This window comes from Oncorhynchus nerka, linkage group LG2 (genome assembly GCF_034236695.1).
Source record: "Oncorhynchus nerka isolate Pitt River linkage group LG2, Oner_Uvic_2.0, whole genome shotgun sequence".
Taxonomy (NCBI): Eukaryota; Metazoa; Chordata; class Actinopteri; order Salmoniformes; family Salmonidae; genus Oncorhynchus; species Oncorhynchus nerka.
This window is the reverse complement of record NC_088397.1, coordinates 17,223,540-17,295,628: the sequence shown is the minus strand read 5'-3', so window position 1 is coordinate 17,295,628 and position 72,089 is coordinate 17,223,540. Positions and strand designations below refer to the sequence as shown.

The window sequence follows — 72,089 nt, the reverse complement described above, 5'->3', positions numbered from 1 at the left end:
CAGTGTCTAGATGGAATTTGTATTTGTGGTCCTGGTGACTGGACCTTTTTTGGAACACCATTATTTTGGTCTTACTGAGATTTACTGTCAGGGCCCAGGTCTGACAGAATCTGTGCATAAGATCTAGGTGCTGCTGTAGGCCCTCCTTGGTTGGTGACAGAAGCACCAGATCATCAGCAAACAGCAGACATTTGACTTCGGATTCTAGCAGGGGGAGGCCGGGTGCTGCAGACTTTTCTAGTGCCCGCGCCAATTCGTTGATATATATGTTGAAGAGGGTGGGGCTTTCGCTGCATCCCTGTCTAACCCCACGACCCTGTGTGAAGAAATGTGTGTGTTTTTTGCCAATTTTAACCACACACTTGTTGTTTGTGTACATGGATTTTATAATGTCGTATGTTTACCCCCAACACCACTTTCCATCAGTTTGTATAGCTGACCCTCATGCCAGATTGAGTCGAAGGCTTTTTTGAAATCAACAAAGCATGAGAAGACTTTGCCTTTGTTTTGGTTTGTTTGGTTGTCAATTAGGGTGTGCAGGGTGAATACATGGTCTGTTGTACATTGTTTTCATTGAGGAAATGTACGAGTCTGCTGTTAATAATAATGCAGAGGATTTTCCCAAGGTTACTGTTGACACATATTCCACGGTAGTTATTGGGGTCAAATTTGTCTCCACTTTTGTGGATTGGGGTGATCAGTCCTTGGTTCCAAATATTGGGGAAGATGCCAGAGCTAAGTATGATGTTAAAGAGTTTTAGTATAGCCAATTGGAATTTGTTGTCTGTATATTTGATCATTTCATTGAGGATACCATCAACACCACAGGCCTTTTTGGGTTGGAGGGTTTTTATTTTGTCCTGTAACTATTTCAATATAATTGGAGAATCCAGTGGGTTCTGGTAGTCTTTAATAGTTGATTCTAAGATCTGTATTTGATCATGTATATGTTTTTGCTCTTTATTCTTTGGTATAGAGCCAAAAAGATTGGAGAAGTGGTTTACCCATACACCTCCATTTTGGATAAATAATTATTTGTGTTGTTGTTTGTTTAGTGTTTTCCAATTTTCCCAGAAGTGGTTAGAGTCTATGGATTCTTCAATTGCATTGAGCTGATTTCTGACATGCTGTTCCTTCTTTTTCCGTAGTGTATTTCTGTATTGTTTTAGTGATTCACCATAGTGAAGGCGTAGACTCAGGTTTTCCGGGTCTCTATGTTTTTGGTTGGACAGGTTTCTCAATTTCTTTCTTAGATTTTTGCATTCTTCATTTAAACCATTTGTCATTATTGTTAATTTTCTTCAGTTTTCTATTTGAGATTTTTACATTTGATAGGGAAGCTGAGAGGTCAAATATACTGTTAAGATTTTCTACTGCCAAGTTTACACCTTCACTATTACAGTGGAACGTTTTACCCAGGAAATTGTCTAAAAGGGATTGAATTTGTTGTTGCCTAATTGTTTTTTGGTAGGTTTCCAAACTGCATTCCTTCCATCTATAGCATTTCTTAATGTTACTCAGTTCCTTTGGCTTTGATGCCTCATGATTGAGTATTGCTCTGTTTAAGTAGACCGTGATTTTGCTGTGGTCTGATAGGGGTGTCAGTGGGCTGACTGTGAACGCTCTGAGAGACTCTGGGTTGAGGTCAGTGATAAAGTAGTCTACAGTACTACTGCCAAGAGATGAGCTATAGGTGTACCTACCATAGGAGTCCCCTCGAAGCCTACCGTTGACTATGTACATACCCAGCGTGCGACAGAGCTGCAGGAGTTGTGACCCGTTTTTGTTGGTTATGTTGTCATAGTTGTGCCTAGGGGGGCATATGTGGGAGGGAATGCTGTCACCTCCAGGCAGGTGTTTGTCCCCCTGTGTGCTGAGGGTGTCAGGTTCTTGTCCGGTTCTGGCATTTAGGTCGCCACAGACTAGTACATGTCCCTGGGCCTGGAAATGATTGATTTCCCCCTCCAGGATGGAGAAGTGGGAATTCTAGTGGGGGGATATAGGTAGCACACAGGAGGACATTTTTCTCTGTTAGGATAATTTCCTTTTGAATTTCTAGCCAAATGTAGAATGTTCCTGTTTTGATTAATTTAATGGAGTGAGTTAGGTCTGCTCTATACCAAATTAGCATACCCCCTGAGTCCCTTCCCTGTTTCACACCTGGTAGTTTGGTGGATGGGACTACCAGCTCTCTGTAACCTAGAGGGCAACCAGTGGGTCCGTCTCCTCTATACCAGGTTTCTTGCAGGATGACAATGTCTGTATTACCGATTTCTTTGGTGAAGTCTGGGTTTCTGCTCTTTAGGCCAAAGGCAGATGACCTCAGGCCTTGGATATTCCAGGATGATATAGGGAAGGCTTTTTGTTCCATAGAGTGTCCAATGTTGTTGGTCGTGGTTTGGCCTCAGGCCAGTAAGTGTGAGCAGAGCCTGCTGAGCATCTGGTACATGCCATTGGCTTGGGTGAGAGTGGGGGTTGGGACTGTTTGCCCACTCACTACCTGGGCGTATGTGTGGCTTCCATGTTGAGGCCCTCTTTGCGGGGGTGGGGTGCATGGGGTGGGCAGGAGTGGCATAGGTCTGATCTGAAGGGGCCTAAATGGGGTGTGGGCATGGTTGACGTGGGGGGGTGTTGATTGGTTGGGGTGGGGGTGTGGATGTGTCTGGGTGTACTGTGGTCTGGATGTAATTCCTCTTGGCGTGGGTCCTCTATGTGTAGGTCCAGGGGGGGGTCCTGCAGATCTGGGAGGGTGTCTCGCTGGTCTGGCTGGTCTGGTCATAGAGGCTGTTCAAGTCCAGGGTGGAGTGGTAGGCCAGGAAAACATTTGGTTTTGAGGCACAGTCACGGGAAATACTTGCGTTTACCCGCTGTATTGTGGCAGGGTGGAAGTCTTTTCGTGGTAGCAGGGTGGAGATAACCACTTGTGCGTTGGGGAAAGTAGAAGAAGCCTTTTCAATCACTCCCTTCAGTGCTGTGGCCACCCTTTCCTGCTGTGCTCTCAGGTCGTTTGTGCCTGTGTGTATTATTATGTGGCTGGGTGAACCTAGTTGGTCCTCAGACAGAAGGTCGAGGGCGCGCTGGGTGTTTGGACACCAGAGTTTAGACACACTGTGTTTGGGAAAAAGTGTTTTTATATATTTTATATATTTCCCATTTGAGTCCATAAGTAGTACAATCTGTGTCTTGTGTTTGTCCTCAGTGGATGTGGGGGGGTTGTCAGAAGGGCTATCAGGGTGGCTGACAGGGGGGGTGCTCAGAGTTGGTGAGAGCCGCTGGGCTTGTGGTTCTTCATTTGTCTGTTCTGCTGTGATGTCGACTCTATGGTCAGGGTCTGGTGTGGACTGTTCTGCTGTGGTGTCGAGACTTTTGTCAGGTGGGCTGTTCTGCTGGCTTCTCTGTGGGGGTGGCCACCTCTCTAGTGGGTTGTTCTCTGTCACACGCCGTCCCCCTCAACCTCTCCTCCGTCCCCCTCACCCTCTCCTCCATCCCCCTCAACCTCTCCTCCACCAGCAGTCTGATCCTCTCTAATGCTCTGTTCTGCTCCTCTTTCTCCTGTTGTAGTTGTTTCACCACTGTCCAGAGTGCAGATATGTCTCTCTCCACCTCCAGCATTCCGGGTCTGGTTAAGGGGGTGTTGTTGTGCTGGACTGTTGTCTGGGTCTGTGCTGACTGAAGTGTAATCACCTGCTGTTCCAGCTCCACCTGCCTTACCTCCAGCTGGGTGAATTTGTCCTTCATTTCAATGAGGGAGTGGTAGTCTGTGCTGGGAGGTTGACTCTCCGCTGGGGGTTGCTCGTCTGTGGGGTTACATAATGAAGAGGTCTGGTCTGACCCACTCAGGGTGGGGGTATCTTTATCAAGGGAGAGCTTCTCCTGTTGGGCTAATTCTTTGATTAGGTGAAAGTCCAGCTGAAACTGTTTGGGGTTACCCTGTACCATTACTGTTCCGGACTTATAGATATTTATATTACCTGACTCAGAGTCCTCGTTATCAAGTATTCTGAGTTTCCACCCCTCGTTAACCCCCCCTCTCTTAACAAAGGGGTAGTGTGCTAATATAGCACTGTGCCATGCCAGGGGATGGTTTGTGTGGAAGATTCTCTCTCTCTCTCTCTCTCTCTCTCTCTCTCTCTCTCTCTGTGTCTCTCTCTCTCTGTGTCCCTCTCTCTCTGCATGTGTCTCTCTCTCGGTCGCTCTCTTATCTCCATCCACCCAGAACAGTCTGTATACCACATGGAACTACAGTCTTTACTTTGAACACTAAATGAGAAAGGGTCCTCATGCTAGTGTTTAACATTACCATTGTCAAACTAGACAGTTGTGTTTAACATTACCATTGTCAAACTAGACAGTTGTGTTTAACATTACCATTGTCAAACTAGACAGTTGTGTTTAACATTACCATTGTCAAATTAGACAGTTGTGTGTAACATTACCATTGTCAAATTAGACAGTTGTGTGTAACATGACAGTTGTCAAATTAGACAGTTGTGTGTAACATGACAGTTGTCAAATTAGACAGTTGTGTGTAACATGACCATTGTCAAATTAGACAGTTGTGTGTAACATGACAGTTGTCAAATTAGACAGTTGTGTGTAACATGACAGTTGTCAAATTAGACAGTTGTGTGTAACATGACAGTTGTCAAATTAGACAGTTGTGTGTAACATGACAGTTGTCAAATTAGACAGTTGTGTGTAACATTACCATTGTCAAATTAGACAGTTGTGTGTAACATGACAGTTGTCAAATTAGACAGTTGTGTGTAACATGACAGTTGTCAAATTAGACAGTTGTGTGTAACATGACTGTTGTCAAATTAGACAGTTGTGTGTAACATGACCGTTGTCAAATTAGACAGTTGTGTGTAACATTACCATTGTCAAATTAGACAGTTGTGTTTAACATTACCATTGTCAAATTAGACAGTTGTGTGTAACATGACAGTTGTCAAATTAGACAGTTGTGTGTAACATGACAGTTGTCAAATTAGACAGTTGTGTGTAACATGACCGTTGTCAAATTAGACAGTTGTGTTTAACATGACAGTTGTGTGTAACATGACAGTTGTCAAATTAGACAGTTGTGTTTAACATGACTGTTGTCAAATTAGACAGTTGTGTGTAACATGACAGTTGTCAAATTAGACAGTTGTGTGTAACATGACCGTTGTCAAATTAGACAGTTGTGTGTAACATGACAGTTGTCAAATTAGACAGTTGTGTGTAACATGACAGTTGTCAAATTAGACAGTTGTGTGTAACATGACAGTTGTCAAATTAGACAGTTGTGTGTAACATGACAGTTGTCAAATTAGACAGTTGTGTGTAACATTACCATTGTCAAATTAGACAGTTGTGTGTAACATGACAGTTGTCAAATTAGACAGTTGTGTGTAACATGACCATTGTCAAATTAGACAGTTGTGTGTAACATTACCATTGTCAAATTAGACAGTTGTGTGTAACATGACAGTTGTCAAATTAGACAGTTGTGTGTAAAATGACCGTTGTCAAATTAGACAGTTGTGTGTAACATGACAGTTGTCAAATTAGACAGTTGTGTGTAACATGACAGTTGTCAAATTAGACAGTTGTGTGTAACATGACAGTTGTCAAATTAGACAGTTGTGTGTAACATGACAGTTGTCAAATTAGACAGTTGTGTGTAACATGACAGTTGTCAAATTAGACAGTTGTGTTTAACATGACTGTTGTCAAATTAGACAGTTGTGTGTAACATGACCGTTGTCAAATTAGACAGTTGTGTGTAACATTACCATTGTCAAATTAGACAGTTGTGTTTAACATTACCATTGTCAAATTAGACAGTTGTGTGTAACATGACAGTTGTCAAATTAGACAGTTGTGTTTAACATGACCGTTGTCAAATTAGACAGTTGTGTGTAACATGACCGTTGTCAAATTAGACAGTTGTGTTTAACATGACAGTTGTGTGTAACATGACAGTTGTCAAATTAGACAGTTGTGTGTAACATGACCGTTGTCAAATTAGACAGTTGTGTTTAACATGACAGTTGTGTGTAACATGACAGTTGTCAAATTAGACAGTTGTGTGTAACATGACCGTTGTCAAATTAGACAGTTGTGTTTAACATGACAGTTGTGTGTAACATGACAGTTGTCAAATTAGACAGTTGTGTTTAACATGACTGTTGTCAAATTAGACAGTTGTGTGTAACATGACAGTTGTCAAATTAGACAGTTGTGTTTAACATGACAGTTGTTGTCAAAGTTGTCAAATTAGACAGTTGTGTTTAACATGACTGTTGTCAAATTAGACAGTTGTGTGTAACATGACAGTTGTCAAATTAGACAGTTGTGTGTAACATGACAGTTGTCAAATTAGACAGTTGTGTGTAACATGACAGTTGTCAAATTAGACAGTTGTGTGTAACATGACAGTTGTCAAATTAGACAGTTGTGTGTAACATTACCATTGTCAAATTAGACAGTTGTGTGTAACATGACCGTTGTCAAATTAGACAGTTGTGTGTAACATGACAGTTGTCAAATTAGACAGTTGTGTGTAACATGACCGTTGTCAAATTAGACAGTTGTGTGTAACATGACCGTTGTCAAATTAGACAGTTGTGTTTAACATGACAGTTGTGTGTAACATGACAGTTGTCAAATTAGACAGTTGTGTGTAACATGACCGTTGTCAAATTAGACAGTTGTGTTTAACATGACAGTTGTGTGTAACATGACAGTTGTCAAATTAGACAGTTGTGTGTAACATGACCGTTGTCAAATTAGACAGTTGTGTTTAACATGACAGTTGTGTGTAACATGACAGTTGTCAAATTAGACAGTTGTGTTTAACATGACTGTTGTCAAATTAGACAGTTGTGTGTAACATGACAGTTGTCAAATTAGACAGTTGTGTTTAACATGACAGTTGTGTGTAACATGACAGTTGTCAAATTAGACAGTTGTGTTTAACATGACTGTTGTCAAATTAGACAGTTGTGTGTAACATGACAGTTGTCAAATTAGACAGTTGTGTGTAACATGACAGTTGTCAAATTAGACAGTTGTGTGTAACATGACCGTTGTCAAATTAGACAGTTGTGTGTAACATGACAGTTGTCAAATTAGACAGTTGTGTGTAACATTACCATTGTCAAATTAGACAGTTGTGTGTAACATGACCGTTGTCAAATTAGACAGTTGTGTGTAACATGACCGTTGTCAAATTAGACAGTTGTGTGTAACATTACCATTGTCAAATTAGACAGTTGTGTGTAACATGACCGTTGTCAAATTAGACAGTTGTGTTTAACATGACAGTTGTCAAATTAGACAGTTGTGTGTAACATGACCGTTGTCAAATTAGACAGTTGTGTGTAACATGACCGTTGTCAAATTAGACAGTTGTGTTTAACATGACAGTTGTGTGTAACATGACAGTTGTCAAATTAGACAGTTGTGTGTAACATTACCATTGTCAAATTAGACAGTTGTGTGTAACATGACAATTGTCAAATTAGACAGTTGTGTGTAACATTACCATTGTCAAATTAGACAGTTGTGTGTAACATTACCATTGTCAAATTAGACAGTTGTGTGTAACATTACCATTGTCAAATTAGACAGTTGTGTTTAACATTACCATTGTCAAATTAGACAGTTGTGTGTAACATGACAGTTGTCAAATTAGACAGTTGTGTGTAACATTACCATTGTCAAATTAGACAGTTGTGTGTAACATTACCATTGTCAAATTAGACAGTTGTGTAACATTACCATTGTCAAATTAGACAGTTGTGTGTAACATGACAGTTGTCAAATTAGACAGTTGTGTGTAACATGACAGTTGTCAAATTAGACAGTTGTGTGTAACATTACCATTGTCAAATTAGACAGTTGTGTGTAACATGACAATTGTCAAATTAGACAGTTGTGTGTAACATGACAGTTGTCAAATTAGACAGTTGTGTGTAACATGACAGTTGTCAAATTAGACAGTTGTGTGTAACATGACAGTTGTCAAATTAGACAGTTGTGTGTAACATGACAGTTGTCAAATTAGACAGTTGTGTGTAACATTACCATTGTCAAATTAGACAGTTGTGTGTAACATGACAGTTGTCAAATTAGACAGTTGTGTGTAACATGACAGTTGTCAAATTAGACAGTTGTGTGTAACATTACCGTTGTCAAATTAGACAGTTGTGTGTAACATGACAGTTGTCAAATTAGACAGTTGTGTGTAACATGACAGTTGTCAAATTAGACAGTTGTGTTTAACATGACTGTTGTCAAATTAGACAGTTGTGTGTAACATGACCGTTGTCAAATTAGACAGTTGTGTGTAACATTACCATTGTCAAATTTCAAATTAGACAGTTGTGTGTAACATGACAGTTGTCAAATTAGACAGTTGTGTGTAACATGACAGTTGTCAAATTAGACAGTTGTGTGTAACATGACAGTTGTCAAATTAGACAGTTGTGTGTAACATGACAGTTGTCAAATTAGACAGTTGTGTGTAACATGACCATTGTCAAATTAGACAGTTGTGTGTAACATGACAGTTGTCAAATTAGACAGTTGTGTGTAACATGACAGTTGTCAAATTAGACAGTTGTGTGTAACATGACCGTTGTCAAATTAGACAGTTGTGTGTAACATGACAGTTGTCAAATTAGACAGTTGTGTGTAACATGACAGTTGTCAAATTAGACAGTTGTGTGTAACATTACCATTGTCAAATTAGACAGTTGTGTGTAACATGACAGTTGTCAAATTAGACAGTTGTGTGTAACATGACAGTTGTCAAATTAGACAGTTGTGTGTAACATGACCGTTGTCAAATTAGACAGTTGTGTGTAACATGACAGTTGTCAAATTAGACAGTTTGTAACATGACAGTTGTCAAATTAGACAGTTGTGTTTAACATGACTGTTGTCAAATTAGACAGTTGTGTGTAACATGACAGTTGTCAAATTAGACAGTTGTGTGTAACATTACCATTGTCAAATTAGACAGTTGTGTTTAACATTACCATTGTCAAATTAGACAGTTGTGTGTAACATGACAGTTGTCAAATTAGACAGTTGTGTGTAACATGACAGTTGTCAAATTAGACAGTTGTGTGTAAATGACAGTTGTCAAATTAGACAGTTGTGTGTAACATGACAGTTGTCAAATTAGACAGTTGTGTTTAACATGACTGTTGTCAAATTAGACAGTTGTGTGTAACATGACAGTTGTCAAATTAGACAGTTGTGTGTAACATGACCGTTGTCAAATTAGACAGTTAACATGACAGTTGTCAAATTAGACAGTTGTGTGTAACATGACAGTTGTCAAATTAGACAGTTGTGTGTAACATGACAGTTGTCAAATTAGACAGTTGTGTGTAACATGACAGTTGTCAAATTAGACAGTTGTGTGTAACATGACCATTGTCAAATTAGACAGTTGTGTGTAACATGACAGTTGTCAAATTAGACAGTTGTGTGTAACATGACCATTGTCAAATTAGACAGTTGTGTGTAACATTGACCGTTGTCAAATTAGACAGTTGTGTGTAACATGACAGTTGTCAAATTAGACAGTTGTGTGTAACATGACCGTTGTCAAATTAGACAGTTGTGTAACATGACAGTTGTCAAATTAGACAGTTGTGTGTAACATGACAGTTGTCAAATTAGACAGTTGTGTGTAACATGACAGTTGTCAAATTAGACAGTTGTGTGTAACATGACAGTTGTCAAATTAGACAGTTGTGTGTAACATGACAGTTGTCAAATTAGACAGTTGTCAAATTAGACAGTTGTGTGTAACATGACCGTTGTCAAATTAGACAGTTGTGTGTAACATGACAGTTGTCAAATTAGACAGTTGTGTTTAACATTACCATTGTCAAATTAGACAGTTGTGTGTAACATGACAGTTGTCAAATTAGACAGTTGTGTGTAACATGACCGTTGTCAAATTAGACAGTTGTGTTTAACATGACAGTTGTGTGTAACATGACAGTTGTCAAATTAGACAGTTGTGTGTAACATGACCGTTGTCAAATTAGACAGTTGTGTTTAACATGACAGTTGTGTGTAACATGACAGTTGTCAAATTAGACAGTTGTGTGTAACATAACCGTTGTCAAATTAGACAGTTGTGTGTAACATGACAGTTGTCAAATTAGACAGTTGTGTTTAACATGACTGTTGTCAAATTAGACAGTTGTGTGTAACATGACAGTTGTCAAATTAGACAGTTGTGTTTAACATGACAGTTGTCAAATTAGACAGTTGTGTTTAACATGACAGTTGTGTGTAACATGACAGTTGTCAAATTAGACAGTTGTGTTTAACATGACTGTTGTCAAATTAGACAGTTGTGTGTAACATGACAGTTGTCAAATTAGACAGTTGTGTGTAACATGACAGTTGTCAAATTAGACAGTTGTGTGTAACATGACCGTTGTCAAATTAGACAGTTGTGTGTAACATGACAGTTGTCAAATTAGACAGTTGTGTGTAACATTACCATTGTCAAATTAGACAGTTGTGTGTAAAACCGTTTCAAATTAGACAGTTGTGTGTAACATGACCATTGTCAAATTAGACAGTTGTGTGTAACATTACCATTGTCAAATTAGACAGTTGTGTGTAACATGACCGTTGTCAAATTAGACAGTTGTGTTTAACATGACAGTTGTCAAATTAGACAGTTGTGTGTAACATGACCATTGTCAAATTAGACAGTTGTGTGTAACATGACCGTTGTCAAATTAGACAGTTGTGTTTAACATGACAGTTGTGTGTAACATGACAGTTGTCAAATTAGACAGTTGTGTGTAACATTACCATTGTCAAATTAGACAGTTGTGTGTAACATGACAATTGTCAAATTAGACAGTTGTGTGTAACATGACATTGTCAAATTAGACAGTTGTGTGTAACATTACCATTGTCAAATTAGACAGTTGTGTGTAACAACCATTGTCAAATTAGACAGTGTTTAACATTACCATTGTCAAATTAGACAGTTGTGTGTAACATGACAGTTGTCAAATTAGACAGTTGTGTGTAACATGACCATTGTCAAATTAGACAGTTGTGTGTAACATGACCATTGTCAAATTAGACAGTTGTGTGTAACATGACAGTTGTCAAATTAGACAGTTGTGTGTAACATGACAGTTGTCAAATTAGACAGTTGTGTGTAACATGACAGTTGTCAAATTAGACAGTAACATGACCATTGTCAAATTAGACAGTTGTGTGTAACATGACAATTGTCAAATTAGACAGTTGTGTGTAACATTACCATTGTCAAATTAGACAGTTGTGTGTAACATTACCATTGTCAAATTAGACAGTTGTGTGTAACATTACCATTGTCAAATTAGACAGTTGTGTTTAACATTACCATTGTCAAATTAGACAGTTGTGTGTAACATGACAGTTGTCAAATTAGACAGTTGTGTGTAACATTACCATTGTCAAATTAGACAGTTGTGTGTAAACCATTGTCAAATTAGACAGTTGTGTGTAACATAACCGTTGTCAAATTAGACAGTTGTGTGTAACATTACCATTGTCAAATTAGACAGTTGTGTGTAACATGACAGTTGTCAAATTAGACAGTTGTGTGTAACATGACAGTTGTCAAATTAGACAGTTGTGTGTAACATGACAGTTGTCAAATTAGACAGTTGTGTGTAACATGACAGTTGTCAAATTAGACAGTTGTGTGTAACATGACAGTTGTCAAATTAGACAGTTGTGTGTAACATGACAGTTGTGACAGTTGTGTGTAACATGACAGTTGTCAAATTAGACAGTTGTGTGTAACATGACAGTTGTCAAATTAGACAGTTGTGTGTAACATGACCGTTGTCAAATTAGACAGTTGTGTGTAACATGACCAGTTGTTGTCAAATTAACAGTTGTGTTTACAGTTGTCAAATTAGACAGTTGTGTGTAACATGACAGTTGTCAAATTAGACAGTTGTGTGTAACATTACCATTGTCAAATTAGACAGTTGTGTGTAACATGACAGTTGTCAAATTAGACAGTTGTGTGTAACATTACCATTGTCAAATTAGACAGTTGTGTGTAACATGACAGTTGTCAAATTAGACAGTTGTGTTTAACATGACCATTGTCAAATTAGACAGTTGTGTGTAACATGACAGTTGTCAAATTAGACAGTTGTGTGTAACATTACCATTGTCAAATTAGACAGTTGTGTGTAACATGACCATTGTCAAATTAGACAGTTGTGTGTAACATGACAGTTGTCAAATTAGACAGTTGTGTGTAACATGACAGTTGTCAAATTAGACAGTTGTGTGTAACATTACCATTGTCAAATTAGACAGTTGTGTGTAACATGACAGTTGTCAAATTAGACAGTTGTGTGTAACATGACCATTGTCAAATTAGACAGTTGTGTGTAACATTACCATTGTCAAATTAGACAGTTGTGTGTAACATTACCATTGTCAAATTAGACAGTTGTGTTTAACATTACCATTGTCAAATTAGACAGTTGTGTGTAACATGACAATTGTCAAATTAGACAGTTGTGTGTAACATTACCATTGTCAAATTAGACAGTTGTGTGTAACATTACCATTGTCAAATTAGACAGTTGTGTGTAACATAACCGTTGTCAAATTAGACAGTTGTGTGTAACATTACCATTGTCAAATTAGACAGTTGTGTGTAACATAACGTTGTCAAATTAGACAGTTGTGTGTAACATGACAGTTGTCAAATTAGACAGTTGTGTGTAACATGACAGTTGTCAAATTAGACAGTTGTGTTAACATGACAGTTGTCAAATTAGACAGTTGTGTGTAACATGACAGTTGTCAAATTAGACAGTTGTGTGTAACATGACAGTTGTCAAATTAGACAGTTGTGTGTAACATGACAGTTGTCAAATTAGACAGTTGTGTGTAACATGACAGTTGTCAAATTAGACAGTTGTGTGTAACATGACAGTTGTCAAATTAGACAGTTGTGTGTAACATGACAGTTGTCAAATTAGACAGTTGTGTGTAACATGACAGTTGTCAAATTAGACAGTTGTGTGTAACATGACAGTTGTCAAATTAGACAGTTGTGTTTAACATTACCATTGTCAAATTAGACAGTTGTGTGTAACATGACAGTTGTCAAATTAGACAGTTGTGTGTAACATGACAGTTGTCAAATTAGACAGTTGTGTGTAACATGACAGTTGTCAAATTAGACAGTTGTGTGTAACATGACAGTTGTCAAATTAGACAGTTGTGTGTAACATGAATTGTCAAATTAGACAGTTGTTGTAACAGTTGTCAAATTAGACAGTTGTCAAATTAGACAGTTGTGTTTAACATGACAGTTGTCAAATTAGACAGTTGTGTGTAACATGACAGTTGTCAAATTAGACAGTTGTGTGTAACATGACAGTTGTCAAATTAGACAGTTGTGTGTAACATTACCATTGTCAAATTAGACAGTTGTGTTTAACATGACAGTTGTCAAATTAGACAGTTGTGTTTAACATGACAGTTGTCAAATTAGACAGTTGTGTGTAACATGACCATTGTCAAATTAGACAGTTGTGTGTAACATGACAGTTGTCAAATTAGACAGTTGTGTGTAACATAACCGTTGTCAAATTAGACAGTTGTGTGTAACATAACCGTTGTCAAATTAGACAGTTGTGTTTAACATGACAGTTGTCAAATTAGACAGTTGTGTTTAACATTACCATTGTCAAATTAGACAGTTGTGTGTAACATGACAGTTGTCAAATTAGACAGTTGTGTGTAACATGACAGTTGTCAAATTAGACAGTTGTGTGTAACATGACAGTTGTCAAATTAGACAGTTGTGTGTAACATTACCATTGTCAAATTAGACAGTTGTGTGTAACATGACAGTTGTCAAATTAGACAGTTGTGTGTAACATGACAGTTGTCAAATTAGACAGTTGTGTGTAACATGACAGTTGTCAAATTAGACAGTTGTGTGTAACATTACCATTGTCAAATTAGACAGTTGTGTGTAACATGACCGTTGTCAAACTAGACAGTTGTGTGTAACATGACCGTTGTCAAATTAGACAGTTGTGTTTAACATGACCGTTGTCAAACTAGACAGTTGTGTTTAACATGACAGTTGTCAAATTAGACAGTTGTGTGTAACATTACCATTGTCAAATTAGACAGTTGTGTGTAACATTACCATTGTCAAATTAGACAGTTGTGTTTAACATTACCATTGTCAAATTAGACAGTTGTGTGTAACATGACAGTTGTCAAATTAGACAGTTGTGTGTAACATTACCATTGTCAAATTAGACAGTTGTGTGTAACATTACCATTGTCAAATTAGACAGTTGTGTAACATTACCATTGTCAAATTAGACAGTTGTGTGTAACATGACAGTTGTCAAATTAGACAGTTGTGTGTAACATGACAGTTGTCAAATTAGACAGTTGTGTGTAACATTACCATTGTCAAATTAGACAGTTGTGTGTAACATGACAATTGTCAAATTAGACAGTTGTGTGTAACATTACCATTGTCAAATTAGACAGTTGTGTGTAACATGACAGTTGTCAAATTAGACAGTTGTGTGTAACATTACCATTGTCAAATTAGACAGTTGTGTTTAACATTACCATTGTCAAATTAGACAGTTGTGTGTAACATGACAGTTGTCAAATTAGACAGTTGTGTGTAACATTACCATTGTCAAATTAGACAGTTGTTGTAACATGTTGTCAAATTAGACAGTTGTGTTTAACATTACCATTGTCAAATTAGACAGTTGTGTGTAACATAACAGTTGTCAAATTAGACAGTTGTGTGTAACATGACCGTTGTCAAATTAGACAGTTGTGTTTAACATTACCATTGTCAAATTAGACAGTTGTGTGTAACATGACAATTGTCAAATTAGACAGTTGTGTGTAACATTACCATTGTCAAATTAGACAGTTGTGTGTAACATTACCATTGTCAAATTAGACAGTTGTGTGTAACATAACCGTTGTCAAATTAGACAGTTGTGTTTAACATTACCATTGTCAAATTAGACAGTTGTGTGTAACATAACAGTTGTCAAATTATACAGTTGTGTGTAACATAACCGTTGTCAAATTAGACAGTTGTGTGTAACATTACCATTGTCAAATTAGACATAACATAACCGTTGTCAAATTAGACAGTTGTGTGTAACATTACCATTGTCAAATTAGACAGTTGTGTGTAACATAACCGTTGTCAAATTAGACAGTTGTGTGTAACATGACAGTTGTCAAATTAGACAGTTGTGTGTAACATGACAGTTGTCAAATTAGACAGTTGTGTGTAACATGACAGTTGTCAAATTAGACAGTTGTGTGTAACATGACAGTTGTCAAATTAGACAGTTGTGTGTAACATGACAGTTGTCAAATTAGACAGTTGTGTGTAACATGACAGTTGTCAAATTAGACAGTTGTGTTTAACATGACAGTTGTCAAATTAGACAGTTGTGTGTAACATGACAGTTGTCAAATTAGACAGTTGTGTGTAACATGACAGTTGTCAAATTAGACAGTTGTGTGTAACATGACCGTTGTCAAATTAGACAGTTGTGTTTAACATTACCATTGTCAAATTAGACAGTTGTGTGTAACATGACAGTTGTCAAATTAGACAGTTGTGTGTAACATGACAGTTGTCAAATTAGACAGTTGTGTGTAACATGACAGTTGTCAAATTAGACAGTTGTGTTTAACATGACAGTTGTCAAATTAGACAGTTGTGTGTAACATGACCGTTGTCAAATTAGACAGTTGTGTGTAACATGACAGTTGTCAAATTATGACAGTTGTGTGTAACATGACAGTTGTCAAATTAGACAGTTGTGTGTAACATGACCAGTTGTCAAATTAGACAGTTGTGTGTAACATGACAATTGTCAAATTAGACAGTTGTGTGTAACAATGACAGTTGTCAAATTAGACAGTTGTGTGTAACATTACCATTGTCAAATTAGACAGTTGTGTGTAACATGACCATTGTCAAATTAGACAGTTGTGTTTAACATTACCATTGTCAAATTAGACAGTTTGTGTGTAACATGACAGTTGTCAAATTAGACAGTTGTGTGTAACATTACCATTGTCAAATTAGACAGTTGTGTGTAACATGACCATTGTCAAATTAGACAGTTGTGTGTAACATGACAGTTGTCAAATTAGACAGTTGTGTGTAACATGACAGTTGTCAAATTAGACAGTTGTGTGTAACATGACAGTTGTCAAATTAGACAGTTGTGTGTAACATTACCATTGTCAAATTAGACAGTTGTGTGTAACATGACAATTGTCAAAACAGTTGTGTGTAAGACATTGTCAAATTAGACAGTTGTGTGTAACATGACAGTTGTCAAATTAGACAGTTGTGTGTAACATTACCATTGTCAAATTAGACAGTTGTGTTTAACATTACCATTGTCAAATTAGACAGTTGTGTGTAACATGACAGTTGTCAAATTAGACAGTTGTGTGTAACATTACCATTGTCAAATTAGACAGTTGTGTGTAACATGACAGTTGTCAAATTAGACAGTTGTGTGTAACATGACAGTTGTCAAATTAGACAGTTGTGTGTAACATGACAGTTGTCAAATTAGACAGTTGTGTGTAACATGACAGTTGTCAAATTAGACAGTTGTGTGTAACATGACAGTTGTCAAATTAGACAGTTGTGTGTAACATGACCGTTGTCAAATTAGACAGTTGTGTTTAACATGACAGTTGTGTGTAACATGACAGTTGTCAAATTAGACAGTTGTGTGTAACATTACCATTGTCAAATTAGACAGTTGTGTGTAACATGACAATTGTCAAATTAGACAGTTGTGTGTAACATTACCATTGTCAAATTAGACATTGTAACATGACCATTGTCAAATTAGACAGTTGTGTGTAACATTACCATTGTCAAATTAGACAGTTGTGTGTAACATGACCATTGTCAAATTAGACAGTTGTGTTTAACATTACCATTGTCAAATTAGACAGTTGTGTGTAACATGACAGTTGTCAAATTAGACAGTTGTGTGTAACATTACCATTGTCAAATTAGACAGTTGTGTGTAACATGACCATTGTCAAATTAGACAGTTGTGTGTAACATTACCATTGTCAAATTAGACAGTTGTGTGTAACATGACAGTTGTCAAATTAGACAGTTGTGTGTAACATGACAGTTGTCAAATTAGACAGTTGTGTGTAACATGACAATTGTCAAATTAGACAGTTGTGTGTAACATGACCATTGTCAAATTAGACAGTTGTGTGTAACATTACCATTGTCAAATTAGACAGTTGTGTGTAACATTACCATTGTCAAATTAGACAGTTGTGTGTAACATTACCATTGTCAAATTAGACAGTTGTGTTTAACATTACCATTGTCAAATTAGACAGTTGTGTTTAACATTACCATTGTCAAATTAGACAGTTGTGTGTAACATGACAATTGTCAAATTAGACAGTTGTGTGTAACATTACCATTGTCAAATTAGACAGTTGTGTGTAACATAACCGTTGTCAAATTAGACAGTTGTGTGTAACATTACCATTGTCAAATTAGACAGTTGTGTGTAACATAACCGTTGTCAAATTAGACAGTTGTGTGTAACATGACAGTTGTCAAATTAGACAGTTGTGTGTAACATGACAGTTGTCAAATTAGACAGTTGTGTGTAACATGACAGTTGTCAAATTAGACAGTTGTGTGTAACATGACAGTTGTCAAATTAGACAGTTGTGTGTAACATGACAGTTGTCAAATTAGACAGTTGTGTGTAACATGACAGTTGTCAAATTAGACAGTGTGTAACATGACAGTTGTCAAATTAGACAGTGTGTAACATGACAGTTGTCAAATTAGACAGTTGTGTGTAACATGACAGTTGTCAAATTAGACAGTTGTGTGTAACATGACCGTTGTCAAATTAGACAGTTGTGTGTAACATGACAGTTGTCAAATTAGACAGTTGTGTGTAACATTACCATTGTCAAATTAGACAGTTGTGTGTAACATGACAGTTGTCAAATTAGACAGTTGTGTGTAACATGACCATTGTCAAATTAGACAGTTGTGTGTAACATTACCATTGTCAAATTAGACAGTTGTGTGTAACATTACCATTGTCAAATTAGACAGTTGTGTTTAACATTACCATTGTCAAATTAGACATGTAACATGACATTGTCAAATTAGACAGTTGTGTGTAACATGACCATTGTCAAATTAGACAGTTGTGTGTAACATGACAGTTGTCAAATTAGACAGTTGTGTAACATTACCATTGTCAAATTAGACAGTTGTGTGTAACATGACAGTTGTCAAATTAGACAGTTGTGTGTAACATGACAGTTGTCAAATTAGACAGTTGTGTGTAACATTACCATTGTCAAATTAGACAGTTGTGTGTAACATGACAATTGTCAAATTAGACAGTTGTGTGTAACATTACCATTGTCAAATTAGACAGTTGTGTGTAACATTACCATTGTCAAATTAGACAGTTGTGTGTAACATTACCATTGTCAAATTAGACAGTTGTGTTTAACATTACCATTGTCAAATTAGACAGTTGTGTGTAACATGACAATTGTCAAATTAGACAGTTGTGTGTAACATTACCATTGTCAAATTAGACAGTTGTGTGTAACATTACCATTGTCAAATTAGACAGTTGTGTGTAACATAACCGTTGTCAAATTAGACAGTTGTGTGTAACATTACCATTGTCAAATTAGACAGTTGTGTGTAACATAACCGTTGTCAAATTAGACAGTTGTGTGTAACATGACAGTTGTCAAATTAGACAGTTGTGTGTAACATGACAGTTGTCAAATTAGACAGTTGTGTGTAACATGACAGTTGTCAAATTAGACAGTTGTGTGTAACATGACAGTTGTCAAATTAGACAGTTGTGTGTAACATGACAGTTGTCAAATTAGACAGTTGTGTGTAACATGACAGTTGTCAAATTAGACAGTTGTGTGTAACAGTTGTGTGTAACTGACAGTTGTCAAATTAGACAGTTGTGTTTAACATGACAGTTGTCAAATTAGACAGTTGTGTGTAACATGACAGTTGTCAAATTAGACAGTTGTGTGTAACATGACAGTTGTCAAATTAGACAGTTGTGTGTAACATGACCGTTGTCAAATTAGACAGTTGTGTTTAACATTACCATTGTCAAATTAGACAGTTGTGTGTAACATGACAGTTGTCAAATTAGACAGTTGTGTGTAACATGACAGTTGTCAAATTAGACAGTTGTGTGTAACATGACAGTTGTCAAATTAGACAGTTGTGTGTAACATGACAGTTGTCAAATTAGACAGTTGTGTGTAACATGACAGTTGTCAAATTAGACAGTTGTGTGTAACATGACCATTGTCAAATTAGACAGTTGTGTGTAACATAACAGTTGTCAAATTAGACAGTTGTCAAATTAGACAGTTGTGTTTAACATGACAGTTGTCAAATTAGACAGTTGTGTGTAACATGACAGTTGTCAAATTAGACAGTTGTGTGTAACATGACAGTTGTCAAATTAGACAGTTGTGTGTAACATTACCATTGTCAAATTAGACAGTTGTGTTTAACATGACAGTTGTCAAATTAGACAGTTGTGTTTAACATGACAGTTGTCAAATTAGACAGTTGTGTGTAACATGACCATTGTCAAATTAGACAGTTGTGTGTAACATGACAGTTGTCAAATTAGACAGTTGTGTGTAACATAACCGTTGTCAAATTAGACAGTTGTCAAATTAGACAGTTGTGTCAAATTAGACAGTTGTGTTTAACATGACAGTTGTCAAATTAGACAGTTGTGTTTAACATTACCATTGTCAAATTAGACAGTTGTGTGTAACATGACAGTTGTCAAATTAGACAGTTGTGTGTAACATGACAGTTGTCAAATTAGACAGTTGTGTGTAACATGACAGTTGTCAAATTAGACAGTTGTGTGTAACATTACCATTGTCAAATTAGACAGTTGTGTGTAACATGACCGTTGTCAAACTAGACAGTTGTGTGTAACATGACCGTTGTCAAATTAGACAGTTGTGTGTAACATGACAGTTGTCAAATTAGACAGTTGTGTGTAACATTACCATTGTCAAATTAGACAGTTGTGTGTAACATGACCGTTGTCAAACTAGACAGTTGTGTGTAACATGACCGTTGTCAAATTAGACAGTTGTGTTTAACATGACCGTTGTCAAACTAGACAGTTGTGTTTAACATGACAGTTGTCAAATTAGACAGTTGTGTGTAACATTACCATTGTCAAATTAGACAGTTGTGTGTAACATGACAGTTGTCAAATTAGACAGTTGTGTGTAACATGACAGTTGTCAAATTAGACAGTTGTGTGTAACATGACAGTTGTCAAATTAGACAGTTGTGTGTAACATGACAGTTGTCAAATGACAGTTGTAGACAGTTGTGTGTAACATGACAGTTGTCAAATTAGACAGTTGTGTGTAACATGACAGTTGTCAAATTAGACAGTTGTGTGTAACATGACAGTTGTCAAATTAGACAGTTGTGTGTAACATGACAGTTGTCAAATTAGACAGTTGTGTTTAACATGACAGTTGTCAAATTAGACAGTTGTGTGTAACATGACAGTTGTCAAATTAGACAGTTGTGTGTAACATGACAGTTGTCAAATTAGACAGTTGTGTGTAACATGACCGTTGTCAAATTAGACAGTTGTGTGTAACATTAACATGACCAGTTGTCAAATTAGACAGTTGTGTGTAACATGACAGTTGTCAAATTAGACAGTTGTGTGTAACATGACAGTTGTCAAATTAGACAGTTGTGTGTAACATGACAGTTGTCAAATTAGACAGTTGTGTGTAACATGACAGTTGTCAAATTAGACAGTTGTGTGTAACATGACCATTGTCAAATTAGACAGTTGTGTGTACAGTTGTCAAATTAGACAGTTGTCAAATTAGACAGTTGTGTTTAACATGACAGTTGTCAAATTAGACAGTTGTGTGTAACATGACAGTTGTCAAATTAGACAGTTGTGTGTAACATGACAGTTGTCAAATTAGACAGTTGTGTGTAACATTACCATTGTCAAATTAGACAGTTGTGTGTAACATGACAGTTGTCAAATTAGACAGTTGTGTTTAACATGACAGTTGTCAAATTAGACAGTTGTGTGTAACATGACATTGTCAAATTAGACAGTTGTGTTTAACATGACAGTTGTCAAATTAGACAGTTGTGTGTAACATGACCGTTGTCAAATTAGACAGTTGTGTGTAACATGACCGTTGTCAAATTAGACAGTTGTGTTTAACATGACAGTTGTCAAATTAGACAGTTGTGTGTAACATTACCATTGTCAAATTAGACAGTTGTGTGTAACATGACAGTTGTCAAATTAGACAGTTGTGTGTAACATGACAGTTGTCAAATTAGACAGTTGTGTGTAACATGACAGTTGTCAAATTAGACAGTTGTGTGTAACATTACCATTGTCAAATTAGACAGTTGTGTGTAACATGACAGTTGTCAAATTAGACAGTTGTGTGTAACATGACAGTTGTCAAATTAGACAGTTGTGTGTAACATGACCGTTGTCAAATTAGACAGTTGTGTGTAACATGACCATTGTCAAATTAGACAGTTGTGTGTAACATGACAGTTGTCAAATTAGACAGTTGTGTGTAACATGACCGTTGTCAAATTAGACAGTTGTGTGTAACATGACAGTTGTCAAATTAGACAGTTGTGTTTAACATGAAGTTGTCAAATTAGACAGTTGTGTGTAACATTACCATTGTCAAATTAGACAGTTGTGTGTAACATGACCATTGTCAAATTAGACAGTTGTGTGTAACATTACCATTGTCAAATTGTCAAATTAGACAGTTGTGTTAACATTACCATTGTCAAATTAGACAGTTGTGTGTAACATGACCGTTGTCAAATTAGACAGTTGTGTGTAACATTACCATTGTCAAATTAGACAGTTGTGTGTAACATGACAGTTGTCAAATTAGACAGTTGTGTGTAACATGACAGTTGTCAAATTAGACAGTTGTGTGTAACATGACAGTTGTCAAATTAGACAGTTGTGTGTAACATGACAGTTGTCAAATTAGACAGTTGTGTGTAACATGACAGTTGTCAAATTAGACAGTTGTGTGTAACATGACAGTTGTCAAATTAGACAGTTGTGTGTAACATGACAGTTGTCAAATTAGACAGTTGTGTGTAACATGACAGTTGTCAAATTAGACAGTTGTGTGTAACATGACAGTTGTCAAATTAGACAGTTGTGTTTAACATTACCATTGTCAAATTGACAAATTGTCAAATTAGACAGTTGTGTGTAACATTACCATTGTCAAATTAGACAGTTGTGTGTAACATTACCATTGTCAAATTAGACAGTTGTGTGTAACATAACCGTTGTCAAATTAGACAGTTGTGTTTAACATTACCATTGTCAAATTAGACAGTTGTGTGTAACATAACAGTTGTCAAATTATACAGTTGTGTGTAACATAACCGTTGTCAAATTAGACAGTTGTGTGTAACATTACCATTGTCAAATTAGACAGTTGTGTGTAACATAACCGTTGTCAAATTAGACAGTTGTGTGTAACATTACCATTGTCAAATTAGACAGTTGTGTGTAACATAACCGTTGTCAAATTAGACAGTTGTGTGTAACATGACAGTTGTCAAATTAGACAGTTGTGTGTAACATGACAGTTGTCAAATTAGACAGTTGTGTGTAACATGACAGTTGTCAAATTAGACAGTTGTGTGTAACATGACAGTTGTCAAATTAGACAGTTGTGTGTAACATGACAGTTGTCAAATTAGACAGTTGTGTTTAACATGACAGTTGTCAAATTAGACAGTTGTGTGTAACATGACAGTTGTCAAATTAGACAGTTGTGTGTAACATGACAGTTGTCAAATTAGACAGTTGTGTGTAACATGACCGTTGTCAAATTAGACAGTTGTGTTTAACATTACCATTGTCAAATTAGACAGTTGTGTGTAACATGACAGTTGTCAAATTAGACAGTTGTGTGTAACATGACAGTTGTCAAATTAGACAGTTGTGTGTAACATGACAGTTGTCAAATTAGACAGTTGTGTGTAACATGACAGTTGTCAAATTAGACAGTTGTGTGTAACATGACCATTGTCAAATTAGACAGTTGTGTGTAACATAACAGTTGTCAAATTAGACAGTTGTCAAATTAGACAGTTGTGTTTAACATGACAGTTGTCAAATTAGACAGTTGTGTGTAACATGACAGTTGTCAAATTAGACAGTTGTGTGTAACATGACAGTTGTCAAATTAGACAGTTGTGTGTAACATTACCATTGTCAAATTAGACAGTTGTGTTTAACATGACAGTTGTCAAATTAGACAGTTGTGTTTAACATGACAGTTGTCAAATTAGACAGTTGTGTTTAACATTACCATTGTCAAATTAGACAGTTGTGTGTAACATAACAGTTGTCAAATTATACAGTTGTGTGTAACATAACCGTTGTCAAATTAGACAGTTGTGTGTAACATGACAGTTGTCAAATTAGACAGTTGTGTGTAACATTACCATTGTCAAATTAGACAGTTGTGTTTAACATGACAGTTGTCAAATTAGACAGTTGTGTGTAACATGACAGTTGTCAAATTAGACAGTTGTGTTTAACATTACCATTGTCAAATTAGACAGTTGTGTGTAACATGACAGTTGTCAAATTAGACAGTTGTGTGTAACATGACAGTTGTCAAATTAGACAGTTGTGTGTAACATTACCATTGTCAAATTAGACAGTTGTGTGTAACATAAATTAGACAGTTGTCAAATTAGACAGTTGTGTGTAACATTACAGTTGTCAAATTAGACAGTTGTGTGTAACATGACCGTTGTCAAATTAGACAGTTGTGTGTAACATGACAGTTGTCAAATTAGACAGTTGTGTGTAACATGACAGTTGTCAAATTAGACAGTTGTGTGTAACATGACAGTTGTCAAATTAGACAGTTGTGTTTAACATGACAGTTGTCAAATTAGACAGTTGTGTGTAACATGACCGTTGTCAAATTAGACAGTTGTGTGTAACATGACAGTTGTCAAATTAGACAGTTGTGTTTAACATGACAGTTGTCAAATTAGACAGTTGTGTGTAACATGACAGTTGTCAAATTAGACAGTTGTGTGTAACATGACAGTTGTCAAATTAGACAGTTGTGTGTAACATGACCGTTGTCAAATTAGACAGTTGTGTTTAACATTGACATTGTCAAATTAGACAGTTGTGTGTAACATGACAGTTGTCAAATTAGACAGTTGTGTTAACATGACAGTTGTCAAATTAGACAGTTGTGTGTAACATGACAGTTGTCAAATTAGACAGTTGTGTGTAACATGACAGTTGTCAAATTAGACAGTTGTGTGTAACATGACCATTGTCAAATTAGACAGTTGTGTGTAACATAACAGTTGTCAAATTAGACAGTTGTCAAATTAGACAGTTGTGTTTAACATGACAGTTGTCAAATTAGACAGTTGTGTAACATGACAGTTGTCAAATTAGACAGTTGTGTGTAACATGACAGTTGTCAAATTAGACAGTTGTGTGTAACATTACCATTGTCAAATTAGACAGTTGTGTTTAACATGACAGTTGTCAAATTAGACAGTTGTGTTTAACATGACAGTTGTCAAATTAGACAGTTGTTTAACATGACCATTGTCAAATTAGACAGTTGTGTGTAACATGACAGTTGTCAAATTAGACAGTTGTGTGTAACATAACCGTTGTCAAATTAGACAGTTGTGTGTAACATGACAGTTGTCAAATTAGACAGTTGTGTGTAACATGACAGTTGTCAAATTAGACAGTTGTGTTTAACATTACCATTGTCAAATTAGACAGTTGTGTGTAACATGACAGTTGTCAAATTAGACAGTTGTGTGTAACATGACAGTTGTCAAATTAGACAGTTGTGTGTAACATGACAGTTGTCAAATTAGACAGTTGTGTGTAACATGACAGTTGTCAAATTAGACAGTTGTGTGTAACATTACCATTGTCAAATTAGACAGTTGTGTGTAACATGACCGTTGTCAAACTAGACAGTTGTGTTTAACATGACCGTTGTCAAACTAGACAGTTGTGTTTAACATGACTGTTGTCAAACTAGACAGTTGTGTTTAACATGACAGTTGTCAAATTAGACAGTTGTGTTTATCAAAAGGAGATACTGAATGTAAGTACTTATATGACGACAGTGGTGGTCCCGGGGTTCTAGGAAGTGTATCTCTGTCTGTGTGGTGACAATAGGCCCATGTATATGACGACAGTGGTGGTCCCGGGGTTCTAGGAAGTGTATCTCTGTCTGTGTGGTGACAATAGGCCCATGTATTCCTTGAGTCCAGGGCTGAGTTGTATTGGGTGACACATATTTGGTTCCTTAATATTTTGTCTTTTTATTTTTGTAACTGACAGTTAGACTTACAGGTTATGTCGTTGTCTTTTGTTTGAATTGTTTATGTGTCCGCTGTGCGGGGGAAATGATAATACAAGCGGAACTACGTAGCTAATACTGTTGTGACGGGGATCCTTAATTGTAGCAACGCACTTTTGGAGGGAAGGCAATCCTGCGCTGCGTTAGCTAAGTTTTCATGTCATCGGGTGTAGTTCATAAAGGTTGAAGAGTGTATGTTAGGATGAAGTGTGAATTCATGCCAGGAATAATAAGTGTGAAGTTTGATTTCCTCCCTTCTGTAATAAGCAGCCAATTAGGTATTTGTTCCTTTATTCATGTGTTTAATCTGAACCCGTTATAACGCCGGTTAAACTGTTATGTATGTAAGCACTTCAGAGTTATACCAAGCTAATAAGTCACTCGTAAGATAAGGTTGTAAGAGTGTGCTTAACTGTATTTTTCATTTACTTTATAGTTCTCACGGAAGGTGATAATTCTGACTAAAACTACAGAATAAAGCCGCCAGTTAAAATCAAGGAACGGTTGTGCTCGTGGTTACTGAAGGGAGTTACAATTTTGGACCTGGTTCAGTGACATTCAAGCTTTGGAGGACATGGCCTTCCCAGTCACACGAGCACAAGAGAGCACAGATAAATTCTCCCACCACAAACGTAATGAAAAAGAGCACAGGACACATTTTGTAAGAGCTCCTGTTACTGTTTGCACATGGTCTTCGAACTGCAGTTGAAAACAAAGTGTGTAAGTTTAACACTGTAGCTTATTAAACAATGACCTTAATGTAAAACAAAAGACTCAGCAATGTTTTTAGATGGAAAAGAGAGAGAGAGAGAAAGTGGTACAACACCGTGTTACTATAGCGACAGCAGAGTGACGGTGGACTTGGTTAATTGTCAGAGTAGTGTAAGCTCTTGGACATGACCCTGCCCGCCTCCACCTCAATTCTGATCAGCAGACGCTTCCTGGGGCTGGTTGGGGGGCCACCGGCATCTAATGGGAGGGGCTTCAGAGTCTTCGAAGGCAAATCAATGTCTGCGTGTAAGCAAGAACTGGGATTGGTCGGTTTGTTTTAGTAATCTGAGCAAAAGAGATATGATTTGATTTTAGTTGGACACAGATCATGACACAACACAGGTCACAGTTCCTTCCTATCGGATCTTTCTCTTCTTACTCACCCTTCTACACATTTACTGAGGATGGGAAAGAACTACTCGGCAGTGGTGTAAAGTACTTAAGGAAAAATACTTTTAAGTACTACTTAATTAGTTGTTTGGGGTATCTGTACTTTACTATTTCTATTTTTTTTACAACTTTTACATTTACTCAACTACATTCCTAAAGAAAATAATGTACTTTTTACTCCTTACATTTACCTTGACACCCAAAAATACTTGTTATGTTTTTAATGCTTAGCAGGACAGGAAAATTGTCTAATTCACGGACTTAACAAGAGGACATCCCTGGTCATCCCTACTGCATCTGATCTGGCAGACTCACTAAACATAAATGCTTTGTTTGTAAATTATGTCTGAGTGTTGGAGTGTGTGTCTGGCTAACCATACATTTTAAAAACAAGAAAATCGTGTTACCTGGTTTGCTTAATATAAGGAATTTAAAATTATTTATACTTTTACTATTGATACTTAAGTACATTTAAAACCAAAAACTTTTACTCAAGTAGTGTTTTACTGGGGGACCTTTACTTTTACTTGAGTTATTTTCTTTTAAGGTATCTTTACTTTGACTCAAGTATGAAAATGTGGAACTTTTTCCACCACTGCTACTCTGAAGAGGAAAGTATCATGTAGATGCTACCTAGAGGCACTAAGGTTAAATAAACTAATGAAGAAGAGAGTGAATCACTGGAGGGAATAAGAAGAGCTCTTACCTTGATGACGTATATGGTCATTCATTCTGAAATGACAGAGAGAATACGGGCTAAGTATAGGCAGGATACTACAGTATTTCTCTCTCTCTCTCTCTCACAGACACACCCCTGACCCTGACCCCACCCAATCACACATACATCCCCCATCACCACACACACTTCCCTCCCCCGGTCCCACCGCTCCACTGTGCCATTTACCTCATCTACTCTCCCGCCAGTAGCTTCCTGTAGGTGGCGATCTCGATGTCCAGGGCCAGTTTGAGGTTCATCAGTTCCTGGTACTCCCTGACCTGACGGGCCATGTCCTGCTTGGCCCTGCGGAGAGCGTCTTCCAGCGCAACACTATTATCCCTGGCCTGCTCCAACGCATTCTGCCCATCCACATCCTCAATGTCCTTCTCAACAACTATTTTCTGAACAGGGGAAGAGAGGGAGGGAGGGAGGGGAGGGAGGGAGGGAGGGGAGGGAGGGAGTCAGGGAGGGAGAAAGGATAGAGGGGAATCAGTGAATATATTTAGGATAGTCATCACTCTTGTTGCAATCTCAACATCATTTACTGTGATACATAATGTTGGTGTGTGTGGCTCTGATGTGTAACTGTGATGAAGTTGCGAAACAAAAGTCATTCTTGACGGACAATAGATACCACTCACCACCACTGACCACCACCACCACTCACCAGTCCCACCACCTCCGCCACCCTTCACCCCCACCACTCCTCACCACTCACCACCACCCACTCCTCACCACCACACCACTCATCCCCACCACTCACCCCCAGCACTCGCCACTCACCCCAACCACAAGTCACCCTCACCACTCCCACCACCATCACTCACCTCACCACCCCTCACCACTCACCCCCACCACCCCTCACCACCACTCATCACCGGTTGAGAGTGTTGGGCCAGTTACCGAAAGGTCGCTGGTTCAAATCCCAGAGCCGACCAGGTGAAAAATCTGCCAATGTGCCCTTGAGCAAGGCATTTAACCTTAATTGCTCCTGTAAGTCTCTCTGAATTAGAGTGTCTGCTAAATGACCTAAAATATAAAAAATCCTCACCTTTTTCTGGTTCCACAGCTCTGCCTCCTCTCTGGCACGGGAGACCATGTCCGCTTACTGTTTCTTGACACTGTCGATGATCTTGGCCATGTCTAGAGATCTCTTGTTGCTCTCCTTCACGACCACCGTCTCATTCTGAATATGAGACTCCAGCTCCTTCAGCTCAGCCAGGACAACAATACTACATTAGACAAGGAGATCTGGGCATCCCGAGTGGCGCACTGGTCTAAGAAACTGCATTGCAATGCTAGCTGTGCCTCTAGAGATCCTGGCTCGAGTCCAGGCTCTGTCGCAGCCGGTCGGGATCGGGAGAGCCATGGGGCGGCGCACAATTAGGGCTTCCGGGTTAAGTGGGCATTGTGTCCAGTAGCAGTGCCACTTGGTAGGGTCGTATTTTGGAGGACGCACGGCTCTCGACCTTCGCCTCTCCCGAGTCCATACAGGAGTTGCAGCGATGGGACAAGACTGTAACTACCAATTGGATACCATGAAATTGGGGAGAAAAAGGGGTAAAGAGAAGGAGATCTGGGCTGCGTCTCATTCCAGGTAACTGCCTCCTTCGCTCTGCCCTAGTTGGCAGATTTGAGATGGTTTGTGCACTGGGTAGGTGTAAGTTGCAATAGTTCCACACAGCGCCATGCAGTAAAGAGAGTTTGGCAAACTTTTACACTGGACTCCATGTTAGCTATATATGGTTCTGGTTCCACCTAGCCTCTGATTGGCCGATGGGTGTGTCAGTCAGCCTACCTCATCATAGCCCCACCTCAGGAAGTTCAGTTCTCCCATCAGGTCCTCCAGTTCCAGAGCCAGATCCACGGCTGCCAGGTGGCCCTCATCCACATCCTTCTTGTTGATCACAAAGTCATTCTCCAGATCCGACTTCTTCTGGATCTCATCCTGGTACCACAGAGTGGATAATGAAGAGGATGTTGTTTTGATATTTGACATTTTAGTCATTTAGCAGACGCTCTTATCCAGAGCGACTTACAGGAGAAATTAGGGTTAAGTGCCTTGCTCAAGGGCACAGACAGATTTTTCACCTAATTGTCTTGGAGATTCAAACCAGCAACCTTTTGGTTACAGGCCCAATGCTCTTAACCTCTAGGCTACCTGCCTCCCAGGTATGATATGACTGAGATGGGAGCTCAGGTGAGCGCACACACCTGCGCGCACGACACACCACGACACGACACACCATACCAACACACACCACGACACACCACACGCATCCCCAAACCCTTTTGACTGACATGTCACTTTATAATCCTACTGTCAGACCATCTGCAGCTTTGTTTCCCTCTCACACCCTAGCATAGCATGCCTGTGTTGAGCTGATCCAGACTGGGTAAGAGCCCAGGATGGATGGGATGAATGGGCCCAGGTCCCTAAAGGTTCCACATTTTCTCCACTCTCAGAGCCATGTCTGTGGGTACTGTGTAACACAGAGGCCCATGGTTAGGGGGTAGAGGGGCGTAGAGGGGCTGGGGAGTGTACACTGACTACAGTACATTTACCTCTCCCCACAGACATAGTGCAGGGCACACCAAAGCTCCCCTGTATATACTTAACTCAACCCAGTGGACAGAGGCTTATGTAAGGATAAAGAATTAGCACCTCCGACTCTTGATGCCTGGGGACCCAGGTGGAAAAATGCTGCGTAGCCTAGCGTGAGAAAACGCTGTTTGTCACTTTAGACTGATGAGGTTCCTGTTGTGGACTGTGGCATTTCCTGGAGGCCTGGTGACCTGTACAATATCTAAACTCTGATTTATATTATACCATTGACTGTCCTAGTTGTCTCCCTAGGCCTGCTTCACAGGAATCAGGTGTTGGGTGGTTTAATGGGCTTTCTGAAATGGTTGATACATTCATCATTTAGATCTCTCTCTTGCAGTGCATGTTGTCCAATTCAATGTCATTCTATTGTATTGCACTGTATTATTTTCTATTGTATTCCATTCTATTCTGTTCTGTTCTATTTGATTCTATTAACTCTTAACTACGAAAGGCTCTGTGAAGGCTCTGTGAAGTCACTGTGAAGGCTCTGTGAAGGCTCTGTGAAGTCACTGTGAAGGCTCTGTGAAGTCACTGACTTATTGCGTATCTGGTCCACTTTGTCTGGTCCTGCTTCAGTTTCTGTTTGTCCCGGGCCAGTTTCTGTTTGTCCCGGGCCAGTTTCTGTTTGTCCCTGTTTGTCCTGTGCCCGTTTCTGGATCTGCTGCTGCAACTCGTTGGCCAGCTGTTGGACCACAGTGTCCACGTTGCCTTGGTAGCCCTCCTGCTCCTTCAGGATCTTCAGACGCGTGTCCAGGACCTTGTTCTGCTGCTCCAGGTTTTGCACCTAAAGGGAGAGGGAGAGAGAGTATATTGGATCAGAAACTCAATCAAGGTTGTTGCATCTGAAACCAGTCAGAGTAAACTACAATGAGTTATAGAAGGAAAAAACTCCTATCCATTTTTATTCATGTCACTGGGGGATTGTGGGTTAAGATTTGTAAGCCTCCACTTCTCTGCTAGCAGGAATTGAACAGATATCGAAAAAGTGACTCTACAAACTGTTGGTCTTGTGGGATGACATTGTGTGTGTGTGTGTGTGTGTTTGCGTGTGCACATATGTGGAGCCTCAGTGATGAAGGGTCTCATTACACTAACTGGGCAACACCAGATCTGCCCACAGCTATAATTCCACTGTGTGGGTTTGTGTGTGTGTGGCAAGCACACTTTATGGCTGCTTGGTGGCAGCAACATGCATTAGGTTTACACCCAGACTCTCATGGCCGTTAAATATAGAACCAATGTGTGATTCACTACAACATATGTCTGTTAACAACAAATAGGCCCCCACACTCTCAAATGTAACCCAACAAAAATATTATATAATATTGACTATATCCAAGTCCAAAAATCTATATAAGAAAATAGGTTTGGAAAATTTGGAAGAGATTAAAAATAATTCCATTTTGAAATGGTATTCTGTTATTGGCCACAAGGTGGCACCTTAGCAGTTGAAAACGCCCTATGATCGACGGAGAGAGGGGTGAGAGAAAGAACGAAAGAGAGAGTGGGAGGGAGAGAGAAGAGATAATGAAAGTGAGAGAAAGAATGAAAGTGAGAGAAAGAATGAAAGAGAGAGTGGGAGGGAGAGAGAAGAGATAATGAAAGTGAGAGAAAGAATGAAAGAGAGAGAGAGAGAGGCTCAGAACGCGGAGCAGAGAGCAGGAGACTATGTCTGACAGGTTTTCTTTACAGCTGTGAGTGATGGTGATGAGACTGCTAGAGCACCTCTCTCTGGGTAGGATGTTTTGGCTACATAAACCCCGCTGCTGGGATGATTACAGAGGCTCTTATTTTAGTGAAGGTAGGCTTCTAATTATGTAAAGGTGGTAATGAAGTATAATGACAGTTAAGTAGAATGTATAAAAACATAGGCCTGTAGATAATTAGAAATATACATTTGTTTTATCTCAAGATGTGTTTTGGGTCTATCTAATGGAATTATTACACAATGAATTGGAAGTAAATGCATAAATTAAGCATCAAATCAAATATCATATGGCTGAAATAATTACGTAGGAGTGCCATACATGTGTTTCTCTATTACCAGCAGACTTCAGACAGACCTATTGCATCAATGTATTGATTTTGTAAAATGATCAATCCAATCAATAATAATAACAGAATAATAAAATAACACACCTTGTCAATGAACGCTATAAACTTGTCGTTGAGTCCAACCATCTGGTCCTTCTCCTGGCTCTTGGCTGACTGGTCCTTCGGGTCCACCTTGGGGTTGTTGGGCTCTAGAAGGTCCTTGTTAGTGACGACGTTCGGGTAGCTTTTGGGCTTGTTACCCGAGGGAGTGTCGGACTGGCTGATGTATCCGCCTGGTTTGGACATCTTGTCTTTGTGTTCTTGTCAGAATGACAGAGAGAAGGAGTCTCAAGTATCAGACTCAGAGTTTAGGGAAAGGCATCTCTTCTCAGGTTACCACCCGATTTTAAGGTGGGCAAGGACCAATCCTCACCACTCAGGTGTCCGCCTCTGTCCAATCAGCTGAGGTGGAACTCTACATTTCATAGTAAAAACAACAAAGTCACAAAGGAAAACTTGAATGTTTACTCTAAACCTGTTTGCCCGGGGGTGTGATGGACGTACTACAGCCAATCGTATCTTTGGGGCCGGTTTCAGGTGTTGAGCAGTGGTATAACAACAGTCCCTCGCATCTCTCAATCACTACCTGTACAGGTGACTATCGGTTCTACACTGCCTCTCTGTTTTCTTTCTCAACTCACCCAATCAACCAACTACTGCCATGTCTAGGAACAGAGCCTTCAGCATGTTCGGTGGGGCTGGGGGAAAAGGCTCCAGGGTGTCTGTCTCAACTCACCCAATCAACCAACTACTACCATGTCTAGGAACAGAGCCTTCAGCATGTTTGGGGCTGGGGAAGAGGCTCCAGGGTGTCTGGCCATGGGGGAACAGAGCCTTCAGCATGTTCGGTGGGGCTGGGGGAAGGGTGTCTGTATCAACTCACCCAATCAACCAACTACTGCCATGTCTAGGAACAGAGCCTTCAGCATGTTCGGTGGGGCTGGGGGAAGAGGCTCCAGGGTGTCTGTCTCAACTCACCCAATCAACCAACTACTGCCATGTCTAGGAACAGAGCCTTCAGCATGTTCGGTGGGGCTGGGGGAAGAGGCTCCAGGGTGTCTGTCTCAACTCACCCAATCAACCAACTACTGCCATGTCTAGGAACAGAGCCTTCAGCATGTTCGGTGGGGCTGGGGGAAGAGGCTCCAGGGTGTCTGTCTCAACTCACCCAATCAACCAACTACTGCCATGTCTAGGAACAGAGCCTTGGGGCAGCATGTTACTGCCATGTAGGAACAGAGGGCTGGGGGGAAGAGGCTCCAGGGTGTCTGTCTCAACTCACCCAATCAACCAACTACTGCCATGTCTAGGAACAGAGCCTTCAGCATGTTCGGTGGGGCTGGGGGAAGAGGCTCCAGGTGTCTGTCTCAACTCACCTAATCAACCAACTCCTCCATGTCTAGGAACAGAGCCTTCCAGTCTGGGGAAGAGGCTCCAGGGTGTCTGTCTCAACTCACCCAATCAACCAACTACTGCCATGTCTAGGAACAGAGCAGCATGTTCGGTGGGGCTGGGGGAAGAGGCAGGGTGTCTGACTGCCATGTCGGAGAGCATGTTCGGTGGGGCTTGGGGAAGAGGCTCCAGCCAGTCTGGAGGGGCTCTCCTGACCCGGAGAATTCGAAGGAGGTCTCTCCTGCCCCCGGGCCCGCCCCGGATGATAAGAAGACCATGAAGGGTCTCAACGAGCGTCTGTCCGGCTACCTGGGCAGGGTGAGGAACCTGGAGGAACCAACAAACATCTGGAGGACCAGATTCAGGACATCTTGGACAAGAGACCCCAATGGCCGCGACTGGGATGTGGTTGAGAAACCATAGGAAGAAGGTGATTTTTCACTCAGTTAATGATTTAATATGATTAATTAGACCGATTTATTCTGCATTTTTGCCCATTAAATGATCAATGTACAGTACTGTATGTCCATGTCAACTGAGCTTATTCACCTGATAGTCACTTGATCTCAGTCTGTGAATCCTTTGGTGTGTTTACTGGATTCTCAATAACTGGCCCATGTTCTCTCGGTTTCAGCTCCGTGATATGACCATGGATAATGCACGTTTGTTACTGCAAATGGACAACACCAAACTGGCCAATGATGACTTCAAAAACAAGTGAGACATGACATGCTATCACCTGGAGATGTATTTAAAGTACTTAGTAGTACCTTCAATTCATTAAAACAAAATAGGACAAAAATACACAAAATAAAATGTATATTATTGGATTTTTATTATTATGACATAATAAACAATTTTATGAAAATAGTGCTCATTTACGTATAGCAGTCTTTGCTAAAACCCAGTGTCGCTTTTTACATTGTATGGTGCTAAGAGAGACTGATACATGCTCCTGTCCTCTCCTCTGCAGGCTGGACAACAAGGAGCAGGCCAGGAAGACTGTGGAGAAGGATCTGATTGGTCTGAAGAAGGTGATTGACGACACCAACCTGAACCGCATGCAGCTGGAGAGCCAGATCGAGTCTGTGAAGGAAGAGCTCGCCTTCCTCAAGAAGGACCATAAGGATGTAAGGGCACACACTCATTCACCCACTGTTCCCGGAACAGTTTTGAGATTTACCTCATAATGGTTAGGTTTATAGCTGGGAATGGGAGAGATGATCCTAGATGACATGTAAAATCAGATTCTGTGAAACAAGGACTGGAGTTCTAAGGAATTGTGACTATGGCATGAGGCCAGGTATCAGCAGGTAGCCAAGTCAAGACAGACGTGTACAGCCATAACAGACATTTTGGTGACCTTTTCTGCTGCTTTTCAGACACGGTTGGATCCCACCTTGAAGCACTACTTGTGTACTAATTAAAACTCTAAACAATCACAACACAGTCACTATTGGTCACTCTAAAAAGAGTGGATTATGGATGTTGCTTCAATATATCCACATCATTTTCCTGCGTCATGATGCCATCTATTTTGTGAAGTGCACCAGTCCCTCCTGCAGCAAAGCACCCCCACAACAGGATGATGCCACCCCCGTGCTTCATGGTTGGGATGGTGTTCTTCGGCTTGCAAACATCCCCCTTTTTCCTCGAAACATATCGATGGTCATTATGGCCAAACAGTTCTATTTTTGTTTCATCAGACCAGAGGACATTTCTCCAAAAAGTACAATCTTTGTCCCCATGTGCAGTTGCAAACCGTAGTCTGGCTTTTTTATGGAGGTTTTGGAGCAGTGGCTTCTTCCTTGTTGAGCGGCCTTTCAGGTTATGTCGATATAGGACTCATTTTATTGTGGATATAGATACTTTTGTACCTGTTTCCTCCACCATCTTCACAAGATCCTTTGCTGTTGTTCTGGGATTGATTTGCACGTTTCGCACCAAAGTACATTCATCTCTAGGAGACAGAACGCGTCTCCTTCCTGAGCGGTATGGCGGCTGCGTGGTCCCATGGTGTTTATACTTGCGTACTATTGTTTGTACAGATGAATGTGGTACCTTCAGGCGTTTGGAAATTGCTCCCAATGATGAACCAGACTTGAGGTCTACAATTATTTTCTGAGGTCTTGGCTGATTTTCCCATGATGTCAAGCAAAAAGGCACCGAGTTTGAAGGTAGGCCTTGAAATACATCCACAGGTACACCTCCAATTGACTCAAATGATGTCAATTAGCATACCAGAAGCTTCTAAAGCCATGACATGGTTGAGGCCAACGCAACTCAGGGTTTTCACAAAAGCACCAGTATCTGCGTGAACGTCTTGCACGTGTCGTGGAGAATTGTCTCAGAAATATAATACTCTTACAAGAACTTGTGAATTCAATATACACTTTAATACAAAGTAGCAAAACTGAGCCTTTCCATGGAAGGACCTTATCACTAACGTAACAGAGCCGAGCCCCTCCATGGAAGGACCTTATCACTAACGTAACAGAGCCGAGCCCCTCCATGGAAGGACCTTATCACTAACGTAACAGAGCCGAGCCCCTCCATGGAAGGACCTTATCACTAACGTAACAGAGCCGAGCCCCTCCATGGAAGGACCTTATCACTAACGTAACAGAGCCGAGCCCCTCCATGGAAGGACCCTATCACATGGAAGGACGTATCACAGAGCCGAGCCCCTCCATGGAAGGACCCTATCACTAACGTAACAGAGCCGAGCCCCTCCATGGAAGGACCTTATCACTAACGTAACAGAGCCGAGCCCCTCCATGACCCTATCACTGGAAACTATCACTAACAGAAAAGGACCTTATCACTAACGTAACAGAGCCGAGCCCCTCCATGGAAGGACCCTATCACTAACGTAACAGAGCCGAGCCCCTCCATGGAAGGACCCTATCACTAACGTAACAGAGCCGAGCCCCTCCATGGAAGGACCCTATCACTAACGTAACAGAGCCGAGCCCCTCCATGGAAGGCCCCTCCATGGAAGGACCTTATCACTAACGAGCCGAGCCCTCCACAGAAGGACCTATCACTAACGACAGAGCCCCTCCATGGAAGGACCTTATCACTAACGTAACAGAGCCGAGCCCTCCATGGAAGGACCTTATCACTAACGTAACAGAGCCGAGCCCCTCCATGGAAGGACCTTATCAGCCCTCCATGGAACGTCACTAACGTAACAGAGCCGAGCCCCTCCATGGAAGGACCTTATCACGTAACAGAGCCGAGCCCTCCATGGAAGGAATCACTAAGTAACGAGCCCCTCCATGGAAGGACCTTATCACTAACGTAACAGAGCCGAGCCCCTCCATGGAAGGACCTTATCACTAACGTAACAGAGCCGAGCCCTCCATGGAAGGACCTTATCACTAACGTAACAGAGCGAGCCCTCCATGGAAGGACCTTATAACAGAGCCGAGCCCCTCCATGGAAGGACCTTATCACTAACGTAACAGAGCCGAGCCCTCCATGGAAGGACCCTATCACTAACGTAACAGAGCCGCCCCTCCATGGAAGGACCCTATCACAAACATAACAGAGCCTCCATGGAAGGACCCTATCACAAACATAACAGAGCCGAGCCCCTCCATGGAAGGACCCTATCACTAACGTAACAGAGTCGAGCCCCTCCATGGAAGGACCCTATCACAAACATAACAGAGCCGAGCCCCTCCATGGAAGGACCCTATCACTAACGTAACAGAGCCGAGCCCCTCCATGGAAGGACCCTATCACTAACGTAACAGAGCCCTCCATGGAGGACCCTCCATGGAAGGACCCATGGAAGGATCACTAACGTAGAGCCGAGCCCCTCCAGAGCCGAGCCCCTCCATGGAAGGACCCTATCACAAACATAACAGAGCCGAGCCCCTCCATGGAAAGAGACTAAATTCTCATATTACAGAGTCCTGCCTTTATAAGATTCTGTCTTTGCATAACGTATAGAGTCCCCTCCCTCTATATGAAAATAGCTTCCCTTGACCTTTCTCCATTATTTTCTTCTCATCTCAGAGCTAGTTCACGCCCACTAATGCTCATACCTGCTTTTGGTTAGGTTATAACGATGGTAGAACCCTTTTCACGTCCTAAAAATAATGTATGCATTGCATGCTTATGTTTCACGGGTTAGTCATCAGTTATCTTGCTTCCATCCTTCTTCCTGTATCCTTCTGAACATAATACGTCCAGCCGTCATTAATGTACGTATGGTCTTGGTTAATGTACTCTTTCAAAAATAGAGTATAGCCTGGGTGTCATCTTTTCTTAATGTGCATGTCCTTGCTACTTCAGCCTGGCAACTAGACCTATATAATGCTCAGCTCTCCTTAATGGTTCGCTCCAACACACGATACCAGGGCAAACGTCCTGATCATACTCCACCACACACACCACTGGATAAACAGAGCTGTTTTCAGTGAAGCTAAAGTGAAATCAAAGACAACGCAACAGTAAAATGTCATCTCCCATGAATGACAACTACAGTTGCTGAAGTGTAAGATTAGGTTCTTTGTAAAGACGTGTGGCATGACAGAGTTGGCAAGAACACAAGCAAACAAATGTACCATTTCTGCTGTACTGTACTGATGATAAAATAAAGTAGGCAGGCCTCTCCACAGTATTACTCCTCACCAGTTTGACAGCTCTACATAACATTCCACCAATCCCTCAGTGGTGCCAACTTGTAACGAGTGCAACTTGACTAAACTCTCTCAAATCTCCACCAGTCATGTTCCCTAGCAACAGGTAAAATTCCATGTTTTGTGATCGCAAGATAATGGGTTGTCAAGGGAGATGCAGCTACCCCTGGAAAAGAAACTCATGGCTGACAATGATCTAAGGAAACGAGGTCTGGAGTTGTAAGGAACGGTATCTAGATGAAACGGCAAAAAAGAAACAAGAAAACAACTTTGGTTGATGACGTGAGATGAATTTGTCAAACAAGGACTGAAGTTGTAAAGAATTGTGACTAGGACATGATGGCAGGTATCGACAGGTAGCCTAGCGGTTAGAGAAGCCAGCAACCAAAGGGTTGCCAGGTCGAATCCAGGGTCTTAAGGGAAAAATCATGTGGGAAGTTAGCTGGCAATGGGAGGGTTGCAGGTATCAAATCTTAGATGCCATCGCCTGCTGTTGCGCCCTTGAACAGGGCACTTAACCCCCACAATTGCGCCGTAGTATGGCAGCCCCCTTCTCCAACCTGTATGTGTACCTTTTTGTCTTTCGGAGGAGTTGGGATAAAGTGAAAGTCACATTTCCGTTGTGTACAAATAAAGTAATGTTAATGTGAGATTAAGGTCTGTGAAACCACAACACAGAAAATAATGATTTTTATAAGAAGGTTTATTTTTCCAATGACAATGGTACAGACAACATGGAAGCATAGAGAGGGGGAAGGAGAAAGAGAGGGGTTCTGAAGTTATGGACACCACCAGGGAGGGAAGGAGAAAGAGAGGGGTTCTGAAGTTATGGACACCACCAGGGAGGGAGGGAGCAAGGAGAGGTTCTGATGTTATGGACACCCCCAGGGAGGGAGGGAGCAAGGAGAGGTTCTGATGTTATGGACACCACCAGGGAGGGAGGGAGCAAGGAGAGGTTCTGATGTTATGGACACCCCCAGGGAGGGAGGGAGCAAGGAGAGGTTCTGATGTTATGGACACCCCCAGGAAGGGAGGGAGCAAGGAGAGGTTCTGATGTTATGGACACCACCAGGGAGGGAGGGAGCAAGGAGAGGTTCTGATGTTATGGACACCCCCAGGGAGGGAGGGAGCAAGGAGAGGTTCTGATGTTATGGACACCACCAGGGAGGGAGGGAGCAAGGAGGGGTTCTGAAGTTATGGACACCACCAGGGAGGGAGGGAGCAAGGAGAGGTTCTGATGTTATGGACACCCCCAGGGAGGGAGGGAGCAAGGAGAGGTTCTGATGTTATGGACACCACCAGGGAGGGAGGGAGCAAGGAGGGGTTCTGAAGTTATGGACACCACCAGGGAGGGAGGTTGAAAGGAGGGGTTCTGAAGTTATGGACACCACCAGGGAGGGAGAAAGGAGGGGTTCTGAAGTTATGGAGACCACCAGGGAGGGAGGGAGCAAGGAGGGGTTCTGAAGTTATGGACACCATCAGGGAGGGAGGGAGAAAGGAGGGGTTCTGAAGTTATGGACACCACCAGGGAGGGAGGGAGGGAGGGAGGAGGGGTTCTGATGTTATGGACACCCCCAGGGAGGGAGGGAGAAAGGAGGGGTTCTGAAGTTATGGACACCACCAGGGAGGGAGGGAGAAAGGAGGGGTTCTGAAGTTATGGACACCACCAGGGAGGGAGGGAGGGAGGAGGGGTTCTGATGTTATGGAGGGAGGGAAAGGAGGGGTTCTGATGTTATGGACACCCCCAGGGAGGGAGGGAGCAAGGAGGGGTTCTGAAGTTATGGACACCACCAGGGAGGGAGGGAGCAAGGTAAGAGTACCAAATGGAGTAAAAGATATCGTATCAAAACATCATATTTGTTTTTTTATATATATATATATATTTATATAGGACTAATAATGATCTTTTAACTATGCAAAGCAAGGAATGCCCTTTTTATTTGTTTAAGCCTCGATTTCTACTAAGAGACAACTTTATTTAAAAAAAGACACAGGATGTACACGCGCTGGGCGGGGCTTTAGGGGCCTGTGATCCTGTCCAATGTGGAGTCGAGTCTCAGTGTGGCACAATTGGGCATGTCCAGGGGTCAGAGTGCGCGTGTGGACCAGCCTCAGCGGGAGAACGTCTTGCCCCTGAAAACAGACATAAAAAAACAGTTAGCCAGAAATCAATTAAAAAGTCAGACACTTGCCACAGACACTTTATTGGCAGCTCGCCCTAAAGCCTATTCTACAGAGGGCTTGGCATTACTGCTTCTAGGTTTTATTCTGTCAATGTTTTAAAGGAAAACCCTCTCGCCACGAGGTCCAAGGTAGGCTCCTCGCTGGCGCTGACTAGGTGACAAACTTGTTGAAATGTTGCAGTTGAAAGATATAGTTGATAGCTGAAGGTACATACAGTGCCTTCATAAGGTATTTATACCCCTCAATTTATACCCCTATTCCACATTTGTTGTGTTGCAGCCTGAATTCCAAATATAATTCCCCCCCTCGTCCATCTACACACAATACCCCATAATGTCAAAGTGAAAACATGCTTATTTTACAAATGTATTGAAAATGAAATACATGGGGCCTCCCGAGTGGCGCAGTGGTCTAAGGCACTACATTGCAGTGTTTGAAGCGTCACTACAGACCCGGGTTCAATCCCAGGCTGTGTTACAACCAGCCGTGACTCGGAGTCCCAAAGGGCGGCACACAATTGGCCCAGTGTTGGGGAGGGTTTGGCCGGGGGAGCTTTACTTGGCTCATTGCGCTCTATAGCGACTCCTTGTGGTGGACCGGACACCTGCAGGCTGACTGTCAGTTAACCTTTTGCGTGTAGGGGACAGTATTTTCATTTTGACAAAAAAACGTACCCATTTGAAACTGCCTATTTCTCAGCCCCAGAAACTAGAATATGCATATAAATTGTCAGATTAGGATAGAAAACTAAAGATATTGTCTGTGAGTATAACAGAACTGATATTGCAGGCAAAAGCCTGAGGAAAATCCAATCAGGAAGTGCCTCTTATTTTGAAACCTCTCTGTTCCTATGCAAGCCTATCCTCCATTTAAAGGGATATCAACCAGATTCATTTTTCTATGGCTTCAGTCTTTAGACAGTTTCAGGCTTTTATTTTGAAAGATGAGCGTGAAGGATCACATTGCGTAAGTGGATAGGTGGGGGCTCTCAGAGTGAGTTTTTGCACAACTGAGTAAAGCCGCCATCGTTCCTCCCGCTGTTATTGAAAAACCTACACACTGTTGATATATTATCGAATATATATTTTAAAAACATGAAGATTGATTATAAAAAACATTTGACATGTTTCTGTGGACATTATTTGGAATATACATCTGCGTTGTAGTGACCGCTCTTTCCTGTGGATTTCTGAACATAGCGCGACAAACAAACGTCGGTATTTTGGGTATAAAAATTATCTTTATGGAACAAAAGGAACATTTGTTGTGTAACTGGGAGTCTCGTGAGTGAAAACATCCGAAGATCAAAGGTAAACGATTAATTTGATTGCTTTTCTGATTTTCGTGACCAAGCTTCCTGATGCTAAGTGTACATGATGTTATGCTATCGATAAACTTACAAACGCTTGGATTGCTTTCACTGTAAAGCAGAATTTCAAAATCTGAGACGACGGGTGGATTAACAAAAGGCTAAGCTGTGTTTTGCAATATTGCACTTGTGATTTCATGAATATTAATATTTTTTAGTAACATTATTTGACTGTTGCTGCGCTATGCTATTTGCTGAGGAAAATGATCCCGCTAATGGGATGGGTAGCACCAAGAAGTTATTAAACAGTGTTTCCTCCAACACATTGGTGCAGCTGGCTTCCGGGTTAAGTGGGCGGGTGGAAGCGCGGTTTGGCGGGTCGTGTTTTGGAAGACGCATGACTCGACCTTCGCCTCTCCCGAGACCATTGGTGAGAAAAGGGGGGTAAAATAAAGAAAAAAACATACAGTACCAGTCAAAAGTTGGGACACCTACTCATTCCAGTTTTAAATTTAATTTTTTAAAAGGCACTATTTTCTACATTATGGAATAATAGTGAAGACATCAAAACTATGAAATAACATGGAATCATGTAGTAACCAAAAAAAAAAGGTGTCAATATATCAAAATATATTTGAGATTCTTCAAAGTAGCCACCATTTTGCCTTGACAGCCTTTGCACATTCTTGGCATTCTCTCAACCAGCTTCATGAGGTAGTCACCTGGAATGATTTTCAATAAACAGGTGTGCCTTGTAAATTTGTGGAATTTCTTTCTTTCTTAACCCTCCTGCTCGAATTGGACCGATTTACAAATTCTCTCTGAAAAATGTTGTTCATTTAACAATTGAGAGAGAGAGAATCAGGTTAAATGAACATTTTTCAGAGAGAATTTGTAAATCGGTCCAATTCGAGCAGGAGGGTTAAGAAGGAAAGAAATTCCACAAATTTACTTTTAACAAGGCACACCTGTTTATTGAAAATCATTCCAGGTGACTACCTCATGAAGCTGGTTGAGAGAATGCCAAGAATGTGCAAAGGCTGTCAAGGCAAAAATGGTGTCTATAAGGTTCCATGACTTCGTCCATATAGGGCATCTGAACACACAAAATACTTTGCTGCAGAGGATAAGTTCATTAGAGTTACCAGCCTAGGAGCATTGTGGGTGTTTAATTGAACTTTTGTACACCTATGGTGTTTCCCGGTCAAACTTGACCAGTCATTAGAAATGAATGGGTGAGACTACAATTAATGTATAAAATTGAGTTCAGGCACATGCCCATTCATCAGATGGACACACTTCCTATCCCAGAACCCCACATGCATGTGTGTTTGAGCACACACACAAACCTCACTCCCCTTCTTGGCTTCCATGGCAACCCCCACGGGAACCTTTCCCCAACAGATATCTTTCCCCCATGGGAACCACACTTGTTGGCATTCTCACAAACAATCACAACATTGTTTCAATAATATATAGAACTTCTCACAGCTCTGGTAGATAAAGCTTTTGAGGCCTTGCTCACAATCCATTCTGTGGCAGCACAATGACCAAACGATATACTATATGTGAGGTTCTTGATCATAGCTTTCATCATGACACTGGTGAGGAGAGTCCTTGTTAAACTTTGACACAAAGTAGTCTGTGATAAATAGCACAATATGTTTCATCTGAGTATTTGTTAGTCAAAATAATCCATACATTATGCTTTTTTTTTTTTACTCAAAAATGAGTTGTATGAGCTCAGGTCAATGAGGCCTTACAGGCCATAAATTGCAAATAGAAGTTCAAAACGTGTAACGTTCACAAGAACTTAAGTTGATAAAAGATCTAACAACATCAGGTGATAATAAATATATTACTATTGATTCATAATCCACTATAAATGGGGACGGTCATTTTGGACCGGGAAAACAGAATTAATTAACATGAAACGAACACAACAGGAGGGTTAAGGCCCTTGAGCCAATCAGTTGTGTTGTGACAAGGTAGGGGGATACACAGAGGATAGACCTATTATGGCAAGAACAGCTCAAATAAGCAAAGAGAAACAACAGTCCATCACTACTTTAAAGACATGAAGGTCAGTCAATGCGGAACATTACAAGAACTTTGAACGTTTCTTCAAGTGCAGCCGAAAAAAACGCATCAAGCACTATGATGATACTGGCTCTCATGAGGACAGCCACAGGAAAGGAAGACCCAGAGTTCTCTGCTGCAGAGGATAAGTTCATTACAGTTACACGCCTCAGATTGCAGCCCAAATAAATGCTACAGAGTTCAAGTAACAGACATCAACTGTTCAGAGGCGACTGAGTGAACATGGTTGAATTGTTGCAAAGAAACCACTACTAAAGGACACCAATAAGAAGAGACTTGCTTGGGCCAAGAAACACAAGCAACGGACAGACAGGTAGAAATCTGTCCGTTGGTCTGATGAGTCCAAATGAGAGTTTGGTTCCAACCGCCGTGTCTTTGTGAGACGCAGAGAAGGTGAATGGATGATCTCCGCAATGACTGACCTTCATGTCTTATAGTAATGAACTGTCATTTCTCTTTGCTTATATGAGCTGTTGTATTGCCCCAAACATAACACTTTTTTGTATTCAGGACAAACATGTAATTGCTCTGCCACATTTTTTAAGCATTACTTTAGTGCCTTGTTACAAACAGGATGCATGTTTTAGAATATTCTTATTCTGTACAGGCTTCTTTCTTTTCACTCTGTCATTTAGGTTAGTATTGTGGAGTAACTACAATGTTGTTGATCCATCCTCACTCCCATCACAGCCATTAAACTCTGTTTTAAAGGCACCATTGGACTCACTGTCATATCCCTGAGCAGTTTCCTTCCTCTCTGGCAACTGAGTTAGGAAGAACAGCTGTATCTTTGTAGTGACTGGGTGTATTGATACACCATCCAAAGTGTAATTAATAACTTCACCATGGTCAAAGGGATATTCAATGTCTGCTCTGTACATTTAAAGCCATCTACCAATAAGGTGTCCTTCTTTGCAAGGCATTGGAAAACCTCCCTGGTCTTTGTGGGTGAACCTGTGTTTGAAATTCACTGCACGACTGAGGGACCTTACAGAATTAATTGTATGTGGGATGTACAGAGATTAGGTAGTTATTTTAAAAATCATGGACTAAGCACATTTCTACTCCTGAACCTTTAGGCTTGCCATAACAAAGGGGTTGAATCGTTATTGACTCACGACATTTCAGCTTTTCATTTTTTTTATTGTAAAAAATAATTAAAAACATAATTCCACTTTGATATTATTGGATATTGTGTGTAGGCCACTGACATCTAAAAAAAAAATATTTTTGCAATTGAATCCATTTTAAATTCAGGCTGTAACAGAAGATTGGGGCGGCAGGGTAGCCTAGTGGTTAGAGCGTTGGACTAGTAACCGTTCAAACCCCCAGCGCTGACAGGGTACAAATCTGTCGTTCTGCTCCTGAACAGGCAGTTAACCCACTGTTACAAGGCCGTCATTGAAAATAAGAATTTGTTCTTATCTGACTTGCCTAGTTAAATAAAAGGTTAAAATAATATAAAGAAAGGTGGAAAAAGTGAAGGGAATACTTTCAGAAGGCACTGTAGATTAGGGCTGACAATAGTCGACTGGTCAATTGTTTGGTTGATAGGATTGAAATACAGGCCTAAGTAAGTTACGGTATTAAGACTAAACAGGATGGGCTGTTAGTCGACCTCGATTTCTTTAATCGAGCAGTAGTAAAACATCATTATTTTATATCATGGTGTACAAGACACCCGTCTGATTGGTGCCTGTCTGGGTGGACTGATCCATTGTGGAGGCCTTGGGGATGGCACAGTCCAAGACGTGCTACTGGAATTGTATATGGTTACATTATGTCTGGGTGGACTGATCCATTGTGGAGGCCTTGGGGATGGCACAGTCCAAGACGTGCTACTGGAATTGTATATGGTTACATTATGTCTGGGTGGACTGATCCATTGTGGAGGCCTTGGGGATGGCACAGTCCAAGACGTGCTACTGGAATTGTATATGGTTACATTATGTCTGGGTGGACTGATCCATTGTGGAGGCCTTGGGGATGGCAGTCCAAGAGTCCAAGACGTGCTGATCCATTGTGGACTGGAATTGTATATGGTTACATTATGTCTGGGTGGACTGATCCATTGTGGAGGCCTTGGGGATGGCACAGTCCAAGACATGCTACTGGAATTGTATATGGTTACATTACGGAAGAACGGTGCAACACAAATAAAATATAATTTTATAACAAATGTGCTTCCTCCCGTGTTGGATAGTGGTCAAGGTTGTGAAACACATCAGTGTGCTGTATCTACAGAAATAAAATAAATACTTGTTGCCTGTTTGAGTGTAAAAACACACTGACACCGTGAGCACCAAGCCTCACATAACAATTTCACAAATTCAGCCGTTTTTAATCTTTGCTATGCTGAAATAAAGGCTATACAATGCTACCTTATATAATGTTACTTACCCTACATTATTCATCTCATATGCATATGTATATACTGTACTCTAGATCATCGACTGCATTCTTATGTCACTAGCCACTTTAACTATGCCACTTTGTTTACTTTGTCTACATACTCATCTCATATGTATATACTGTACTCGATACCATCTACTGTATGCTGCTCTGTACCATCACTCATTCATATATCCTTATGTACATATTCCTTATCCCCTTACACTGTGTACAAGACAGTAGTTTTGGAATTGTTAGTTAGATTACTTGTTGGTTATTACTGCATTGTCGGAACTAGAAGCACAAGCATTTCGCTACACTCGCATTAACATCTGCTAACCATGTGTATGTGACAAATAAAATTTGATTTGATTTGATTTACACTTTTTCATTAGACCAGCCTCTAGTATTACTTAGTGTTGTTTACACGGTTACAAATTGCCTGAAGTTATATTTACAATAACCCTCCTTTCCCTTATTGTTACTATGATTATTATAATAATTTATGTCTATCATTAGTAGGCTTAGTATAGCAGCCTTATATAACCACCATCAGACCTGTAGGCCTAAGAGCCCATCTTGTTTAGTCTTAATACCGTAACTTACTTAGGCCTGTATTTCAATACTTGTATAGGCTACTGTATCAATCATTTATTTGTTCATGTCATGACACAGCAAACCACTGGTTAGACTTTACAAAAAAAAAAGTTGGCACACATAGATCTAATATGGACGCAGAGCTTCCTAACTACCATCCTATAGGTCCTCTCCCCAACCCTATTCCTGGAGAACTACCATCCTATAAGTCCTCTTTCCAACCCAGTTCCTGGAGAACTACCATCCTATAGGTCCTCTCTCCAACCCTGTTCCTGGAGAACTACCATCCCATAGGTCCTCTCCCCAACCCTGTTCCTGGAGAACTACCATCCTATAGGTCCTCTCCCCAACCCTGTTCCTGGAGAACTACCATCCCATAGGTCCTCTCTCCAACCCTGTTCCTGGAGAACTACCATCCCATAGGTCCTCTCCCCAACCCTGTTCCTGGAGAACTACCATCCTATAGGTCCTCTCTCCAACCCTGTTCCTGGAGAACTACCATCCCATAGGTCCTCTCTCCAACCCTGTTCCTGGAGAACTACCATCCTATAGGTCCTCTCTCCAACCCTGTTCCTGGAGAACTACCATCCCATAGGTCCTCTCTCCAACCCTGTTCCTGGAGAACTACCATCCCAGCGCTCCATAACAAATTTTTCTTGATCTCCAGTATTTACTACAACTAGTCAAATTTATTCCAGACATCGGACTTCCCTTTTACCTCCTGCACAACCAGTAAACATTCCCGTTACGAGTTTGTCACATCCTCTGCATCCATTTTGCTTTCAAGTGTGTTATGGTGTTCAGAGTTTGTTAGAACCAATTTATTGATGTGACTATGATATGCTATAGGGCAGGCCCTATTGGTCACGTGCATGCAAAGCATACATGTGTCACGTAAAGAGAGCAAGGGTTGAGGGAATAAGCAATATACAGTGTTTATGTGTGGTGGTTGCTGCAGTAGAGAGGATAGAGAGAGACAAAGGGTGTTCGTCAGTCGCTCAATGTTTTTTGTTTTTTTAACAGAGCAAGTCTGAACCAGGCCCGGCACAATCAAATCAATTGCGGTCGGACTCCCTCTAGTCATTTGTGTCTTAATTATTTCATCAAACAGTTTGTGTAAAGCATTAGACCAGCTCAGTATATATATATATATATATATATATATATATATATATATATATATATATATATATAGTTGATTTGATTAAAATACATTTGATGTGTCTATATGGAAAAATACACGTTTAAAAATGTTGACCAATAGATTGGTCGAAAGAACAGACGACTCTTGGTCAACACACAAAAGGTCAGCACATATGGCCTCCATGCAAGAGTAAAAATACAGATACCACACCTTCCAACTAAATGTTGACCCAACTATGTCAACTACCGCTGACTAAATCCCAGATTGTGAAACAAGAGTACACCCCTGCTTCCTTCCACCCAGAGCAGAGCTCCCTGAGGATCAGTGGCATAGAATTCCCCGGAGTCACAGTTAAATATTCATATTTAGACAAGGCCTCTTCTGTTTCAGACAGAGAGGGGGAGTGCTGGTCAGATCCACAGATCCCACACAGCAATAGGGACCAAACTGAGTGTGCGAGTGAGTGGGGGGAGCTTGTAAAAATTCCACCTGAGCCCACTTCAAACAGCGCTGCTCGTGTCAAGTCAGTTCTAGTAGTACACACACAATGAACACAACTGTTGAAACAAGACAGCCCTCACAAACACCGTAGCCTACAGACAAGAACATTACAGGAGGGTTCTAAGGAATCTGTAGAAGCTATTCTTTTATCAGCTTCTAAGGAACCTCTACAATCCATTATCAGCTGTGGTTTGGGTGAAGGCTGCAACTTGGTACCAGAGACGTAGAGAGAGTACACACTTCCACCCTGGCTCTCTCTCTCCATCTGACTGCTGTTCACCACACAGGCGCTGATGAGTGTGTGTTTGGTGTTGGTATAGAATTAAGAAAGGAATGTTGAGGTGGGCGAGGGACGTGAAAACATTTCAACACACAAAATGAAGCATTATCAGGGACAATAAGATCTGGGGACATGGTGAAAGTAGCCCGTGTGATTCAATAAATGATAACAGATTAACTGATCTCTGATCTTTGAGAACAGGCTGCACTCACAGGCACACACAGCAGGGTGAACTTCCCATATGACTTGTTTTAAAGGACAGAAGTGTCCTACAGGCAGTGAACCCAATGGCTGGCAGTGGAATAAGTCAGACCTGGGTCCAAATAGTATGTTCATTTTTTCAAATATTTGAGCGTTTTGTTCGAGCATTGGCTGGAGTGCCAGGTGGGTGGGGCATGCACTTTTGGGACTATTCCATTAGTTCCAGGCTTGCTCAATCAAGCACAGTCCAGGTATGGGACCATATTCTAAAAGCATCTGAGAGTAGGTGTGCTGATCTAGGATCCCCTCCCACATAAACATGTAATACTATCCAGTGAGCCAAAAGGCTAACCTGATCCTAGATCAGCACTCCAACGCTGGAGTGCAGAGCAGCAGTAACTTACGACATGGTCTTCATCTCCTTCTTCTCAGCGTCGGGTCGAGCCCTGTTCAACACCTTGAGGAAGTCAGAAGTCTTAGCCCTCATACGTGTGTGGATGTAGGCCTGGAAGGGGGGGGGGGGACGACGACGACACAGAGACATACCTTAATACACACCTACCGAACCAACAGCTCACTGACATGCACACTAATTGACCCAATTGACCTCAACTCATACCAGGCAGGAATCTGAAAAGCACATATTTACACGCCCGTAAGTGTTTACGATGGAAAGCCCATCAGATACCTTTATGATCACAGACTGCAGGTTTTTACCATGCTAGTGCCGGTAAAGTAGGGCAGGTAAAACAGGGCCCTAGTTAGGGCAGGTAAAGTTATTCCCTCAACCCTTACTTAAAGCTATGTCCAGAAAACTGATCCTTTACATGGTAGTAAAGGTATGGTAGGGTCCTTGTAAGGGCAATAGTTAGTGCTCATCAAGGAGCACTATATTGGGTAATGCAGGTATAGTAGTGTCCTAGTTAGGGCAGTGCAGAAGTTGGGACTAATAGGGTCCTAGTTAATATACTAGTTAGGGAAGTCACCTTGGAGCACTTTATGTGGTAGTGCAGGTAGTCCCTGAAGGTGTGGATGAGGTTGATGGTGTTGTCTCTGGCGTTGGCGTTGGTGTGACGTGGGAACAGGACTGAGAGGACAGGAGAAATAACACACATTACCACAAAGACATTGGAATTAGGCTGATGACTGACCTGATATTCAAGCTAATGTTTGTTTATGATCATCCACTGACTACTTTCTATCATGTCACTAGCGTTGGAAAACTACTAATTAATTGCATGTCTAGTTTAAGTTAAAATATATATATTTAACAGTCACACAATTCAGCTCTAGGCACCTTCTTGTACAGTAAACCCATGTAATTCACAGGAAGGCCCAACATCCCATTTGGAAGATTCCAGGAATCAGAATAGAATAAGCAGAAAATCCAGAATCCTCCAACCAGGATTTCTGTAAAACCTGGGAATGGTTGGTACAGACCGAAGGTGATGTAGCCGATGTTGTCTCCAACGGCAGCGTCAGTGTCCTTCAGCTCCAGGGGCGGCTCCCGGTGGCTGAACAGAACCTGGGGGGCAGTGTGACTGGCTCGCCGACCCTCCTTAAACTCCTACACACAGAGACACAGAGAGCAACACAGACAGACAGAGAGCGACACACACTAAGGTTGTCCATGACAAATACCTAATAGTGTAGAGAGCAAATAAGATATTTCATAAATCATTTGCACAGACATGGAGGTGACGGGGTTTCTGGATTACTGTTGTGAACTACCTTTAGGCAACAGTGCAAAGATACTTGGCAACCTTTCTCCTTTTCACAACCATATGGACAACTACATACTGTATTGTAATTACATCATTTTGTAATGTACATAGTAGAGGTCGACCGATTATGATTTTAACGCCGATACCGATTATTGGAGGACCAAAAAAGCTGATACCGATTAATTGGCTGATTTTTTTAAATGTATTTGTAATAATGACAATTACAACAATAGTGAATGAACACTTATTTTAACTTAATACATCAATAAAATCAATTTAGCCTCAAGTAAATAATGAGACATGTTCAATTTGGTTTAAATAATGCAAAAACAAAGTGTTGGAGAAGAAAGTAAAAGTGCAATATGTGCCATGTAAAAAAGCTAACGTTTCAGTTCCTTGCTCAGAACATGAGAACATATGAAAGCTGGTGGTTCCTTTCAACATGAGTCTTCAATATTCCCAGGTAAGAAGTTTTAGGTTGTAGTTATAGGAATTATAGGACTATTTCCCTCTATACCATTTGTATTTCATTAACCTTTGACTATTGGATGTTCTAAAAGGCACTTTAGTATTGCCAGTCTAACAGTATAGCTTCCGTCCCTCTCCTCGCTCCTCCCTGGGCTCGAACCAGCAACACAACGACAATTAGAGCGTGCTAACTAGCTAGCAATTTCACTTCGGTTACACAAGCCTCATCTCGGGAGTTGATAGGCTTGAAGTCATAAACAGCGCAATGCTTGACGCACAACGAAGAGCTGCTGTCAAAACACACGAAAGTGCTGTTTGAATGAATGTTTACACGCCTGCTTCTGCCTACCACCGCTCAGTCAGATACTTGTATGCTCAGTCAGATTATATGCAACGCAGGACACGCTAGATAATATCTAGTAATATCAACCATGTGTAGTTAACTAGTGATTATGATTGATTGATTTTTATAAAGAAGTTTAATGCTGTAAGGTTGCAAGATTAGCTCCCCCGAGCTGACAAGATGAAAATCTGTTGTTCTGCCCCTGAACAAGGCAGTTAACCCACCGTTCCTAGGCCATCATTGAAAATAAGGATGTGTCCTTAACTGACTTGCCTAGTTAAATAAAAGGTATAAAAAACACATTTAAAAAATTTTTTTTAAAATAGGCAAATCAGCACCCAAAATACCGATTTCCGATTGTTATGAAAACGGCCCTAATTAATCGGCCATTCCGATTAAATCGGTCAACCTCTAATACATAGTGCTGCCAAGCTCGTTTTAATCATGCGAGAGGCGGTTCCTGTTAAGGGTGATGAAAACTTGAGTAGGGAGGCACGATATCAGTGAACATATCGGAATCTGACAATATTAGCTAAACATGACAACATCAACAAAATATTTCTAGTTTAACGCTGATGTGCAATACCGATGTCAAAGCTGACGAGCATACCTATAATGTAATGTAGCCACGTAAAATGTTGCGCTACACAGCAATCCTAACCTGGCCCACCATGTCTGCTGTGTGGATCGAGCACTCAACAAGACGAGCAGTCATTTGAAAGAGTAACAACATTTCAGCGAGACAACTCAATGGCCAAATCCATTAACGCCAAGATAATGGAATTCGTTGTCCTTGACAACCATTCTCTGTTGTGGGTGATGTTGGCTTTCGCCGACTGGTCGAGCACCGATACACACTACTAAGTGTGCTATTTTTCTAGATGTTGCCCTACAGGAGTTACACAGTAATAGCGTCACTGCTATTAGCTTCACGGCTGACATTTGGACCAGCGATATCAGCATGCTGAGTCTGACAGCACAGTGGGTCGACAAGAATTTCAGAATGAGGAAGGTCATATTTCATGCTCATGAATGTGCTGGTTGTCATACTGCTGCTGCCATTTCAATGGCATTTGAGAACATGTTTGAAACATGGAAACATGAACACAGTAGCTAGCTCCATTCAAAACAACTGACTGGAGAAATAAGCTGATCAACTGCAGCCGTGATGCCCTCTGTCACGGCATTGAAACGCCTACTCAACAAAACTGCCCACACAGGCAGTGAACAAGCGAGTCGGTGGCATTCTCTTTACTGTGTCGCCACCATGCTTGATGCCATGTACAAGGACTGCTACCTTGATGCAGACGAGACAGGGTTAATGTGAAATGTTACACAGCTGGACAGGATGGAAACAGATACAATGACAGTGTGCACCGAGAAAGAGAGACCAGGACAAGATGGAAACAGACACAGTGACAGTGGGCACCGAGGAAGAGAGACCAGGACAAGATGGAAACAGACAGTGACAGTGGGCACCGAGGAAGAGAGACCAGGACAAGATGGAAACAGTGACAGTGGGCACCGAGGAAGAGAGACCAGGACAAGATGGAAACAGTGAGTGGGCACTGAGGAAGAGAGACCAGGACAAGATGGAAACAGATACAGTGACAGTGCGCACCGAGGAAGAGAGACCAGGACAAGATGGAAACAGATAGTGACAGTGCGCACCGAGGAAGAGAGACCAGGACAAGATGGAAACAGATAGTGACAGTGCACACTGAGGAAGAGAGACCAGGACAAGATGGAAACAGATAGTGACAGTGCGCACCGAGGAAGAGAGACCAGGACAAGATGGAAACAGATAGTGACAGTGCACACCGAGGAAGAGAGGCCACGGACAGAGCTGAAACTTCACTGCTTGACATGTATTATGAAATCCTGGTTGAGAATGAAACGACTGAACAAATTAACAACGAAACAGCACAGCAAGTAAGTGAAAGAAATTAGTTTTGATTATGTTTTACTGGTAATGGGGACATAAGTACAAATCGTTATTTACAATGACGGCCTAACCCGGATAACGCTGGGCCAATTGTGCACCGCCTTATGGGACTCCCAATCATGGCCGGATGTGATACAGCCTGGATTCGAACCAGGTACTGTAGTGACGCCTCCTGAACTGAGATGCATTGCCTTAGACTGCTGCATCCATGCGTGTTTTAACTTATTAACAGTACTAAAAGGCCACTAAAATGTTAAATATCGTTTTTTTTTGGCAAGGAAAATATTGGATATCAGCCAAAAATGTAATATCGGCGTATCACTACTTGAGAGAGAAATATTGTTTCACCTGCATGAACACTTTCCCAAGGATGACATCATCGTCGTCTTTGAACACAGTGCTGAACACCACCGTCACTCTGTCCTTCTTGGCCTCCAGATACCTGAGGACAAACACAGGAACATGTCAACAACCAGTAGTCACCTCAGTGACATGGAATACTGGCAGTAGATAAAAGGCTTCTTAGATTTAAAAATATACACAGTACCAGTCAAAGGTTTAGACACCTTTCCTTTTCTTTTTACTATTTTCTACATTGTAGAATGAAGTGAAGACATCAAAAATATTAAATAACACATATGGAATCATTTTATATTTGAGATTCTTCAAAGTAGCCACCTTTTGCCTTGATGACAGCTTTGCACACTCTTGGCATTCTCTCAATCAGCTTCATGAGGTAGTCACCTGGAATGCATTTAAATTAACAGGTGTGCCTTGTTAAAAGTTCATTTGTGGAATTTCTTTCCTTCTTAATGCTTTTGAGCCAATCAGTTATGTTGTCACATGGTAGGGGTGGTATATAGAAGATAGCCCTATTTGGTAAAAGACCAAGTCCATATTATGGCGAGAACAGCTCAAATAAGCAAAGAGAAATGACAGTCCATCATTACTTTAAGACATGAAGGTCAGTCAACACGGACATTTAAACTTTGGAAGTTTCTTCAAGTGCAGTCGCAAAAACTATCAAGCGCTATGATGAAACTGGCTCTCATGAGAACCGCCACAGGACAGGAAGACCCAGAGTTACCTCTGCTGCATAGGATAAGTTCATTAGAGTTACCAGCCTCAGATTGCAGCCAAAATAAATGCTTCAGCGTTCAAGTAACAGACACATTTCAACGTCAACTGTTTAGAGGAGACTGCGTGAATCAGGCCTTCATGGTCAAATTGCTGCAAAGAAACCAACTAAAGGACACCAATAAGAAGAGACTTGCTTGGGCCAAGAAACACAAGCAATAGACTGACCTTCATGTCTTAAAGTAATGATGGACTGTAATTTCTCTTTGCTTATTTGAGCTGTTCTTGCCAAATATGGCCATCTTTTGTATAGCCCCCCACTCACTACCTTGTCACAACACAACTGATTGGCTCAAATGCATTATGGAATGAAATTTCACAAATTAACTTCAATAGGCACACCTGTTAATTGAAATTCATTCCAGGTGACTACCTCATGAAGCTGGTTGAGAAAATGCCAAGAGTGTGCATAGCTGTCATCAAGGCAAAGGGTGGCTATTTGAAGAATCTCAAATATAACATTTGTTTAATACCTTTTTGGTTACTACACGATTCCATAGGTGCTTTTCATAGTTTTGATGTCTTCACTATTATTCTACAATGTAGAACATAGTACAAATAAAGAAAAACCCTTGATTGAGTAGGTGTTTTTAAAACTTGACCGGTAGTGTGTGTGATTGAGATATACACACTTCAAAACCTTATTCCTTAGGATTTATTTTATACTGTTTTGTCATTTTTAATGTGTTACTCAGTGTTTTTATGGGCTATAGCAGTAAAGGCAAAATTCTATATTTCAACAAGTAATTTTTTTGATACCTACAGGGGTCCTAAAATTCAAAATCAAATAACTAAACGATCCATGTCATGACCACCTTAAAACAATTCCATGTTTTAGTAGAACCCCCCCACCCAAAGCCTCAGACTTTTAGTAGTCAACAACAAATAGCATCCTTGTTTTGTCTATGGTTACTTCTATACATTTTCATCCAGGCAGTGCAGCGGCCACCTACATGGACTCGTCGTCTCTGTAGTGGACCACGGCCCTAGTCTCTCCCTCCTTGCCCTCCTCCTGGAACTTGAAGTACTTCTCAAACACCGAGGCGAAGCAGTTCCTCTTCAGCATGCCCGCCTGGTGGATCACTTCCTCCTTATTGGCCGGGACCGCATCCAGGTCAAAGAGCAGGGACACGTTGTAGCCTAGGAGACAGCCAATTACAGACAAGATCAGCTATTGTTCGATATAATTAATAAATCGCTAGAAAACTTCTTAGTAAGAGGTTTACTAACTATGACATGGTGTCAATCTCTGAGGGGAATGGGGGTCAAAACCAGCCTATAGCAAATGACAATAAATACTAATAAAACCCAAATTCTGCATAGACTTTCCAACAAAGTAAACTAAGCAACAAAAAAAACGAACAATGTTTTGGCCTAAATGCAAAGCGTTAGACCTGGTGCCAACCAAAGACAGCGTATGACCCAGTAAACACTATCTATAGTTTCAATCATGGAGGAGGATGTGGGTGCATGGTGTTATTTTCATTGAATGTGTCTAAACTTCAGGCTGTGGAAAAAACTAAAGCAGGAAAACAAGAAGCAGTTGTTTATTTTTTACATTTGAGTCATTTATAGTGATTTACAGTCCCAGCTAGGTGGTGGGACAACCACATACAGTATCTCAGTCCCAGCTAGGTGGTGGGACAACCACATACAGTATCTCAGTATCTCAGTCCCAGCTAGGTGGTGGGACAACCACATACAGTATCTCAGTCCCAGCTAGGTGGTGGACAACCACAGTATCTCAGTATCTCAGTCCCAGCTAGGTGGTGGACAACCACATACAGTATCTCAGTCCCAGCTAGGTGGTGGGACAACCACATACAGTATCTCAGTCCCAGCTAGGTGGTGGGACAACCACATACAGTATCTCAGTCCCAGCTAGGTGGTGGGACAACCACATACAGTATCTCAGTCCCAGCTAGGTGGTGGGACAACCACATACAGTATCTCAGTCCCAGCTAGGTGGTGGGACAACCACATACAGTATCTCAGTCCCAGCTAGGTGGTGAGACAACCACATACAGTATCTCAGTCCCAGCTAGGTGGTGGGACAACCACATACAGTATCTCAGTCCCAGCTAGGTGGTGGACAACCACATACAGTATCTCAGTCCCAGCTAGTGGTGGGACAACCACATACAGTATCTCAGTCCCAGCTAGGTGGTGGGACAACCACATACAGTATCTCAGTATCTCAGTCCCAGCTAGGTGGTGAGACAACCACATACAGTATCTCAGTCCCAGCTAGGTGGTGGGACAACCACATACAGTATCTCAGTCCCAGCTAGGTGGTGGGACAACCACATACAGTATCTCAGTCCCAGCTAGGTGGTGGGACAACCACATACAGTATCTCAGTATCTCAGTCCCAGCTAGGTGGTGGTACAACCACATACAGTATCTCAGTCCCAGCTAGGTGGTGGGACAACCACATACAGTATCTCAGTCCCAGCTAGGTGGTGGGACAACCACATACAGTATCTCAGTCCCAGCTAGGTGGTGGGACAACCACATACAGTATCTCAGTCCCAGCTAGGTGGTGGGACAACCACATACAGTATCTCAGTCCCAGCTAGGTGGTGGGACAACCACATACAGTATCTCAGTCCCAGCTAGGTGGTGGGACAACCACATACAGTATCTCAGTCCCAGCTAGGTGGTGGGACAACCACATACAGTATCTCAGTCCCAGCTAGGTGGTGGGACAACCACATACAGTATCTCAGTCCCAGCTAGGTGGTGGGACAACCACATACAGTATCTCAGTCCCAGCTAGGTGGTGGGACAACCACATACAGTATCTCAGTCCCAGCTAGGTGGTGGGACAACCACATACAGTATCTCAGTCCCAGCTAGGTGGTGGGACAACCACATACAGTATCTCAGTCCCAGCTAGGTGGTGGGACAACCACATACAGTATCTCAGTCCCAGCTAGGTGGTGGGACAACCACATACAGTATCTCAGTCCCAGCTAGGTGGTGAGACAACCACATACAGTATCTCAGTCCCAGCTAGGTGGTGGGACAACCACATACAGTATCTCAGTCCCAGCTAGGTGGTGGGACAACCACATACAGTATCTCAGTCCCAGCTAGGTGGTGGGACAACCACATACAGTATCTCAGTCCCAGCTAGGTGGTGGGACAACCACATACAGTATCTCAGTCCCAGCTAGGTGGTGGGACAACCACATACAGTATCTCAGTCCCAGCTAGGTGGTGGGACAACCACATACAGTATCTCAGTCCCAGCTAGGTGGTGGGACAACCACATACAGTATCTCAGTCCCAGCTAGGTGGTGGGACAACCACATACAGTATCTCAGTCCCAGCTAGGTGTTGGGACAACCACATACAGTATCTCAGTATCTCAGTCCCAGCTAGGTGGTGGGACAGCCACGTACAGTATCTCAGTCCCAGCTAGGTGGTGGGACAACCACATACAGTATCTCAGTAATAGTTAGCTACTTTATTCAGGAAAAATGTACTATCAGCGAAGTCAGTGGTAGTAATATAAGTGTGGGTGTTGGACCTCCGTAAGGGATAGGCTATATGACGCGCTGTGGATAATTCTCTGAGTAGTTGGAGTCATTAACATGGTGACAGTGGAAACTGACATAGGGAGAGTGGACCGTAGTTACATAATACTTACACGCCTCGGGTGAAACCAGGAAGTTCCCATAGACCCGCTTCAGCAGCTGGAAGGAGGGAGGGATTTGGTGTGTTATTATGGACAGTAACAGATAAATGCCCCGACGGAGTCCGACACCAGCTATGCAACATCAGAGAGCCAGAGTGGACTGGTAGAGGTGGATGTCTCAGTGTAGATAATGGTAAGGGGAGATCATAAGCCTTCCCCTAAAACAACAGTTACCCGTCAATGTGGAATCACTGGAATGCAGCCCGAGTTCTGATCAAAAAAGGCAATAATATGCAAATCCAGCGTACACATGTCAAAACAGAGATGACATTACTTCTATTATAAGAAGATGTACTGCAACTCAGTTTCCTCTACAGTAAAACTGCAAGAGTGCACCATTGTGACACATGTATTTATGTATTGTGTAAATCTATTATGTAACACGTAAAGCGGAACATTTCCACACACGAAAATGTGTTTTGTGGGTTAGTGAAGAAAGGTGACAAGGTGTACCAAATTTACACTTAGTGACTGAAAAGGACAGGGCTTGATTACTTGAACATGTTCTCATAAGGCCACTGTTTTTGCAGTAGTTAAACTAGCTTTCTATACCACTACAATGAAGAACAGAGCTGGAAGTAGGACACAAGGCAATGAAGGTAGACATTCATTTTCTATGGTCAGGTGAAAGGACTGGGACATGATTTGGTCCTTTAAAAAACACACTGTTCCTTTCCACAGCCACTGTCGCAGGTAAAAGCAGCAGTAAAATATCCAGTCCTTTGATTCAGTAGTGCTCACAGAGAGTTTCCAGGTAAAAGCAGCACTGTTTTCCATTCCTTTGATTCAGTAGTGCTCACAGAGAGTAAGAAAACAAGTCGACAGGTAAAAGCAGCACTGTTAAAACCTATCCAGTCCTTTGATTCAGTAGTGCTCACAGAGAGTAAGAAAACAAGTGCTCGACAGGTAAAAGCAGCACTGTTAAAACCTATCCAGTCCTTTGATTCAGTAGTGCTCACAGAGAGTAAGAAACAAGGACTGGTAGACTACAGGAAAGCAGTCATGGTGTTCATTAGGCAACATTTAGCTGTCTCAGTCAGCACTTCCTCCTTATAGGGTGAGTCATAAAGCACTTCCTGTTTCTATAAGAAACCACTGCTGCTGCTTTCTTCCATATATGGTGAGGATGTACAAAGCCCTGACATCCTGCTTTACAGACATTCTCCTTCTCAACCAAAAATAAAACATCTACTCTGACACATTTTAAACTACAATTGAAGCTATGATGAGTGCCATGGGTTAGTTTACAAGCACTACATTTTTGTAATTTAGCAGATGCTCTTATACAGAGCAACTTACAGTAGTGAATGCATACATTTTCATCCTTAAAAAAAATCTATATATATATTTGACTCGTTTCAGAAAACTAGCTGCATGTCACACGTCACTACTTCACAAGACCTCCATTTGAACATAAACTAAAAGTATTTTTAGCAAGAAATGCATTCTGGAAGAATGCCTTAATAACAAACTTGTATGCCATATATAAAAACAAATAAAGTTGTTAAATTATGAGCCTAGTTGGTTTAGTCATGGAAAGATACAGCATCCTTCCTGCTAGCAATGATTGGCTGAGAAAAGGAGTGGGCTGGACATGCTGCGAGACGATTTCGGATTGGTCTGCCATGTAGTGCGCTTCTGTCTATAATCTGAACTGGTCAGTATGTGTAGGTAATCCTTTTTAATGCTGATTTAAAAAATATATATTTAAAAAAGAGATCAGATAATAGAACTACATAAGTGTTGCTCTCCTCTTTCTTGAGGACTGAGTTCTGAAATCAGTGGAATTAGAGTATGATATCTAAGGAGAAAATTCTGGCATTTGATTTCAAATATGCAGAGGGAGTCCAAAAGTTAAATCTTTGGTTATTTAGTACATAGCCTCACATGTGAATCATTAAAGAGATGGGTGGGGCTAAAGCTTAAAAGGGTGTGAACGATGCTGAATGGGTGTAGACAAAGAAAAGCTCTCTGTAGGTACCAAAATATTCAAGGGCCATTTTCTCAAAAGTGAGGTTACATGTTTATCAACTTTCAAAGCAGAATTACTTTCCCAATGTTCCTCAGCTGTAGTGTAGGATATACCATTTTCTAGCGCCGAGACTCTACCTTTATCCAATGTAAAAAAAAACATTTCAAATTTTGCTACACAAGACCGAATCAAGCCAGTCGGTCACATAAACTGCCCCCCCCCTTGGGAATCGAACCCACAACCCGGGCGTTGCAAGCACCATGCTCTAACTGAGCTACACAGGACATATCCATCGATTGAATGAAGGGCAAGGGAGGTACAGATGCTGGTGTGTGTGTGTGTGTGTGTCTGTCACCTCATCAGCTCCGTGCTCCTGCAGCTCCTTGTAGAACTTAAGGGAGATGCTGACCATCAGCTTGGTCTTGTCCCCATCGGGGTTGGAGATGTGGTAGAGGACACCATCAAAATCTACAGTTCAGAGAAAAGCCATCAGTTACAAACAAGCACCCACCTGGAAAACTCACTCCTGAAAATAGCATAATATTGTTAAAACTGCATGCTACTGCATGGAAATATTAACCACTAGTCCTTAACTCACCTGCAAATGTCACCTCCACTGCCTCTGGTTTAGTTCTACAAATAGAGGATTATATGTCAAATATGTATGAAACTGAATGCATGATAATATAACAAATTCGGCCATGTTTTGTTGAGTAGTTGTTAACTATAGACAACGCTTAATTTGCTGCCAGTATAATAATATTCTGTAGCAGCAGTTGTTACCATGTTGGCATATTTGTGTAAAACCATTTTGGTTTTCGTGCAACTTGCAATTGCATTTCAAGAAACCACTCATTGGGGTTTAGAAGTTGTCTATAACAGCAGTTCCTCTCCCCAGAGAGTTGCACTGACATGACCCAACTTGGGGATGCTGGAATGCGGAAGAGGCCAACAACGCGATGGCTAATATATTGCTAGCTATACTCGTTAGCAGCTATCTAGTCTGATTATTCTCTATTCATTTCATTGAAATTGAACGACTCTAGCTAATACAAAGTTAACCCATAACGATACGTTCGCTTTCTCAATTCAAAGCGATGAGAGATTAAAGCAAACTAGTTAGCTAGCTACTATACCATGAACTAGAAAAGCAGGTTCCCTTTTACTGCGGTGATTAGCATAGCAGCCAGTTATAGGTATAGTTATCTAGCTAACAATACGGCTGTACATATGTTGTGAAAGCCACCATCACAATTTAAAAATTGGCAGTTCATTGGGACAATAAATGAGGGGATGCCGACAAGCACACGTAACCTAGAGTTCGCTTAGCGTTACCCCCTTATTGGGGCTAGACAGTTATTAGATAGGCTTCCCCTGCCCAGCTAGTCTAGCTAGCCAAAACTAACCAGTGACAGACACACCCCATTATTCCGGCTAAGCGATGCCTCTTGCAGAGGCGCATGCGACTTTATTCAGTTTAACCAGAATATTACTGTACGTGTCAAATATATAGGCCCTGTTCTGTCAATTCCACCAGCCGCACATTTTCCATCCATAATTCATTCATTGTCGAGCAAATAATACTGGCCAGACATTAAGATACGGCTACTGTTAGCTATTCGGAAGCTAGCAAGCTAGTCTGGAACAATGATTTCTCACCCATTGGATGCGCCGTCAAATTTCAACGTCAGCGTCTCTTCTATAATCCGGTTGTTGATTTCTAGCAGAATCATTGCAGCGGACTGGGGAATACGTTTTTATCGAAATATAAAATGTTTTAGATCCTTAGGCTTCTTTGTGTCAAATTCTGCAAATGTTTCTTCCCTGACAGACCGCTTCCGCCGAGTCTTCCGTCTGTCGGCTCTTCCGCTTATTTCATTCCGGACCCCAAAGCAAGGTTGCTCACAGCACAGCCTGTAAGATTGTGGCTGATATTGGTCTAGATATAAAATGTGCACACTGATTGCTTCAATTTTTTTATTATGAACTGGGTGGTTCGAGCCCTGAATGCTGATTAACAGAAAGTCGTGGCAGATCACACCGTATACAACGAGTATGACAAAACATGTATTTTTAACGCTCTAATGACATTGGTAACCAGTTTATAATAGCAATAAGGCACCTCGGGTGTTTGTGGTATATGGCCAATATACCACAGCTAAGGACTGTATCCAGAAACTCCACGTTGCATTGTGCATAAGAACAGCCATATACCACACCACCTCGGGCCTTATTGCTTAAATAACTGCCAGATAACAAAACACATTTAAATCGTTCATGGTTCCTTCTTACTCCTAGTAATAGACAAACCACACGTTTGTAATGTAGTAGGCTATGTAATGCATATATGAAATATACTGTATATATACAGTATCAGTCAAACGTTTGGAAACACCTACTCATTCAATGGTTTTTCTTTATATTTACCATTTTCTACATTGTATAATAATAGTGAAGACATCAACACTATTAAATAACACATATGGAATCATGTAGTAACCAAAAAATTGTTAAACAAATCAAAATATATTTTATATTTGAGATTCTTCAAAGTAGCCACCCTTAGCCTTGATGACAGCTTTGCACACTCTTGGCATTCTCTCAACCAGCTTCATGAGGTAGTCACCTGGAATGCATTTAAATTATTTTGTGTAATTACTGAGCCAATCAGTTGTGTCGTGACAAGGTAGGGGTGGTTTACAGAAGATAGCCCTATTTGGTAAAAGACCAAGTCCATATTTTGGCAAGAACAGCTCAAATAAGCAAAGAGAAATGACAGTCCATCATTACTTTAAGACATGAAGGTCAGTCAATGCAAAACATTTCAAGAACTTTGAACGTTTCTTCAAGTGCAGTTGCAAAAACCATCAAGCGCTATGATGAAATTAGCTCTCATGAGGGCCTCCACAGGAAAGGAAGATTTACCTCTGCTGCAGAGGATAAGTTCATTAGAGTTAACTGCATCTCAGATTGCAGCCCAAATAAATGCTTCACAGAGTTCAAGTAACAGACACATCTCAACATCAACTGTTCGGAGGAGACTGCATGAATCAGGCCTTCATGGTCGAATTGCTGCAAAGAAACCACTACTAAAGGACACCAATAAGAAGAGACTTGCTTGGGCCAAGAAACACGAGCAATGGACATTAGACCGGTGGAAATCTGGTCCGATGAGTCCAAATTTGAGATTTTTGGTTCCAACTGCTGTGTCTTTGTGAGACGCAGAGTAGGTGAACGGATGATCTCTGCATGTGTGGTTCCCACCGTGAAGCATGGATGAGGAGGTGTGATGGTGTGGGGGTGCTTTGCTGGTGACCCTTTACTTGCTTAAATAGCCGACCAATCAGCATGTTACCAACCCGTAGTAAACTTCTGGAAAAAGGGTGTTTGACCAGATACAATGCTATTTCACAGTTAACAAATTGACAACAGACTTTCAGCATGCATATAGGGAAGGACACTCAACAAGCACAGCACTTACACAAATTACTGGTGATTGGCTGAGAGAAATTGATGATGAAATTATCGTGGGGGCTGTCTTGTTAGACTTCAGTGCAGCTTTTGACATAATCAATCATAGTTTTCTGCTGGAAAACATATGTGTTTTGGCTTTACACCCCCTGCTATAATGTGGATAAAGAGTTACTTGTCTAACAGAACACTGAAGGTGTTCTTCAATGGAAGCCTCTCAAACATAATCCAGGTAGAATCAGGAATTCCCCAGGGCAGCTGTTAAGGCCCCTTGCTTTTTTCAATCTTTACTAATGACATGCCACTGGCTTTGAGTAAGGTCATTGTGTCTATGTATGCGAATGACTCAACACTATACACGTCAGCTAATACAAAGACTGAAATGACAGCAACACTTAACAATGAGCTGCAGTTAGTTTCGGAATGGGTAGCAAGGAATAAGTTAGTCCTACATATTTCCAAAACTAAAAGCATTGTATTTGGGATAAATCATTCACTAAACCCTAAACCTCAACTACATCACGTAATGAATAATGTGGAAATTGAGCAAGTTGAGGTGACTAAACTGCTTGGAGTAACCCTGGATTGTAAACTGTCATGGTCAAAACATATTGATACAACAGTAGCTAAAATGGGGAGAAGTCTGTCCATAATAAAGCACTGCTCTGCCTTCATAACAACACTATCAACAAGGCAGGTCCTACAGGCCCTGGTTTGTTGCACCTAGACTACCGTTAAGTAGTGTGGTCAGGTGCCACAAAGAGGGACTTAGGAAAATTGCAGTTGGCTCAGAACAGGGCATCACGGCTGGCCCTTAAAAGTACACAGAGAGCCAACATTAATGACATGCATGTCAATCTCTCATGGCTCAAAGTGGAAGAGAGATTGACTTCATCATTACTAGGTTTTGTAAGAGGTGTTGACAAGCTGAATGTACCGAGCAGTCTGTTTAAAATACTAGCACACAGCTCAGACACCCATGCATACCCCAAGACATGGCACTAGAGGTCTCTTCACAGTCCCCAAGTCCAAAACAGGCTATGGGAGGAGCACAGTACTACATAGAGCCATGACTACATGGAACTCTATTCCACATCAGGTAACTGATGCAAGCAGTAGAATCCGATTTAAAAAGCAGGTACAAATACACATTATGGAACAACAGGGACTGTAAAAAGACACACACAAAGGTACAGACACATGTATATGCACACATTGTGATATTGTTGTATGGTGGTATTGAACATTTTGTGTTGTGGATAGGTGGTGTAGAGATGCTATATGATGTACAGTTTCATCTTTAGCTCGTTCAGTACAAACATAGTTCACTGTTTTATATTTTATTTTATATGTAATGTGGGACCCCAGGAAGAGTGGTATTGGGGATCTAATGGGGATCCCTAATAAATACAAATACTCTGTCAGCGATTTATTTAGAATTCAAGGCATACTTTACCAGCATGGCTACCACAGCATTCTGCAGCGACATGCCATCCCATCTGGTTTGTAGAACTATCATTTGTTTTTCAACAAGACTATGACCCAAAACACACCTTCAGGCTATGTAAGGGATATTTGACCAAGAAGGAGAGTGATGGAGTGCTGCATCAGATGACCTGGCCCCCACAATCACCCGACATCAACCCAATTGAGATGGTTTTGGATAAGTTGGACCGGATAGTGATGGAAAAGCAGCCAACAAGTGCTCAGCACATGTCAAATCAAATCAAATCAAATGTATTTGTCACATACACATGGTTAGCAGATGTTAATGCGAGTGTAGCGAAATGCTTGTGCTTCTAGTTCCGACAATGCAGTAATAACCAACGAGTAATCTAACCTAACAATTCCAAAACGACTACCTTATACACACAAGTGTAAAGGGATAAAGAATATGTACATAAAGATATATGAATGAGTGATGGTACAGAACGGCATAGGCAAGATGCAGTAGATGGTATCGAGTACAGTATATACATATGAGATGAGTAATGTAGGGTATGTAAACAAAGTGGTAATAGTTTAAAGTGGCTAGTGATACATGTATTACATAAAGATGCAGTAGATGATAGAGTACAGTATATACATATGAGATGAATAATGTAGGGTATGTAAACATTATATTAAGTAGTATTGTTTAAAGTGGCTTGTGAAATATTTTACATCAATTTCCATCAATTCCCATTATTAAAGTGGCTGGAGTTGAGTCAGTGTGTTGGCAGCAGCCACTCAATGTTAGTGGTGGCTGTTTAACAGTCTGATGGCCTTGAGATAGAAGCTGTTTTTCAGTCTCTCGGTCCCAGCTTTGATGCACCTGTACTGACCTCGCCTTCTGGATGATAGCGGGGTGAACAGGCAGTGGCTCGGGTGGTTGTTGTCCTTGATGATCTTTATGGCCTTCCTGTGACATCGGGTGGTGTAGGTGTCCTGGAGGGCAGGTAGTTTGCCCCCGGTGATGCGTTGTGCAGACCTCACTACCCTCTGGAGAGCCTTACGGTTGTGGGCGGAGCAGTTGCCGTACCAGGCGGTGATACAGCCCGACAGGATGCTCTCGATTGTGCATCTGTAGAAGTTTGTGAGTGTTTTTGGTGACAAGCCGAATTTCTTCAGCCTTCTGAGGTTGAAGAGGCGCTGCTGCGCCTTCTTCACGATGCTGTCTGTGTGGGTGGACCAATTCAGTTTGTCTGTGATGTGTATGCCGAGGAACTTAAAACTTACTACCCTCTCCACTACTGTCCCATCGATGTGGATAGGGGGGTGCTCCCTCTGCTGTTTCCTGAAGTCCACAATCATCTCCTTAGTTTTGTTGACGTTGAGTGTGAGGTTATTTTCCTGACACCACACTCCGAGGGCCCTCACCTCCTCCCTGTAGGCTGTCTCGTCATTGTTGGTAATCAATCCTACCACTGTAGTGTCGTCCGCAAACTTAATGATTGAGTTGGAGGCGTGCGTGGCCACGCAGTCGTGGGTGAACAGGGAGTACAGGAGAGGTCTCAGAACGCACCCTTGTGGGGCCCCAGTGTTGAGGATCAGCGGGGTGGAGATGTTGTTACCTACCCTCACCACCTGGGGGCGGCCCGTCAGGAAGTCCAGTACCCAGTTGCACAGGGCGGGGTCGAGACCCAGGGTCTTGAGCTTGATGACGAGTTTGGAGGGTACTATGGTGTTAAATGCTGAGCTGTGGTCGATGAACAGCATTCTCACAGGGCAGTGTGCAGTGTGGTTGAGATTGCATCGTCTGTGGACCTATTTGGGCGGTAAGCAAATTGGAGTGGGTCTAGGGTGTCGGGTAGGGTGGAGGTGATATGGTCCTTGACTAGTCTCTCAAAGCACTTCATGATGACGGAAGTGAGTGCTACGGGGCGGTAGTTGTTTAGCTCATTTACCTTAGCTTTCTTGGGAACAGGAACAATGGTGGCCCTCTTGAAGCATGTGGGAACAGCAGGCTGGGATAAGGATTGATTGAATATGTCCGTAAACACACCAGCCAGGTGGTCTGCGCATGCCCTGAGGGCGCGGCTGGGGATGCCGTCTGGGCCTGCAGCCCTGCGAGGGTTAACACATTTAAATGTTTTACTCGTCTGCTGCAGTGAAGGAGAGTCAGAATGTTTTGGTTGTGGGCAGAGTCAGTGGCACTGTATGTGGGAACTCCTTCAAGACTGTTGGAAAAGCATTCCTCGTGAACTTAGATGTGAGAATGCCAAGAGTGGGCAAAGCTGTTACCAAGGCAAAGGGTGGCTACTTTGAAGAATTTAAAATATTGTAATGAACCCGAGGGGAGACAGAGAGCTGGTTTCATTCGCAGGGCGCAGAAGGTGTTTATTGCAAAAGACCACAGGAGGAGGCAGGTAGCTGTGTCCAGGGGCAGGCAGAAGGTCATACACAGGGGGTTCAAAAGGGCAACAGTACAGGCAGGGAAAAGGCTAGTAATGTCGTTCGGGAGAACAGGCAATAGGTAGATAACAGGAAATCCGATAGGCTAAAGTACAGGCAGGGAATAGGCAAAAACTATCATACACGGAAGGCGCAAATCACGGGATACAGCGCGCTCTGAAAGACATGTCACAAAACAAACAATATCTCACAGTGATGGGGTGCAAAGAACTGAACGAAATAGTGTGTGATAATGACATTCAGGTGTGTGAAAAGGTGATTAGAATGCAGGTGATTGGGATCTGGAGAGTGTGGGCTGGAAAGTGAGCTGCGTTCAGGGGATCTACATGTTTGAGGGTATGAGTTGGAAGCAGACTTTACACATTTAAAATATATTTTAATTTGTTTAACACTTATGGTCACTACATGATTCCATATGTGTTATTTCATAGTTTTGATGTCTTCACTATTATTCTACAGCGTGGAAAATAGAAAAATTAAAGAAAGACCCTTGAACGTGTCCAAACTTTTGACTGGTACTGTATACAGTATATAAAACGAATGCATGCTATATGTAGGCTTATACAAATGAATGCAACTTCATGTATCCAAGTATCTGTCTCAAAGAAAATGAATGAAGATAAACATACATTTTTGGGTTGAGGACAGCCATCTGGTTGATGACTGCCATATTTTATAATTGAGGAAACATTTTTTTATCTTGAAAATGTAACAGTCAATGGTAGGGGTTCATATGGTTGATTTGAAAATACAACAATCCGAGCAGCATGGCCAAGCTAGAATGAAGAGGCATGTGTAGCCAATACTACCCCACATTAAACATGATTTTATGAGCAAGGACCTTCTGATGGTACAGTGCGCCGCAATTGTAGCAACCCCTATTACTAACCTCTCTTTTGTATCTTACGAGATCCCTAAAGATAGGAAAGCTGTCGCGGTCAATCCCCCTCTTCAAATGGGGTGACAATCTCGACCCAAACTGTTACAGACCTATATCTATCCTACCCTGGCTTTCTAAAGTCTTCTAAAGTCTTCGAAAGCCAAGTTAACAAACAGATCACTGACCATTTCGAATCCCACCGTACCTTCTCCGCTGTGCAGTCCGGTTTCCAAGCTGGTCATGGGTGCACCTCAGCCACGCTCAAGGTCCTAAACGATATCATAACCGCCATCGATAAAAGACAATACTGTGCAGCCGTCTTCATCAACCTGGCCAAGGCTTTCGACTCTGTCAATCAATTCTTATCGGCAGACTCAACAGCCTTGGTTTCTCAAATGACTGCCTCGCCTGGTTCACCAACTACTTCTCAGATAGAGTTCTGTGTGTCAAATCAGAGGGCCTGTTGTCCAGTCCTCTGGCAGTCTCTATGGGGGTGCCACAGGGTTCAATTCTCAGGCTGACTCTTTTCTCTATATACATCAATGATGTCGCACTTGCTGCTGGTGATTCTCTGATCCACCTCTATGCATACAACACCATTTTGTGTACTCTGGCCCTTCTTTGGACACTGTGTTAATAAACCTCTAGATGAGCTTCAATGCCATACAACACTCCTTCCGTGGCCTCCAACTGCTCTTAAATGCAAGCAAAACTAAATGCATGCTTTTCAACCAATCGCTGTCCGCACCCGCCCATCCAGCATCACTACTGTGTACACCTACAAATACCTAGGTGTCTCGTTAGACTGTAATCTCTCCTTCCAGACTCACATTAAGCATCGCCAATCCAAAATTAAATCTATAATTAGCTTCCTATTTTGCAACAAAGCATCCTTCACTCATGTTGCCAAACATACCCTCGTAAAACTGACTATCCTACCGATTCTTGACTTCGGCGATGTCATTTACAAAATAGCCTCCAACACTCTACTCAGCAAATTGGATGCAGTCTATCACAGTGCCATCTGTTTTGTCGCCAAAGCCCCATATACTACCCTCCACTGTGACCTGTATGCTCTCGTTGGCTGGCCCTTCATACTCACCGCCAAACCCACTGGCTCCAGGTCATCTGTAAGTCTTTGCTAGGTAAAGCCCCGCCTTATCTCAGCTCACTGGTCACCATAGCAGCACCCACCCGTAGCACGTGCTCCAGCAGGTATATTTCACTGGTCATCCCCAAAGCCAACTCCTCTTTGGTCGCCTTTCCTTCCAGTTCTCTGCTGCCAATGACTGGAACGAATTGCAAAAATCACTGAAGCTGGAGTCTTATATCTCCCTCACTTACTTTAAGCATCAGCTGTCAGAGCAGCTTACCGATCATTGCACCTGTACACATCTGTAAATAGCCCACCCAACTACCTCATCCCCACATTGCTTTTTTTTCTTTTCTCATTTGCACCCCAGTATTTTTACTTGTACATTCATCTTCTGTACATCTGTCACTCCAGTGTTTAATTGCTAAATTGTAATTATTTCGCCACTATGCCCTATTTATTGCCTTACCTCCCTAATCTTATTACATTTGCACACACTGTATATAGATTTTTCTATTGTGTTATTGACTGTATGTTTGTTTATTCCATGTGTAACTCTGTGTTGTTTGTGTCACACTGCTATGCTTTATCTTGGCCAGGGCGCAGTTGTAAGTGAGAACTTGTTCCCAACTGGCCTACCTGGTGAAATAAAGGTGAAACAAACTGTTCCATTAAATGATGCTTCCCATCAGATCATAACTATAAATATGTTCCTGCCAGATACTGCTGTGACACCTTGTTGTCCTCTCTCTATGTGCACATCACTGCAGACGACCCACAATCCGAAAATGCCTTCGGATTCGGAAAACTGGTTTCAGAATAAAGTCATCCGAACAACCTTATAGTTCAGCTGATTCCCTCATAAATATCTTACTGTCAAGTCATATACTTGCTATCATTTTAAGTAAGCATATAAAACAGCAGTCCCGTTTCAATCAACTCACGACTAACTCAGTCCACTATAACTCAATCCACATCTGCATTGCTTGCTGTTTGGGGTTTTAGGTTTGATTGATAATATAGACTGAGTGTAATGGTTACATTTAATGAGGAGACACAAAGTTTTATTTCAAGTAATTAATTACATGACATTATTTCCTACCTTACAGAACAGTATTGAAATTGGATTCTTGGGTGTGGGCTATGGATCCAATCATTTTCCTTCCCCATCTATCTCCCCTCATCTCCCCTCCCTCAAGTCCTCTCTGTTGGGCAGACCAGAGGAATCTCAATTCAAGTAGGGACAAGCCTACCGCTCGAGAAGGTGAGAATGAATGAGGCCCAAGAAAGTGAAAAACAGTAAACACAAGTCTATCTTCACTTACATCCATTGCAGGTAAGGAAAACCACAGGGTCCACTCAGAATGTTTATCAATCAATCAATGAAATGTACTTATAAAGCCCTTTTTACATCAGCCGATGTCACAAAGGGCTATAGAGAAACTCAGCCTAAACCCCAAACAGCGATCAATGCAGATGTAGAAGAACAGTGACTAGGAAAAACTGGTGCTGTAGAGAGAGAGAGAGAGAGCGAGAGAGAGAGAGAGAGAGCGAGAGAGAGAGAGAGAGAAAGATCGAAAACAGCAGGTCCGGGACAAGGTAGCACGTCCAGTGAACAGGTCAGGGTTCCATTGCCGCAGGCAGAAAAGTTGAAACTGGAGCAGCAGCACGACCAGGTGGACTGGGGACAGTAAGGAGTTATCAGGCCAGGTAGTCCTGATGCATGGTCCTAGGGCTCGGGTCCTCTGGGAGGGGAGGGAGAGGGAGAGATAGAGAATTATAGGGAGCATACTTAAATTCACACAGGACACTAGATAAGACAAGAGAATTACACCAGATATAACAGACTGACCCTAGCCGCCGACACAAACTATTGCAGCATAGATACTGGAGGCTGAGACAGGAGGCACTGTGGCCCCATCCTACGATACCCCCGGACAGTGCCAACCAGGCAGGATATAACCCCACCGACTTTGCCAAAGCACAGCCCCTACACCGCTAGAGGGATATCCACAAACCACCAACTTACTACCCTGTGACAAGGCTAAGTATAGCCCACGACATCTCCTCCACGGCACAAACCCGAGGGGGGCACAAACCCAGACAGGAAGATCAGGTCAGTGACTCAACCCACTCAAGTGACGACAGTTACTCAGCCCCTGTAATAGGGTCAGAGGCAGAGAATCCGAGTGGAGAGAAGGGAACTGGCCAGGGTTGTAGGTGTTAACTGCTTTCAGTTCCCTTTATTCTCCTGGTTAGGGATTAGATAATACATTCATAGTCCTTGGATTAGGGCCTGTGTTATTTATTTATTTGTATTCTCCCCAATTTCGATCTTGTCTCATCGCTGCAACTCCCCAACATGCTCGGGAGAGGCAAATGTGTCCTCTGAAACATGACCCGCCTAACTGCACTCCTTAACACCCGCCAGCTTAACCCAGCTGCACCAATGTGTCAGAGGAAATACTGTTCAACTGGGGACCAGTGTCAGCCTGCAAGTACCCGGCCCACCACAAGGAGTCGCTAGAGCACAA

At 41.4% G+C, this 72,089-nt stretch overlaps 1 protein-coding gene and 1 pseudogene across 1 annotated transcript; both read right to left on the bottom strand.

The window, feature by feature from the left end:
• Nucleotides 1-26,127: 26,127 nt before the first annotated feature.
• Nucleotides 26,128-32,420, bottom strand: LOC115124754 (keratin, type II cytoskeletal 8-like; annotated as a pseudogene).
• A 7,654-nt stretch (nt 32,421-40,074) lies between these two features.
• Nucleotides 40,075-62,103, bottom strand: LOC115124757 (actin-related protein 2/3 complex subunit 2-B). The gene is made up of 10 exons (XM_029654232.2): nt 61,877-62,103; nt 60,816-60,850; nt 60,573-60,685; nt 58,198-58,243; nt 55,496-55,682; nt 53,754-53,847; nt 50,366-50,492; nt 49,912-50,012; nt 49,330-49,430; nt 40,075-40,351 (listed from the first exon to the last, which is right to left on the bottom strand). The coding sequence occupies exons 1-10, from the start codon at nt 61,948-61,950 to the stop codon at nt 40,330-40,332; spliced, it is 900 nt and encodes a 299-aa protein (XP_029510092.1). The 5' UTR covers nt 61,951-62,103; the 3' UTR covers nt 40,075-40,329.
• Between the last annotated feature and the right edge of the window lie 9,986 nt (nt 62,104-72,089).

Bases quoted from the DNA above. Each gene is read 5' to 3' on its own strand.
- LOC115124757 (XM_029654232.2), bottom strand. From the start codon at position 61,950: ATGATTCTGCTAGAAATCAACAACCGGATTATAGAAGAGACGCTGACG. The intron at 58,244-60,572 runs GTGACAGACACA...CCCTCCTTCCAG, and splicing joins AGGAGCACGGAGCTGATGAG to CTGCTGAAGCGGGTCTATGG. The intron at 50,493-53,753 runs GTGAAACAATAT...CTCTGTGTGTAG, and splicing joins TTGGGAAAGTGTTCATGCAG to GAGTTTAAGGAGGGTCGGCG.